The following is a 72,089-nucleotide window of genomic DNA, read 5'->3' on the forward strand; positions in this document are numbered from 1 at the left end:
AGATTCTGATTTTAATTCTTTTGAATATATACCCAGAAGTGAGATTTCTAGATCATATGGTAGTTCTATTTTTAATTTTGGGGAGAACTGCCATACTGTTTTCCATAGTAGTTGCACAACTTTACAATCCTACCAAGAGTTCAAAAGGATTCCAATTTCTCCACATCCTTGCCAATACGCATTACTTTTTGTTTTTTTTTTTTTGTTTGCTTGTCTTGTTTGTTTTGATAGTAGCTGTTATGGACTGAATTGTGTCTCCCAAAATTTATTAGTGGAAGATCTAACCCCTGGTACCTCAGAGTATGACTTTATTTGGAGACAGAGCCTTTAAAGAGGTGATTTAGTAAAAATGAAGCTGTTGGGGGTGGGCCCTAATTCATTCTGACTGGAATCCTTATAAAATGAAGAAATTTAAAAGCAAAGAGAGACACCTGGGGGGGGTGCATGTGCACAGGAGGAAAGGCCGTGGGAGGACACAGCAAGAAGGCAGTTATCTGCAAGCCAAAGAAAGAAGCCTCACGAGAAATCAAACCTGTCAATTCCATGTTCTTAGACGTCTAGCCTCCAGAATTGTGAGAAAATAAATTACTTTTGTTTAAGCCACCAACTCTGTGATATTTGCTATGGATTCCCTAACAAATTCCTACAGCAGCCAGCCTAACAGGCATGAGGTGATATCTTATTATAGTTTTGATTTGCATTCCTCTAATGATTAGCAGTGTTGAGCATCTTTTCATATACTTGTTGGCCATTTGTATATCATCTCTGAAGAAATGTCTATTCAGGTCCATTGCCCATTTTTTTATCAGGTTACATGTTTTGTTATTGCTGTTGAGTTGTAAGAGTTTTTATATAATCTGGATAACTCTTTATCAGATATACTATTTGCAAATATTTTTCCCGTCCTGCAGTCCATGATCTTTTATATTTTCTCCTTCCAATCCTCTGCCTGAATGGCCAAGTCATGTGCCACTGTCCATGAGTTTATATCTAAATTTAACCTTGGGCCAAGTTTTACCTTTCACCCAAAGTGGGTGATCAATGTTTGGGGCTGTAGAATACCAGCAATCCATTTCCATCTTGTACTCACATACCAGCGTGACTCATTCATGATCCAAGCTTGGCTTTTTTCCTTCAGTCAGCTGGGTGTAAGAAACCCCTTCATGTGGTCTTAGATGTGAGCTGAGGGAGATGCATTTGCCTACCTGCCCTTAAAGCCTATTTGTGCCCTCTGGATCTGCTCAAGCCTAATCCTAGAATTATAACTTCTATCATATGATAAATTGTTCCTTGCTCTGCTTAGACTTGTGACTTTTTAATATCTGGATTCAGTCATTTATGTTCCACGGTAAGAGCCTCAGTCTCTACCAGGGGTCATTAGCACGGTGGTGACTATTTTTCAAATAGTGTATAATTTTCTGCTTTAGTTAGCTTTGCTTTGCTCCAGAAACCTAGATGTCTACACTGAGATTCTCCCACTAGGACTTGCCATAAACTCTTCATGGTATCTTATTCCACACACATTCCTCCATAGGGTTGTTCAAGATTTTTGACCCACAAGGCAGTACTGTATCCAGTGAGGCCTGGATCTGCTGCAGAGCTCTTTCTTGCTGTTAACCCTGTGCAAACATGACAGCCATGCAAGTTACTCAATGAAAGATTGGAAAAGTATTCCAAGTATGTATAATATGCTGCCCCAGATCACAGAGACCTACCTCTTACTCAGGTAATGGCACTTGTAAGACAAAATAATTTATTCCTTACTTTGTATGGGATATACTGCCATTTCGCAGAACACTAGATCCTTAGAAACTTTACTGATATAATGGGTCTCTGAATATCCATAGTGATTATCAAAGTTGAGTTATGAGTATAAAACAACCGCTCTGAGTTCCAAGTAGAAAAAAATATTAATATTTTTTTAAAACTAGGCACATAGTATCACAATTACAAACATCAAAGATAAAGAAATAATACTAAATGCTTGCAGAGAAAAAAGATGTATTGCTTACAGATGAGTGATTTATAGGAACAAAACAATCTTTAAAGAGAAGAACAAAATTAGAGGACTGAACTATCTGATTTCAAGACTTATTATAAAGCTATAGAAATCAAGAGAGTGTGATGTGGTGTAAGAATAGTGCATTGATTAATGGAAGAGAATACAGTCCACAAATAGACCCACACATATATATGTGTTTCATAGAAAGTATAGTACCTATGTTTGTTTTAATTATTGTAATGACATCATGAAAAGAGTATTTTTGCTATCTGAGCAACATGTGCAGGAAGGACACTGAGTGAAAATTACCTTGCCAATCCTAGTCAACACAAACAGCTGTGAGATATAATCATAAATGTTAAGTCACTAAATTTTGGATTGACTTGTTCTACAGCAAAATGGTAACTGAAGCAATGTTTAACATTCATAACAGAAAATGAAGACAAACAAACAAACAAAAAACCCACATCCCTGGTCAATCTTGTTGCATGTAGTAAAATATTCCCTCATTTATTCTTAAGCTTTAGGAGACTTTCCTGCTTTCAAATTTTCCTTTCTCGAGGGTCTTTCAAGCTCATAATTTCCACATTGCCATTTTCTTGAAGATTTCTTGTTCTTCTTTCCTCTACCAAAAACTCTATTACTTATGCTTTTTTCCCAAGCAGTACAGTGACCTTTCTACAAAGATAATGTCCTATAAATGAGATAAAATTAAATAATTACAAGGAAATAAAAGTGTACACCAGGTTGTTGTGTTACCATGGAAAACTTTTGGGAGAAAAATGTATGCCACAATTAAATATGATGTACGTATTCATTTATATAATGTATATTAAGCTCTGATTAGGAACATAAGTCCTATTATATCATTATTCCTATAGGAAAATACATTTAAACATAAAGAACTTAAGACCACTTAAATCATTAAAATGAAAGCATTTTACAGCTCTAAAAAACTACACTACATGAAAATAAGATTTTTAACATTTCATTAATGTTCTGTGCCCATAACATGATCTTCTGTTAGTTTTAGGGCTCTTTAAACATTAGTTCTCATTTTTGACTGCCTTGTAAATATTTTTTAGTTAATACCATTGAATGCTTTTAAAATATTTTAAATATTGAATATCACTAAAGATTACTTTAAAATATCATTCTAAGTAATATAAGGAAGATACAACTTTGAGAAAAGATCTTAATCTACTTTCATAACTTTAGAAAGTCCTTTTTTTTTTCTCGGTATCACTAAAGTATGCTTACATTTATATAATGATAAGATTGCGATCGGCTTTTTTTTTTTTTAATATCTCTTTAATTTTGGCAGCTTTCTTTGGAGAGTGCCGCCTCCTGGTATAGCAGTTTCTTTGTGAGTTCCGTAATAGGCTCTCTGTTTGAATTCTACAGTGTTATTCCAAACACTTGCCTTCTTTTTGAAGTGTGTACATCCTACACAGATCCTGTAGGATGACTTCCTTGTATAGTGGGAAGTTTTTGACATGTGGGTTTACTGGAGTCCCTTGGCTTTAAACTTGGCTCAGAGCAGATGGTACTGCTAGAGAGAGCGACAACACAGCTCTGAGCTTGAAAATGTTAGTGCGCACATGATGCTTTCCCCCCTCAGGTCTGGTATGATTGATGGGACTTTGGAGCTAAAAACTGAGAAAAATAGATCCTTCACAATTGGCGATTTGCTGGCCAAAAAAATTTAAAAGTTCTCAAAGAAGAATGGGACACAGTTCATTGTTTCAGTGCCAAATAACAGTCCCCTGCCATCTAGAGTGACTTGCCTCTAAAAATAAAGCTTTAAAACTGCTGAGTTTAAGGGAGCCATAATAATAAATGTAAGGAAAATGAAATAGTTGTTTTAGCTCTAAAATGCCTTTTAGCATTTCTATTATAAGAGAATGGGAGCTAAACGGCACTTAAACCTCTGCTCCAAAAATAAAAATAAAAGAAAAAATGAAACGTAAAGCTTAAGTACTGTGTTTTTATATAACATCTAAGGGAGGTGTTAAAATAAGCAATTGATGTTAAATAATTAGAAGCAATATGATTATTGAGAGGATGACGTGTATAGGAGAGATGGAGGTGTGAGAAAGAGTGAGAGAGAGAGATTCAGGTAACTTCATTATAGTTTATAATATTTTCCTATAAACCATAGAAAGCAATGTATTTAAAGAGGACAAATAAAGGCTGTGTAGGCAATTATATGAAACCAGAAAATGGGGATAACAAAATCGTAGTAAATCACTTTCTATTCAATACTGTATCTACTAAGACACAAAAATATAAATGTATACATATGTGTGTGTGTGTGTGTGTATATATATATATATATATATAATTTATCCTTTAACTAAAAAAATGGCTAAATACTTATTATAGATTGGGTTAGAAAATTACCTTGAAGGCCATCATCTTAACTCTATTGGAAATCTTGTGAGAGATCCACAGTTATGTAAAATTAGGATCAGATAACACTGTAGAGCAGACTCCCCTCATTTTTTAAAATATAGATTCGTTGGGATCCGAAGGCACCAAGTACTGGGGTTAAGATGACAGACCAAGGAGACTCCATTGAAAGTCCAGAGGCAGGGAAGTAGTAGTAAAGATTCGTGACCAGGGGACCTGAGTATAGTTGTGGCAGATACTGGAAGCTCTTTTGGACCCAGTAATTCTTTGAACACCTTTTTTTTTTAGCATTTATTCAATACTAAGTGCTCTATGGTGCTTAGTCCTAGGAATTCTCAGAGCAAACATGTGAAGTTTGTGTTATCATTCACATTTTATAGATGAGAAAACTGAGACTTAGTGACGTGAAGCATCTTGTCCAAGTAAGAAAGTTATTAAGTAAAAGTACAACTCAGGAAGTCAGATTAAAAAGCCTTGATTCCTGATACATATAAAAATTTCATGCAATACTAATCAGTGAAGGTAGGAACTTTTGCCTTATTCACTACTATACTCCCAGTGTCTAGAATAGTGCTGATAAATATTTGTTGAATAGAGAGTGTAATAAATGTAAAAAAAAAGAGCTACATTTTCAGTAATAGAATAAGGATTTAGAAATTATTATATTAATTTAATATAGTATGCATTAATTAAAATGTGATGTGGTGTAAAAAAATTAAAACATATAAAATGCACACTTTTGTAGCATGAAAAGCTGCCAGTGATTTCATAATACGCAAAATATAAGGATACAAAGGAATTTTGCACATTAAAAAAAAATTAAAACTTCTTCCCATGGCAAATTTTTAGTCACCTAAGTCACCAAACATAGGCTCAGATATATCTCTCCCCAGGAAGGATTTCAGAGTGTCTTCCCTGAAAATAAAGTTCTTTTCTAGGTAACTGGAAATACCTCCAAAAGAAAAATTCCACATTTGTTAAGCAATAATTACTTACTTTTCAGTGTTGAAATCATTTCACATTTTGGCAATTTTTTTTCATAATAGCAATTTACCAAGAACTAGTTACAACCAAATATTTGCTGAATCCAGATTAGTTCAGACCACTGTGAGAAGATAGGGAGTGTGTGACTTATATCTTAGGGTAATTAAAGGTTAGGTTTATTGAAAATACTTGCACTCATGAAGAAGAGAAAGAGCAATTATTATAAATATGTAAAGAGGAGGGGTTTTAATTCAAAAATAATTCAGAAAAGAGAAAGCTCAGCGAAGTTCCAATGAAGACTTGGCCTTGACATAAAGGTAGGATATAGAAAGACAAGACTGGCAACACCAGATACAGGCGGGAAAGTTGTCTAGGGGTACAGAATTATTTTAAAAGAATTGGAAATAAAAATATTTTATGAGGGAGATACTAAAAAAGTGGACTGGGATAGATATAAAGACATCAAAATTTTAGAATTGATAATAAACCAACGCAGTTACCTAAATTTAAACAGTCCATCGATATCCAGGCAATAAAGGCCATCTTGTTCTGCAGTATTTATTTTTTCTTTATTTCTGATTAATTCTTTATTTCTTCTAAAGTAAATTAACTCTTGGTCTGTTCTGTCCTTCTCTTAGCCAATTAGTTCATTATGGCTTCACTTTTTTTTTTTTTGAAATAAGGGAATTTTAGGAATGAGATTTTCATGGCATTGTTAATTTTGAGATTCAGTTTTTAAGTTATAGAGAAATGTTAGAGCTACTGAATTTTGGAAAAGGGTATTATGACAGTGGATTTAACCTGTTAACATAAGTAGAGGATTTGGTATGTTCCTTTCTCTAAAGGTACTCTGATTGATATGAGAATGCCATGGAAGAGTGACAAAAAGAGGAACAGCATCTGCCAAATTTTCAAGCTATTTAGACATTGGATGTGTTCCATCATTTTGCCCATGATGTCTTCTAATAAAAATATTTTGTCTCAGAATAAAAGTTTAATATCTAAAGTATTCTTTGGTCTCAAAATGTTAATAATATAATCAAGTATTACTGATTATGTTTTTGCTTGGCATAGCAGAGAACTACTGATATAAGCATTTCCATATATTAAGAATTATCTTTTTTTCTGCAAACTTTTCAAATGTCTTTGTTTTTCTTGATTAAGCTTTTAAACTTTGACTTTTTTATTCTATTTTGTGAGTACTGATTTTCTAGATGGCTATTTCTTTTTTTAAAAAATTGGAGTAGAATTGATCTACAATGTTGTGTTACTTTCTGCTGTACAGCAAAGTGAATCAGATATACATATACATATATCCACTCTTTTTTAGATTCTTTTCCCATATAAGTCATTACAGAGTATTGAGTAGGTCCTTATTACTTGTCTGTTTTATACATAGTAGTAGATGGCTATTTCACACTTTGGTCAACTCCCTGCATCTCTGTGGTGTATGAGGAAAGCTCTTTTCCTTGTCTTTTTTTTGCGGATCCTATAAACATGTTCGAACTGCAACACAATGCATTCATGAGTTTTCATAAATTGGTACATTCGTATAACCACTACTATAATCAAAATGTTACCAAGTCCAAGCTCCTACTGCTCCCTGCAGGACAGGCCAGTGAATCGGGAGATTAGGTGTTGGGGCAACGAATAGTGGATTTATGTGGAAAGTCAGCATACCGAGAAGATGGCAGACTAGTGTCCCAAAAACCATATTACCCTAGTTAGAATTCAGACTTCTTTTATACTAAAAAAGGAGGGGGTGTGGCTGGATGTGAGGCAGGAAAGACAGGGCTGGGCCCAAGGACAGCCTCCTCATACATAGGCATTAGGCAGAAGGCAAACCACCCTCCTTGCTTAGCACTTAATGAGGCCATGACACATGGAGGAATGGCAACTAAAACAGAAACTTTGTATCATCTGAGCAAGAAACTCCCACCTTGAAAACCATGAAACATGTGCAAATAAAAATGCACAGGTTGCTTGCTGATGATTGGGTGAAGGACAAAAGCAACCCACCGCAGTCTCCACATTCTTGTGATCAAGGAGATTTCCCAGCCTGACATTTGCACAGAGGGGGTCTCAAATCGTCCTCTAGTAACCTTGGACACATTGTAATATCATTATAATATCATTAGCATTGTGGTTTTGGCCTCCCCACCCCCGTGGGTTTCACTTGGTTGCTCATGGGAAAGATTCAAAATAGAGGCTGGTGGAAGTCCAGATAAGGAATTGAAGATGACAGGATCCTAGGGGAGGGAAAGGGGAATCACCCTCATCTAAACCCCAGAAGATTAACCCCATATTAACAACCTAAGCCCCTATTGCGTGCTTCTCACTCATGAGGATGCCCACACTCTTCTCTGAGTGTGTAACTTTCACTTCTGCCCTAAAGAAACTGCTTCTTTTTGTGCTTTCCCACAGGCTCTGTGCTTCTAATAAACCCTATGCCTGCTTTACAATCTTGGTCTCTTTGTGGAATTCGTTCTTCAAAGAAGACAAAGACTGAGGTCTTCTTGGCACTGAAATCAGTTGTTGCAGACCTTTTGGTGCTGGCCAGACCCTAGAGGGGATGTGATAATCCTTTGTTCTTGCAGCTGTTCACGTAGGGATGGTCAAGTAAACCTCCAACAAGACAAATGTTATTCTCTGTTATGCAACTTTTTACCTCTATATGAATGAAAATTGCTATGCCTTTAAAGGTCAAGCCTCAGAAGCAGAGCCTTGAGAATGGGCTATCATGTGTACTTCAGGCTATAGGCAACATTCTTTTTACAAAGGTACAGAGCCAGCATGACTAAGCATAGGCAACAGAGCGCAAAGGTTAGAGCTAAAGGAATATGGAGTCAGCTTTTTCTTCTCTGTTACAAAAATACAGAAGATTGACATCATCCCAAAGAGTTTCCTTTTTAATCCTTCCCAGTCCAGTCAACTCCCACACATAGCAACTACTGAACTTCCATTTGTCACAGTAACTTTAACTGTCCTTGCTAGATTTTCAAATAAATGGAATCATAGAGTATGCAGTTATTTTTGTCTGGCTTCTTTTGCTCAGGATAATTTTGCTAAGATTCATCCATACTGTTGTGTCATCAATAGTTCATTCTTTTTATTGCTTGAACACTATTTCATTTATGAATACACCATTATTTGTTTATCCATGTAACAGTTATATTTATGTTTTCTCTAGCTTGGACTTCTTATGAGTAAGCTGCTGTAAGCATTCATGCTCAGATGTTTCTATGGACAAGTGTTTTCATTTCAAAGAGGAGTGGAGTGGCGGGGTCTCATGGTAAGTATATGTTTAACCTTATAACACATTGCCAAACATTTTTCTAGAATGTTTGTATAATTTTACAATATCACAAGCCACGTAAAAGAATTCCACTTGCTCCAAAATCTTGCCAGGTTATGGGTTTTGCCAGTTATTTTATTTTAGACATTCTAAAGTACTTGTAAATGCTTTTCATTTTCATGTTAAATTGCATCTTACTTGATGACTGACATTGAATATCTTTTTTGTGTGCTTTTTGACCTTTCTTATCTCATTTTGTGTAGTGTTTGTTAAAATATTCTGTTCATTTTTACTGGGTCATTTCCTAATAATTGAGTTTTAAATGATACTAACATGTTCTGTATATAGTCATTAATCAGGTATATTTATTGCAAATATTTTCTCGCAGCCAGTGGCTTGCCTTCTGATTTTCTAAACAGTGTCTCTTGAAGAGCAGAATTATCATTTAATTTTCATGAAGGCTAATTTGTCATTTTATTCTTTTCATAATCTAAGAAATTTTTGCCTATCCAAAAAAAATAAAGATATCCTCCGGGGCTTCCCTGGTGGCGCAGTGGTTGAGAGTCTGCCCGCCAATGCAGGGGACACGGGTTCGAGCCCTGGTCTGGGAGGATTCCCACATGCCGCGGAGCAACTGGGCCCGTGAGCCACAACTGCTGAGCCTGCGCGTCTGGAGCCTGTGCTCCACAACAAGAGAGGCCGCGATAGTGAGAGGCCCGCGCACCACGATGAAGAGTGGCCCCCACTTGCCGCAACAAGAGAAGGCCCTCGCACAGAAACGAAGACCCAATGTAGCCATAAATAAATAAATAATTAATTAAAAAAAAAGAAAAGAAAAATATCCCCCAGGAATCTGAAAAAAAAAAAAAAAAGATATCCTCCTATGTTCCCCTATTTTTTCTATAATGTTTTATATTGTATCTTTTGTGTTTAAGACTATGATCCATTTGGAGTTAATATTTGCATTTAGTGTAATATGAGTCAACGTATCTATCTATTTATTTATTTATTTATTTTTGCTGATGGATATCCACTTCTGTAAACATTGTTTTAAACTATCCTTTCTCTGTTAAATTCCCTTGGAAACATTAGTGAAAATCAGTCATCTGTATATGGACAGGTCTCTTACTGAGTCTAAGCTCATACTGCTCCCCACACGACAGACCAATAAATTGAGAGACTAGGTGCTGGAGCAAGGAATAGCAACTTTATTCAGAAAGCCAGCAGACCGAGAACATGGCAGACTAGTCTCCCAAAGAACCATATTACCTGAGTTAGAATTCAGGCTTCTTTTATACTAAAAGGGGAAGAGGTATGGCTGGTTGTTGCACACTTTTTGGTACATGAATTCTTTGTTCTTGTAAATGTCCGGGTAGGGCTGGTCACGATGTTACTGTAAACCTCCAACAACACAATTATTTTCTTTTAGGCAACTTTTTATCTCTGTATGAATGGAAAAGTGTTATCCCTTTAAAGGTCACAGCCTTAAGAATGGGCTCGCCAGTATATTTTCGGCCATAGGCAACATTCTTTTGTAAAAGGTGCAGAGCCAGCATGACTAAGAACAGGCAACAGAGCACAAGGGGTAGAGCTAAAGGAATAGATCTAATATGTTGTCAGGTTTGTTCTCTGTTACATATATACTTCTGGACTCTCCCTCTTCTGTTGAACTGATCTAGTTGTTTGTCTTTAAGCCAGAACTACACTGTCTTGCTAACTGTACCTTTATAGTAAGCCTTAAAACCAGATAGTATAAGTTACCTAACTTTGTTCTTATATTTTCATTAAATTTTATCTAGCATTGTTCTGGGATACAGTTAGGTGAATTGGAATCATTTTGATCTTCCATGACTTGTTTTAAGCTTGGTAGAATGTGCCCAGGGCAGCCTTTAGTCTAAGCTGTAGTCTCTAATTAGTTATCCCCATAACTAAGGTAATCCCATCTTGAGGAGTCTACATGATGCCAGTATTAAAAGGACATTTACCTTTGACTAGGAAGAACAAAAGCTATTTCCAACACTATATGAGCTTCAGAGATTGTTCTGTGTACTCTTCTTAAGTGATCGTTCTATCACCACCCTCATTGGGTACTTTTCTTACATATTCAGATAAGGATTCTATCAAAGACTTGAGGTAACCCCTTCACAGATCACTGGAATGCTCTTTCTGCAACTTCTTCCACTCTAGTATGTTACTCTGCAAATTATAGCTTCCTTGGCCTCCCTGAGTGCCAAACTGCATATTCTCTGTGAGACTGCTGGGCTTTGTTTGGTTACCCCTTCCTGTACTACAGCTTGGAAAATCTCTCTAGACAATAAGGAAAGGCTCTCATAGGGCTCATATTATTTCTTCCCCATTTCTTAGGGATCACTGCCTCTTAACTAGTTATACAAAGCCATTGTTTCATGTAGTTTTCTAAGTTTTCAATTATTTAAAACATAGGGTAAATCTCATCCTCGTTGCTCCTTCACAGCCAGAAACAGAGATTAACAATTAAGTATTGCATTAGCTGTAGGTTTTTCATTGATGTGTTTTATTAGATTAAGAAGTTTTCTCCATGTCCTAGTTTATTTATTTATTTATTTAATTTATTTACTTATTTATTTTGGCTGTGTTGGGTCTTCGTTTCTGTGCGAGTGCTTTTTCTAGTTGCGGCGAGCGTGGGCCTCTCACTGTCGCGGCCTCTTGTCGCGGAGCATAGGCTCCAGACGCGCAGGCTCAGTTGTTGTGGCTCACGGGCCTAGTTGCTCCACGGCATGTGGGATCTTCCCAGACCAGGGCTCGAACCCGTGTCCCCTGCATTGGCAGGCAGACTGTCAACCACTGCGCCACCAGGGAAGCCCCATGTCCTAGTTTATTGAAAGTTTTTTCAGGAACGGATGTTGAATTTTGTTAAATATTTTTCTTCATATATTGAGAATATCATGCTTTCCCCGCCTACCAGCTGAAAATAATGAATTACATTGATTACTTTCGTATGGTAAAACAACCTTGCATTCCAAGAATAAGACCTACTTGGTTATGGTACATTACCATTTTTTAATATATATTACTGCATTTAATTTTTTAAAATGTTTAAAAGATTATAGCCTCTCTGTGCATGAGGTATATTGTTTCATTTTGTTTTTGTATTTTTGTAGTGTGGTACTCTTTACTTTGTTTGATCTTGGTATCAGGGTAATACTGGACTCAAATTAATGAGTTGAGAGATATTCACTATATTTCTCTTTCTGAAAGTGTCTGCATGAGATTACAATTTTTCCTACATTAAGTGTTTGACAGAACTAACCAATGAAGCTATCTGAGCTTGGAGGTTTCTTTTTAGAGAGGTATTCAACTAAAAATTCTATTCCCCAGATAAGTACTCAGGACTCCACACTTACTGGATGCAGTTCAAATATCTCACCACTCTGTATGAGCTTGAGAATTATTCACTTTGCAAATCCATGCTTGGTCTTTGCCCCTCTTTGTAGCCTTTCATTGGATAAGTGTATGGCCTTGAAATCAGCAAAGATTAAAGGGGATGCCTATGCAGCTTTTTGGAGGTCTTTTCTGTGTATAACCTCCTTTACGGAATTTTTTCCTGCAATTTCCAGCTGCTTCAGATTCCCCAAAATCTGATCTTACTTTTCATCCTTTGAGGCTACTGGACTCTCTTTGGGTTACCATTCCTTTTGTCAACTATTAAGAAATTGTCTCAAGGCAGGAGCTAATGTGGTCATAAGGCCCCCCTCATTTGTTTCCCTTCTCTCAGGAATCATGGATCTGTGCTACCCATTGTCTGATGTCTTAAACAGTAATTTCATGTATTTTGTCCTGTTTTCTGGTTATTTACAGTGAAAGTTCTTGCTATTCCATTACGGCCAAAAGGAAAAATCTCAAATTGTTATTTAAATACAAAATAACTATAGAAGCAATCACTTCTAGCTAGCCAAGAATTAGTCTCATTATTTTCCTATGCAAAGAATGTCTCAATACAGACTATTTTTAAATACATTTTCATTTTCTCTCAGGATATCTAGAAAATTGAAAATTCAATACTAATAAAATATTTATTATTTCATTGATAATAATGGGTATAATAGCAAAATTAAATGAGTTATTACTATACTAAGTTGTTATATCTAGCAATAATTTTTAGCCTCTCTGGAGTTTAAGTTGAAATTTTAGGGTCAAAAAGATATGAAATATGGTTCTTACTTTCAGTGAGTTTATAATGTAGAAACCATTTTGTTCAATTTTCAGCATCGATGGATTTCATTTATTATCAAAAAATATATATAAAATGTCTCCATCTAAACAGTAAAAATGGTTACCTGTAACATAAACACAATTTAAGAATGTGCATCAGGTTATTGGTTAGGTTTCTCTTTTCTCACTGGCTTCTAGAAAACGGATAGCCAAACTTGGTTTGGCATATATATAGATAACTGTGTTTGGTTTGGCATATATATAGATAACTGTGGCCTTGGTTTGGCATATATATAGATAACTGTGTTTCACTTTTAGCTCACTAATGGAACAATTTTTATGTATAAAATATTTTTCTTTATTCTCTCACAAATACATCTCATTTATAGTTATGTCTTAATATTTTACGATCTTTGAAGCTGCCTAAATTTCTTTCTCTATGAGACAGGGTACAAATATATTCATAAATATGTACATAAACATGCATAAAAATGTAAACAGATCATTTAGAAAGTATTTTCAAAGAGATGTTAAATACATAGAGATAAATGAAAAAAGTTGACCAAATATTTACATTAAAATTTTATCATGACTAAGATACTTTTGATCAGAATCAAAATAAGAAGTTTCATTAATTGCAATTAACGGTATTAAAAAGTAGCAATTAAAATGTGAAGTTTTAAAATAGACGAGTGGTTTAATAGAAAATTACAGTTGAAAAAGGACACACAACACATACATTTATCAAGTCAACTAGTGTGCCATTTGGGGAGATAAGATATTATAATTATCTTTTGGGACTTCCCTGGTGGTCCAGTGCTTGAGACCCTGTGCTTCCCCTGCAGGGGACACGGGTTTGATCCCTGATGGATCAGGAGACTAAGAGCCCACATGCCTTGAGGTGTGGCCAAAGAAAAAAGATATTATAATTATCTCAATCCACATTACACAAAAGAAATTTAGATTGATTGACTAAAAGTAAAGAATAATAATTTAATATTTATATTATACACACATGCAGAATCTTTTTACATGCATAATTTTAGGATGGGAAGGTTTTTCTAAGGTTTCAAAAACTCAGAAACCAAAGAGAAAATCTGACAGATTTGATTAAGAAGATTGAAAAATGTCTGCATGGTATTATAAATCATCCATCAATGAATTTCCAAACAAACAATGGACTGAAAAAACCTATTTAAGATAAATGTAACAGAAATAGCTTAATTACTCACAGTACAAAGGGGCACTATATATCTACAGAAAATTTCTGATAGAGAAGTACATAAAGTATGTAACTAGACAATTTGAAGAAGAAATGAACAGATTGTTAACCTCACATGGAGATTAAGGTGCATATCTGAAAAATGCAACTTAAAACAATGTGACATACTTTTTCATCCAAACTACTTTGCAAAATTAAGCCAAATCAAATGAAACCACTTAATTTACTTAGTCTTTGAAATGTATGAGGAAACCATTTTAGCCTCACTTGAAATTTATTTGGCTGTATTAGTAAAAACGTAACTTATGAAAATTCTTTGATACAGTAATTCTGCTTCTAATAATATACACTATAAGAACTAATATAAACACATAAGTATAAATTATATTAAAATACTTATTGTATAATAACAAAAACTATAAATAATTTAAAGATCCATTAAAAGGAGGTATATAATTTTAAAAGAGCACAATACTACTAAGAATTAACATTTGGACATCAAAAATTTAGAAACAGTTTTATTAAAAGATGGCTACAATAAATTGTCAAGGGAAAAAAAAAAAGAAGTTGCATATGTGTGTGTATATATTTGTGTTTATACATGTACACATACATATATATGTGTACAAGTATACGTATATATATGTGTGGATAGATATAGATAGATAGGTCTAACTGATAATGTTTAAGTTTGATTGTTGGTTTTTCCAGCTGTATAAGCTAGAGAAATTCATTGACATTATTAAACCTCAATTGTGTTCTGTGTCTTTTTAAATTTTTAATATATTTGAGTTGAATTAAATTTTTAGTATAAATGAACTGAATTTTTACCAAGTACATAATCATTAAATTTTTTGCATAAAATATATGATTTGAAAAATAAAATATTCTTCCTATTTCAAAATATATTTTGCAATACCATGTTTTTCTCCAAAACTTTTTATCAGTATAACTTTTTTCTAACTATTCAACTCAAAGAAAGTTGCAGAAAAGAAATTTAAATCACAATTATTAAGCCTCAAGGAATTTTCTAGAATATATGTATAATTTTTTTTTTCCAAATCAAGCTATGTAGATGTTATGTTTGTACCTTTATTTGTAAGATTAACAGTTGCAATGTTTCTTCAAAATATTTGTAACACTTTATGACAGAAGAAAAACAAAAATTTTCAACTACTCAGAACATGCCAAAGCGATATTAAAAGTGAATAAGAGGAAGAGTCCCAATACTGGTAATGGTGAAGTAACTTGTACGAAACTGAGCCTCCTGCTAATAACAACTATAAACTCAGAACACAACAACACAACATTAAAAACAAAAAACACAGACACACAAGTATTTGAAGATAACTGGAAAGCAGCAAAATGCAGGTGGAAACTGGAGGCGCATGACCCTTGAAAGAATGAAATTAAACTTAGCAACATCTACGTGAATATAACTTTTCTCATGAGAACACATTTCACATTACACTGCATATTGGCTGGAATTTAAGGAAAAAGCTTGTTTTACAGAATTGAGGTGAGAAAGATTAGGATATGAGCATATTAGTGCAGTTGGAAATTGAAGGGGGAAATCATGAGAGAAGCCAAAAGAGAGAGAACCCAAAATCTATGTATAAACTGCCATTAAATCCTTGACTTACTGCAGAATTGAATATGCATGGAAGAGACTTAAAGTGACCCAGTGAAAAGCTGTAAGTTTGGAAAGCCTGAGCAAAGATTTTCAGTTTGTGCCTACCACAAAGGAGACAGAGTTTAGAATTTGAGGCCCATCAACTTAGAGAATTTTGATAAATATCTTGCACTTTCCAATTAAATCTCCATAAAGTTCTTGTCTTAGGAGTAAAACTATATTTAGAGTCAAAAACTTAGAACTAGGAGTGAAATTGAAACTTAAAGACTGCCATATAAAGAGCATTAACACAAGCTTACACAAATTCAGAGTGATCAGCCAGAACTATCCAACTGTTACAACAAAAATCAACACTCCTCAGAGGAAGAAAACGAAGTCCAGAATTTTTACAACACAATATTCAAAATGTCTAGTACAGAGTAAGTTTCCAGGCAATTCTTATTTTCCTTTTATTCATTTATTTCCTTCCTCTTCTTTATTTCTCTTCCTTTGCCTTCCTAAGGGGGGGGGGTGGTGGTGGAAATTAGTCTGAAGTCATTAGGTGCAGCCAAGCAAAACATACATAAACATATTTAGGAGAATGGAGAAGGGGGGATTCACAGTTATATAAAGAGTTAGAACATGAGCAGGATGAAGGGCTTCTCAGTATGAGATATCAGAGTTTAGCGTGAAAGGCATCTACGTGGCAGGGGTGTTTCATACAAGTTGTCCAAGCCTGAACATAGTGAGAATGATATCCATGTGGGAGGGTGACCTGATGTCCCTACTGGTGTATGGTGTGGGAGTCCAAATGAGCTGAGAAGAGCATCCACCCATAGATGTGAAAATGAGGTATCAGCGTATAAGGATTAGAAAAGTCTACTATGATGTCTTTCTATGGGGAAAGACATCTACAATGGAGAGGTTGGAACACAAATAGTGTGAATAGGGCTTCCACATGGGAGTGCAACCTGGAAGAGTGTGAAGGGAGCCAGGAGGGTGAGTTGGCCTGGTGGCAGTTGTTGAAGCCTGACATGAGGGATTGAGAAGTTCTCCATGGTAGGGTGGGCTGCTGGAATTTGAGCAGTGTAAGGAAGCAACTGTATCAGTCTACTAAGGCTACCTTAACAAACTACCATAGACCAGGTGGCTTAAACTAGAAATTTATTTCATTATAGCTCTGGAGACCTAAATTTCAAGATCACCGTTTTAGAGGTTTGGTTTCTACTGAGACCTCTTTCCTTGGTTTGTGGATGCCACCTTCTCACTATGTCCCTACATGGGCTTTTTACTATGTATGCACATCCTTGAGTCTCTTCTTATAAGCATGCCAGTCATATTGGATTATGGCCTCACCCTTATGACCTCATCTAACCTTAATTACCTCCTTAGGAGCCCTTATCTCCAAATACAGTCACATTGGGGGTTATGGCTTCAAGTTATGAAATTTGGGGGGACATAGTTCAATTCATAACAGCAACCTACATGAGATGGGAGAAACAAGAAGTTGGAACCTTGGTAAGAAAAGGAGGGTGTCTAATTAAGGGTACAGATGTGATGGCACAGTACAGGGTATTAGACCTTGAGTAGGATTCAGAGGACATCTGACTGGATGGGGGTGAAGAAGAGGGTTGGCAGTAACAAGAGGTTACTTACTTATTAAGTGGTTGATTAAACAAGTTAAGTACATTAGAAATAAAAAGTTTCAGGTTTATTGCTGCCAGATAATTAAGTTACAAATATGAAAAAGTAGAAAATTAGAATAAACCCTGTAATGTTAAATTAGGGTTAGAAATATTAGTATAAACATGATTCTATACATATGTGTAGATTCTGTACATATGTATGCATATATACACACATACATACATAAATGCTTATGTAATATACATATACACACATGCATATATAAGATATTTGTCTCTGTGTATGTAAAATCACTGAGAGCCTAGAAAGCAGTGACACCACAATAGGTGTTATCTACTAAATATCACTCATTACTAAAAAAAAAAAAAAAAAGTCCCTGGGTAAACTGATAATTCTAGGACTGGGACAGGAAATGTGTAAGATGAGCCAGGAAACAAACAAGTGCTCAAAGATTGATGGAGATATGTCACAAGGAACAGAAGTCAGCTTTAAGAGGCTCCCAAATCTGGGACAATTTGAGCATTAAAACAAATAATGATGGTAATGGATTATAATCAATTGGATAAAATAATGTATAAATGAGTCCATCATCTATACTACTAAACTGATCATTATTTATTAGGGAGAGGTAATTGTTCTGTGTTTGTGTTATAGAAACCATTATCCAAACCTTAAATACTAGCACACCTCAACATCACGTTTCTGCCCTTTTCTTTTTCACTAAGCTTCCTTATCTACTGCCATGACCTCAAATGCTAAATATATCCCCAGAGTCACACACTGATGTCTCCCATCCAGATTGTTCCTCTAAACTCCAAATGTCTATTTAATATTCCTACATAGATGAATACACATAATGTTAGATGTGAATATTTATACATCTCAAACTCAATTCCAAAATTTTCCCTTTCCCCAAAACTGTTTATCTTCAGCATTCCACATTTGGTAAATGGCACCTTTATTCAGCTAAGTAGTTTATGCCTAGAATCTGCAATAACAATTTCCTCTCCTTTATACTTCCAGTCCAATCTGTCTCCTACTCCTGAAAATCTTGCCTCAAAAATATCCCTTTCAGCTTTATAAATTATCCAGCTTCTTCATGTTAATTTAGTCTTAACTTGTAGGTAGTATATTATGATATGTAAGAACATAGACTCCATAGCCAAACTGCCTGTGTTTGAAATTCTTTCTCTTCCATCTAATAGCTGTGTGACCCTGGAAAAATAGTTTACCCTGTTGGTGACTCTGTTTCCTTATCTGCAAAATAGTATACTAATAATAGTATCTATTTTATAAGATATTGTGAAAGTATACCTAAATCAGCACTGAAACAGTATTCAAAACATTTCAGTTACTTTTTGCTATTATTATTTTCTAAGCCAGAATCATCTCTGGCCTGTTTTATAGCAGGTCTTTTCTAATCGGATACTCAGTATTTATCTTGCCATATTCACTTAATTCTCCACACAGTAGCCTGAGTGATCTTTCTAGTAACATCTAATCATGTTACTTCTTTATTACCTTTCAATTGTTGCTTATATACCTTTGTTGTAATGTGCAAAATCATTTTTGTGACCTTATTCTTCCATTTCTTTTATACTCCAATTATAATAATCTTCCATATGTTTCTCTTAGGCACTAAGCCGTTTCTTGCCTCATGGCTTTTGCATATGCTACATGAAATGCAGACTTTATAGAATTAGACCAGGAAAGTCATTAACCAAACAAAAATAACAATAACAACAACAAAAACTTGGGAGGGAGGAATCTGATTTCCATAGTTGCCATATTATATTACCTAAAATGTCCAGTTTTCAGCAAAAAATAAAATTAAATGACCTCAAAGAAACCGAAAAGTATAAACCATACACAGGAATAAAAGCAATCAATAGAAAATGTCACTGTGGAGACCAGATTTTGTACCTGCAAGACAAAGATATTAAATCAGTTATTGTAGTTATATTCAGGAAACTAAAGTAATCCATATATTTTTAAAAATCAAGAGAAAATATGACATTAATGTCTCACCAAACTGAGAATATCAGTAGAGCCAGAAATTATAATAAAGAACCAAACAGAAATTTTGAAGTTGAAAAATAAAATAAATGAAACATTCACTAGAGGGGCTCAACATTAAATTTGAACTTGCAGAAAAAAGAATTAGTAAATTTGAAGATAGGTCAATAGAGATAATTCAGCCTAAGAAATAGAAACAAAAATAAGTGAAGACAAATGAACAGACCCTCACAAACCTGTGGTTTACCATAAAGTGTATCAACATGTGTATAGTTGGAGTCCCAGAAGGAGAGGAAAAAGAGAAAGGGACGCAAAGTATATTTGAAGAAATAATGCTAGAAACTTCCCATATTTGATGAAACACATTAATCTACACATCCTAGAAGCTCAGTGAACTCCTAGTAAAATAATTTCAAAGAAATCCATAGCAAGACATATCAAAACTTCAGAAACCAAAGAGAAAGACAGTATTGAAAGCAGCAAGAGTAAAATGATGCATCACATAAAAGGCATCCTCAACAATATTAATAGCAGTTCTCATCAGAGGGTTTACTGACCTACTTACCCTCACATGCTGGCTAAATTTAGTCTACTTACCATATACTCCCTGCATTTTTCCTTCACTGATTCTATGTTAAACTGTGATTTTTTTTGTTTAATTCCTGCCTCTCCACTTCCTTGCCAAATTGGCAGGAATGACTCCTGACACATAGTAAATCCTAAGTAAATGAATGAATTGGTGAATTAATTAATATACACATATCATTCATCTATATATCTGACTTCCTCAGTTTTATTTCCAGAGTTTTTTTTTTTTTTTTGACTACACTAAGGAACTGTCTCAAATTCTCCAAAAGTTTAAGGGAAAAGACATATAAGGTATTTAAAAAATATTAATAGTGATTAATTCATAAATCTTAGAGTATTTATCTTTGAGAGAAGGGATGAAAAATGATGGTGTTTTCTTTTTGCTATCCTACACATTCCAAATTTTCAATAATGACCTGCTATGGACTGAATTGTGTCCCCCCAAAATTCATGTGTTAAAGCCCTAGCCCCCAATGTGACTGTATTTGGTGATAGGGCTCCTAATTAAGGTTAAATGAGATCATAGGATTATGGTCCTAATTCAGTAAGATTGGTGGCCTTATAAGGAGAGGAAGAGAGAGAGATCTCTCTCCATGCACAGGCACAGAAGAAAGGCCATAAAAGCACACAGTCAAAAGGTGGCCGTTTGCAAGCCAGTAGCAGAGCTCTCACCAGAACCTGACTAAGCTGGCACCTTAATCTTAGACTTCCAGTCTCCATAACTGTGAGAAAATAAATTTCTGTTGTTTAAGCCACCCAGTCTATGGTATTTTATTATGACAGCCTAAGCTGACTAACACAACCCTATATTTATTTTACAACAGTACAGAATCAGTTTTGTATCAGGCATAATGGTGCTGTACCACTAAAAGTTTACATACTTCTGCACTATTTTTTTCAATGCTTTGATTCAATAGAAAAAAACAGTCTTAAATTAAGCGTTAAGGATAATGCAGTGATTGTTAGAACAAGCAGTCAAAACAGAAGTAAAACTCAACATCTCTTCTTCCTCCTCAACTTTTCCATCCCTCACCCCAAACTTACACTAATGTAATTTTTCTGAGATACAGACTTGGTTACTATATTCACCTCTTTTTCCCTCAGATAAGTTATTGTGTTATATATCTATGTCCTGACTCTCTCAATAGAATGTGAGCAGGAGAGTGGAGACCAGGAATAAACTGAGCCCTCCTATTACCCATTGTAGTATCCCAATCCTCCAACATATCATGACATCTGTGGATTGTATTATGGGAGTTTCTTATGTTATAGGGATATCTTTGTGTCTCTAACTTAAGAATATTTTTGTCTGCTTGTGTAGTTAAATATTAAGACCAGGAAATATTTCTTGTTCATTTAGAATCCCTATTCATTTTCTCAGTGGCAATAATATTGTTCAGGCTAATTTGTTATTTCTCAAACAGTAGAACAGTAGGCTGAACAGGGCTAACACCTACCAGCTTTCTCTCTGGACCTTAATTTCCTCATATGTGGAGTAAGAGTATGTACATCTGAGGTCTTATTCAATGTTACAACTTTGTTTGGGTCCAGTCATGACTCTCCATTGCTAAGAACCCTTCAGTAGTTTCTCCATTCCTCTCAAAATAATAAGCAAACAACTTAGCACTGCCCAATGCTAAGTTTGGCTCTAACTGCATAAACTAACTTTAAAGCTGCATTTCCCACTTCAGCATTCTACAAACCGTGATCCCTGACCACAGAGAGCTGTTGCCATTACCTGGACACATAATATGTTTCCAGACACCTGCACCTAATTCCTCAGCCTGCAGTGTCCTCCCCAGATCAGCCACCTCTCAAGGATATCTCAGCTACACCTTCTTCTTTAAAGCCCTCTCACCTTCAGATTAAATCAGTTGTGCCTTTCTAGCCTCAAAGCATATTGCTTGTTTTTCTGCTTTCCCCTCATTAAAAGGGGATGTTTATATGTGTGTCTACCACCATGAAAGGAAATGTCTTGCATCTTTTCATTACAAGTATCCCTAGTAACGTGTACACACTCACACAAGTTATTTAACTCGTTGTTAAACAGTAAGTTAAAACTACAAGCAATGTACCTTAGTTATTAAGTAACCTTCTGTTGGTTGAAAAAACATTACTCGTTCTGATTACAAGAAGACTCACAAAAATTCAAGCATAACATTCCAGCCAAGCTTTAATCTTTAACTAAGCACATTCCCTGGAATCTCATGAGAGACTGAGTCTGAGATATATTTTATGTTAGTTTATCACCCCTAAGCCCCTTATTAGCATGAGGTCTCACAGAGTTGCTAGAGGAGAAAGTCATTTTAAAAATTCCTCAGAGTTATTGCCTGGTTATGGTAAAAAAATAAATTGAAAAGAGGGGCTGGAAAGGTAATCTAGGGGACGTTCACTCTGAATCCCAGCAGTCTTGATTTCAGTTATGTGTACAGTCTCAGAATACTGCTGATTGCAGCAGGAGGCAGTCAGGAAGACACTGATTCTTACCCTGGCTCTGCCCGTAAGATACACTGTACTCATGGCAAGGTACTTGGACAATTTCTCAGGTAATAATATTCCTTTGTTTCCCAGATACATGGTGGGGATTTAGAGAGAGAATTGTATAATGATCATATGGCTCTAAACCTCTCTTCTTTAAACAGCAAGATCAGAGCATACCTGTTTGGGGATTCTAATCATGACTTAGAATGTGCTGTGCAGCCTGGATTTGCAGTTGGTTTCAGGGTGAAGAGAGCTTGAAGTTCACTAAAGATATCACAAATGATATCTAATGACTGGAAGTTGGCTATGAATGATTTAGGCTCGAGTTAAATATTGCAGGAAGAGACTGAAATCCATGGCATAGCATATTTCATTCAATCTGAGACACTATTCACTGTAATATGCACCAATACTTTATATACAAGCAAGAAAGCAAGCCCACTGGCGATTATAACTGTAAGACACTTTTGCTCGTGCTGTTCATTTGGATTTTGGAAATATTTTTTTTAACATCTTTATTGGAGTATAATTGTTTTACAATGTTGTGTTATTTTCTGCTCTGTAACAAAATGAATCAGCTACATGTATACATATATCCCCATATCCCCTCCCTCTCGCATCTCCCTCCTACCCTCCCTATCCCACCCCTTTATGTGGTCACAAAGCACTGAGCTGATCTCCCTGTGCTATGCAGCTGCTTCCCACTAGCTATCTGTTTTACATTTGGTAGTGTATATATGCCAATGCCACTCTCTCACTTCATCCCAGCTTATCCTTCTCCCTCCCTGGGTCCTCAAGTCCATTCTCTACATCTGCATCTTTATTAAAATGTGAAAAATATGCTTAGAATTCATAAACTAAAATAAATGTGTATATATATATATATATTTTTTCTACTAATCCTCCCATAGTCACCAAAAACTCAGTGCATCCAAAACCAAAGTAAATAAACCTACTCAAATTTGTTCTTTTCTCTCCCTTCTTTTTTTACACCAAATGGCACTACTATTCTCCCAGTTGCTTGAATCTCTTCTCTCTGTCACTCCCACATCTCATTAGTCATCAAGTTCTTTGACTTGCTCTATTCGCTCTGCCCCATATATTATTTTTCCTTTCCTCATTATTTGACTAACTTTGCTCCACTTGTCAGAATTCACTTTTGATACTGAAAAAAAAATTCTGAATGTGCCAAGTCCAGGTTAGTTGATTCTTCTCATTCCCAGCAACTATAGATTCCATATATTTCTATTGACCATCTTTATCCCATGTCGTACTGAACCACTTCCTGGTCTGTATCCACCAGTAAAACACAAGTTCCTTGGGGACAAGAAATGTCAGTCTGTTTCACAGTTGTATTCCTAGAACCTAGCACAGTGTCCCACATTGACTAATTGTTATATAAAACTCAATGATTGAGTAAAGGAAAATATTAATTTAGATATTAAAAAATAAGTGACCTTTGGCTTTTATGAGTAATAATACATACAAACCAAAATATTCTCAAATTGAAAGAGATCCAAAAAAGACAGCATAGTGTTGTACAAAAGAAAAATCATTTGAGTCAAATATAATCTAAAATGTACTAGATTTCTAACACATGTAAAGTGTCATTTTTTTTCCATTTTGCTTCCATGCCAGACACATACTGTGTACCACAGTGAAGGAAGTTTTATTTTAGCAGTTAATTGTGTTCCCTAACTCTGAACTACCCTTTTAATCTTCTGGGAGAATGACCAGTAACCTACATTGACTGCATTTCTGCTGCTATAAGACAAGAGGCTTTTATTGGAGCCTGCAGTCACTGTGGGTCAGAGAATTAAGAACACAAGCTCATTTCTTTCCAAGATATTGTTTTAGGAAATGTAAAAAGTTAACTATCTTTCTTGAAAAGCTTGTCTAAAAATGAAGTTGAAGTCATTACCAACTGACTACATATTTTTACTCTGCAGACATTCTCATATATGTGACAAATAGAAAGTTCACATAGTGGCAATAGCATGGTCTCTAAGGTTCAGATTTTTTTCATTCTAACAAACTAACTCAGTAATATTGAATAAATCAGTTAATCTATGAAGATCAATTTCCTAATCTATAAAATAGAGGTGATAATTTATGGGTTTTGGGAAATACTGGAAGTAAAATTAATTGAGATTTATTTAACTTAAAAAATTTTAATTTGTCAGGTGAAGTTCCTAACACTTAAAAATGTAAAACAAAATAAACAAAACAAAGTAAAACAAAGCCTAATGTTATAGCAGAAAAACAATAAAACTCTTCATTTTACTTAGAAAAAAATTCAAATCATTAGTTACAATTTGTAATATACAGCTGGCTCATTTTCTACCATCAAGTGGAATTTCTACCAGTAGTTGATACTGATTTTTTCCCCCAAACCAATTAAGAGCCATTGAATAACAAATATCTCTCATGAACATCCCTTATTTAATTCAAGATGCTGAAAAATCTTAGAACAAAATAGTGATTGGCTACAGAAGGTATGTCAGAATAGGACAATCCTTACATTTAGGATCAAAATAGGATAAATCCTTACATTTCTTTTTTTTAAAAAGGGAAATATTTTTACGAAGATAATCAGTTGGTATTACTTCATAGCTGCTTTTTTGTGTGGTTGCTTTAATTTCTTTATATTACAGGGGTTACCCTCAATGTTCTATTAGGATTATAGGGTTAGAGTGGCATGAAATAGTTAAAGTCCTCCTTTTTAGAAAAGTTCTTTCCTTCCTGATACATCATGTCGCTTTTTTCTTTCTCATTTGTAACATGATAGATGTTTCTGTCCTTTGGGTAAAGTATTTGATTGAACATTTAAGCTACTTTTTTAGATCTTCAGTTTTCACTGATTCCTCTCAATAATGCCTTGGCTTTTTCACCTCTCACCACACCTAGTTTTAATAGATACCTACATTATAGGAAATAAATTCACAAAAATCATCCGCAAAAAAATCACTTTTTTGTGATTTTTGTGTACTCTATTATTGAGAACTATAAATAACTTTAGAGATTTATTTTGCTGACAATCACATTTTTTCAATATTAAATCATGAATATTTGCCATGGTTTAATTGATACTTCAGTGCCTTGCACATGCCAAATGTTTAACAAATGTCTCTGGTTTACATATTTATGTGACATCAATTTTTAAACTGTTTTAAGATTAAGGTCACAAATAAATTTGACTAGCTTCTTCTTTTATGAGAACTCCAAGTTCCTCATCTGTAACATAAAATGATTGGATCATGTGAACTCTTAATTTCCTTAAACCCTGAAAGTTGTATTAGTCGATGATTCTAATAGCCGGATACCAGGGCACTGGATTCATGAGTCACTGAGTGGAGATCAGGATTTGCAGCGAATCTCATTTGCACTTGTAAGTCTTGTATACTGACTTGAGGAGGGAGTTGTGTTGAAAGTTGTAGGTTCTGAATCTGCTGCACTGGGTATAGCCCTCAGTATACTGAAAAATCATATTGGCTTTGCCTAAGGAAATAAAAACTTGGGTTTGTCCATACCATGCTAAAAGAAGCAGATTAAGAGTAGAAAATTCAACTATCTAAATACTCTCAAAAGCAAACAACCACTTGTATGCTTCTGATAAGTAAATTATTTCATAGTTTTGGATCTTTATACTTTCTTGAAGTTTGAATTCTCTGATAATAAGTTTTGAATGCTTTTTGTTGTTGTTAGCATATAGACTTAGAAACAAGAGGGGTGAAATTAGGGTGAATATAAATATTAAGCCATGATGTTGAAAATTATACAGAAATAGAAAAATAAGGAGACATTATGATTTATAGACATTAACCTTGGTATAGTATGTTTTGATCAACAAATCCCATTCTACATTTAGAAGATATATTAGAACCTGTGTTCCTTTTATGGTGAATTTTGAAAATATCAAATTGATAATAGGGAATAGATGATAATTTTTGAAAAGAAAAAATGTTTTATTTATGTCATCTGAACACAGGATAATTATACCTTTATTCCATGTGTGTCCCTAAAAGTAGGCTTTGTTTTCATACTGCCAACATTAAAATCTGATTATATATTTGCATATTATTAAGTAAAAATTTCAACAAAAGACTGATGACATTTTTTAAAAAAAACAGAGTAAAATCATTCAGAGAAAAAGAAATATCCAAAATACAGTAAATGAGTGAATCAATGCTAATGCAAGTAAGAATACCGTGAGCAGTAATAAAACAACAATAAAAAAGAAGGAGACCTAAAATATATGATTTAGGAAATGAAATCACAAAATTGTTGCTTGGCCACATTTAAAATAAAATCCCTGCACAATGAGCTAATTATAGCTAGAGGACAATTAAATCCAGTCCCTTGTGAAAGAGAATACAGAAGAGAGCTGGTGAAAAAGTAATTTATTTTCTGCAACCAGTACACTGAATGCCTTTTATGGAAAGGATATAATGATAGAGAGCTCAAAGGAGCCCAACTGAGAAGTAAAAGGAAGTAAACGGCTCATCTGGAAATCAAAAGGACATGACAAGAAGGTTTTGGAAGGGAGCAAAGTGATACGTGCATTTAATATTAAACAAAAAGAAATCATGTTAAGGTAATGGATAACATCTCTGTCACTTAATAAGGGTGTGATCCTGGACAAGTTACTTTACCTATTAAATCCTCAGTTTTCTCATCTGTATAATGGATATTATTATCACACATAGGGCTTTCATGGCAAATAAATGAGAGAATGATTTTTAGTGATCAGTGCAATGCTCGACACACAGTCAGTATTAAATAAATATTTACAATGCTATGTTTACTTTTTTGTCACAGGACAATATTTTTTCTGTTGGTAAGCCTAACATTTTTTTTTATCTAAATACATTTACAGTGGTATTTACTGAGTGTTTCTCTGTAAGCAAGACCCTACATCACCTGTATCCCTCTCTAATGTCTGTGAGTTATCTTCTGCTCTCTTCCATACCACATTGCTTCCTCTTCTTCTAATACAAGGCACTTCCTCTGTGGAGTCTTTGCACTGGCTGTACTCTTTCCTCTGGGAGATCCACATAGCCATCTTTCTTACTTTCTTCAATTCTGTCACCCTCCCAGTGATACCTACCTAACATTGCACATTAAAAATTGTAGTATGTCCCACACCCAGCACTCCTAAATCTTTTATCCTGCTCTACTTTTTTCTCCAAATAACTTTCTAACATAAGAATAACTTATTTATTAGTTATGTCAGTTATTCACTTTCTTTTTCTCCTCTTTAAGATATAAATTCTGCAAGTAGTGAGTTAATTGTCTATTTTGTTGGTAGAAAAGTACCTGACCTATAGTAAGCACTCAATACATTTTTTTAAGTTTAATTAAATATGTAAATTATCTTCAATGCATAAAAAATAAACGTAGGTATCATTAGCTCCAATGCACATTTGGACTGAGAACACAAGAATTACTTGTTCAAATGTTTATACCCAGTAGGTTGTTGAGCTATAATTTAAATCCCGATCTGTGTGAACCCATAGTCTACTTTTACTACTGTATAATACTTCTATCTAGTAAGGAAGAGTAAGACGAATCCTTTAATTGCTCAAAACGAAGTCATCCAAACAATCAAACAAAGTCTTTTACTTCGGAATCAAATTTTCATATACTCTAATCTTTGTTCCTCTGCTTCAATTGTTTACACTATGATAACATTAGTAGTAAATAAATTAAAGAAAGGAGATAGTTACAAAACAAGAAAAGGGGTAGATCAATTTATTTTTTAAAAGGGAGGATGCAACACAATGAAAAAATGTTTATAATAGAAGAAAAAATGAAGAAAGGGCCATATGTCTATGAAAGGAAGTATTTCCCAAAACTGCATATGTTCTAATCCTTCTAAGACTTAGGAATAGTTCCTACTCATGAAGGGTTGATGCATTATTTTTCTTATTACTTGTAAGCGATTATTCAGTCTTCCATTTTGTCATGTACCAGAAAATATAAGGATATAATTAAATAGAAGTCAATTGGTATTCTCCCCCTAAAAATTAGAGGAAAAACTGTTGGCTTATGGATGAGAACTAACATAAACTGTACCTGGTATGTATGTTTTACTGATATTAAAAAGTATTGTGCATAGGTGACTTTCATAATTAATAAATAAAATCCATTTAATCACAAAATGTTGTCATTCCATACCACTTCATTATCTAGGCTTGTTTCTACCAGCCTCTACGAAAAGACAATTTTCATAGTGATTTAGGGCATAAGTTTTTCAGAAAACAGACCAGGGTTTGAGAACCAGCTCTATCATGTCCTAGATGTGTGACCTCAGAATGGTTTTCTATGCTCTAGGTTCTGTTTTCTCCATTATAAAATGGGGTTAATTTGTGCATCTGTCTCAAAGAGATACTGTGAAAATCAAAAGGAGATAATATTTCAGAAGTTGTTAGTAAACAATAAATGTTAGTTTTCATTTTTCTTTTATTTTTATAGTTGATGCATCTTCATATACTCTTTTTTCTCTCTTATAATTAACATAGCATAAGCTTAGGTTGTTATAAATATAAGTTTAATATTATTGTTGATGATGGTGGTCCTGTCATTAGGTATTTTTCCCAGATGGTCATAAAGCATTTGATAAAGTTAAAGGACTTTACAAAAAAAAGCATAAAAATAACTAGTGGACAAATACTTGCTAAGGAATTTTTTAAAAGAAAGAGATCATTTTTATTACTCTCATGAGTCATCCTAAATGGATTACATCCAGGCCAACATTAATTTGTATGATTCCTCTGCTGAAAAGGGAATATAGCAGATGGACTATTATTTTTCACATCCTTTATAAACAATACCTGATAAATGCCGTTAGCATTACAAGTTCTTTGGGGTACATAAGTTTATATAGTGTAAACTCACATAAACCACTAGGGTTTCTAAGTATCCAAAATATTACTGAGAATTGGTCCATATTTCTCCTTAATATGGTAAAAGAAAAAAAAGATGAATGACATTGAGATACAAATTATCCCCACTCTAACTTTGAATAAAATGCTCATCACTGAAAATTTTCATTGTTTTCTTACTAATTAATTTTTTTTAAATTTTATAACAAGACCACCACTGACATTCATATAGATCTCTATTTCTCCATTTAATTCTCCACAATTAATACTTTACTTCATATAAGTTTAGGCTCTCTATAAATACAAAGGAAAGGTTTTCAAGTTATTCTGACATATATAATTAACTGCTATATTAATATAAACTGATTTTTGTTTAATTGAGATGGTCTCCATTGGTGAGTTCTCATTATCCCCTTGTAACTCACGTATTTCAATAAACCTTTGAGATGAGAACTTAAATCTTCTTTACAGACACAGCTACAAGGGAATTCCACTCCGAGTTCAGGGAGGCAAAAGGAGAGCATCAACCAGTCTACACTATGTCCAACAGTTAGCACTATTCAGAGGTACCGAACAGTGGAAGGATGTAAGCAAATCCAGTGAAGGACAATGAACGTATCCTTCAGTTACGAAGGGTTAGTTATAATAAATTAATTATAAAGGGTTATCTGTGAAGAGTTAGTTATGAAAAAGTAAGATTTAAGAAGCTTAAGTGGAGGCATAAAGTGTAGCTATCAAGAGGTGGTTTTTCAGATAAGAACTGCATTGAAAAAATAAAATAAAATAATTATTATTTTAATTCTCTCTTCAGAACTTAAGATTTTACCATCAGTTTAGCCTATGTAAAATTAAGCGTCTTTTATTTCCCCTGATTACTTAAATAAGCTGATATTATGTGCAATAGAATCAAGGATGCGGCCCCATTCTTCTAAACTCTTTTGCCTCCAGTGAAATCAGTAGGGGGTGCCATGTACTAATTCTTGCTTATGATGTCTTCGGTGATTAATTTCAAGTTTCATAGTAAAAAAATTTGTTTAATTGTGAACAACGTTATATGTAGAATCTGTCACTTATTTGACTGTCTCAAAATTTCATTATTAATTAAATTATGAAGTAGAATTACTAATCACAACATAAATTGCACATTATTAGTTATTGGAAGTTGTATGCCTTGTGTTTTAATTCAGGCATTATCATTTATGTATATTCTTGAGTGATACTAAAAATGTATTATAATAAAATAAATAACAAGATCCAAAAGAACTATATCCATCTTGTTTTCCTAAACTTGCCATAGAGTTGCTTGGTAACAAATGTATTTTTTTAAGTAAACGAATGACAGTTAAATCAATGTGGAGTCCATTTTAGTATGGAGAAATGTTTAAAAATAATTTTGGAAAGATTCTACAAATTACCTGTGATTAAGCCAAAAAAAGATTCTAGGGCTTTGGATTTCTACCTCTGTAATCAGAGGCTCCCAATTAATTTTTCTCACATGTCACAGTATGTTTAAATCCCTTGTGCTATTCAGAGAGAGAGACAACTTGAGTTTTAATTTAGCTTTATTACTGAATCAGCTATTTTCTCAGCACATCGTTGAGTACATCATTGTGTACATCGTTTAAGTGGTTTTTATCCCTCATGTGTAATTTCTGATCATTGAGTCTATGGATGAGGCAATAAGTCAAAAAATGATATAACTTTTCATTTTTGGGGTAAAAATATCAGCAAATATTTAGTGGAAACTTTAAATACTTTAAGTTTTAAAAATTTATAAAATTAGGCCTTGCTTTGGTAAGAAATAATTTTGGGTCATTTACCTTTGGAAGAATAGTGAGGACATTCCAACCCATAGATGTAAGCCTTGTAGTCACTACTCTTTGAAGAGGAGCTCTTTAATGGAGCTATTTAATCATGGTTGGTTCTCCAGGAGTAGTTAGTCTCATGCCATTGCTGTTTGACATGGTAGCTTGTGCTCCAACAGCATCACAGTGAAGGTTATTCTCAGAAGGCAGCCTTAAAATAGGTTTGTGGGTTGAGGAGTGGGAGGAAGGTTCGCACTGTTGTTACAACGTAGTCGGAGTCTGTGCTCCAAGGACATGAGGTTGTTCTAAACCTGTGGTGGAAAAACATGTGTGTTTTCCACAACAGATGGGGAGTGGGAGGGGAAAACGGTTTCTTTCCTTGTGTGCTCCCTGTAACTATTATTGCTTGGATATGCGTAACAAACAAAAGTGAGAGTGAGGTGCCCACAAGAACAACTGAGGGTGAGGGTCGGTGCCAACTTGCTTTCTGTGCTACTGTTTGAGTTAAGTGAGAAAGTGTAGTCTTCAGCAACTACAGGGCAATAAGCTTCAGGTGAGTTCTCTGCTTAAACTGAGATGAAGCCTGATTTGAAAAGAGATTACAAACAAGGGTAAGGAGTTCTTTACCCCAGAGCTTATAGCAACCCCTCAAAAATAAGACAATAGTCTGTATCCATGCAACCAGAAAGTAAGAAATGTATTTTAAAGAAGTTACTAGGACTCTTCATATGTCTTGATATTAGTAGTAATATTTGGGATGCAAGCTCTTGCTGCCTAGTTCACTGTGCTCTGTAATTAGAGCTGCTCATTGTTAGAGCAATAACAGCATTTCAAATAAACAACTCAGGATTTTGACATTTGTGGAAAATAGTACTGAAAAATCATTACAAGGAAAAGAATATTAAATACCTATAAGTGAAATATGATCAACTTAGTGACCTACTGAAGAAAATGAATAATTTGCATTTGTAAAAGTAAATTACAAAGGGGGAAAAACAGCTAGTTAAAATACAGATAAATCACTTTTTATCCCATTGTTCTGGCACTCAGCTTCAGGACTTCATCATTTCAGAAATTAGAGTCTCCCAAGAAGAATTTCTTGCCAAGAGAGGGTTAGCGTGTTAAAGCAGTGTTTTGGATTACTCTACATACCTCTACTATAAATAGGATATTTTCAAAATGCAGTTTTGAGCTATTCAAGTGAGCTAGTGATCAGATGTGGCAGACTTCATGATAATGACGGTCTGACATATGAAGAGGGGAAAGGCTCATCCTTTTAGATGGACAAACCTTGATGAATTCAAACTGTAACCTGTAATCTTTAAACTAGCCACTTAGCTGGTAAAGGTAATGATTTCTCGTGTGGCTTATCCATTTACTGCTAATCAAAAGGATTCACATATTTGAAATCCCTAGCATTCAGAAACCTGTAAGAGGATTCATGCACGTGTTCTACTTTATGCTACTGATTTGCAAAACAATGAGGCTGGTAATGATGTGAAAGATTTAACTGGCTCTCCTTGTGTCTCCTCTATCTGAACTGATTGTTATTTGTAAAAAGGAATCTTCGGAAGCCTGTGGTTCCCACAGGATGCGGAACAGCCAGGCCCTAGGTTGAGGATGACATCCTGTGTCAGGGATGAGAAATCAGCCAGTTAATAGCTTTGCACTTAGAATTGACTAATATTTTTTCTCGTTAAAGGCCAATTTTCTAACATATAAAGTCATTTTCACATCCTTGATATACTGTAGACTGGAAGAGTCTTTTAAAGTAGCACTAGTTTAAATGATTTCTTTCTAAAGCACAATAACTTGCTAAATATTTTATGCATCAAATCATTTTATAATTTAGATTTATGTAATCCAGACCCAAGAAACACAAAACAATTCATGCAGGCTTTATGTTAGACATTCAAATTTTGCTCTGTTATTTTACAAATGGTCTGTTGTAACAAGATTTTGCTTTAGTAAAATAAGGGTGCACCATTTTTTCTCCCATTGTCAAAGGCTAAATTTGTGCTGTTGCCACTGAACAAAGTTATTTTAATTATTCTAAGAAAGAGTTGATGTAGTCATCATTTTCTCTTTTTTTTCTACTTACATATAAAAATATTTAAAAATCTCAATTAGTAAGACATGAAAAACTATTATAAGTAGACATGTTCCTATAAGTTTTGAAAATTTAAATTATTTTGCTTAGGTAAAGAATTACATAGATTTATGGCAAAATTAAAAACCTTCAGGAGAAGGATGGATTTAAAATTGGCAAAGACAGTTCAGAAAATTTTACTTTAATTGTGCCCCTACACACAGACACACACACACACACACCACAATGAAACATTCTCTTCCTTTCAAAAAGATTTAGCCAAAAGTTGCTTAAGTGATTATATACTTTGAAGAAGGAGGATGGAAGGAAAGAAATTGGGGAGGGGGGAATGGCGAGGGAGAAAGAGAGGAAAAAAAGAGAAAAAGAAAAGAAAGATGAAAATAATTACATTTTCCTTATTCCAGAATTCAACATAACATCTCTTCACCTTCCAGCCAGAGATGGGCCTTTAAAGCTGGGATGAAGTGAGAGAGTGGCATGGACATATATACATTACCAAATGTAAAATAGATAGCTAGTGGGAAGCAGCCACATAGCATAGGGAGATCAGCTCCATGCTTTGTGACCACCTAGAGGGGTGGAATAGGGAGGGTGGGAGGGAGGGAGATGCAAGAGGGAAGTGATATGGGAACATATGTATATGTATAACTGATTCACTTTGTTATAAAGCAGAAACTAACACACCATTGTAAAGCAATTATACTTCAATAAAGATGTTTAAAAAAAAAAAAGAGGGAGGAGATATGGGGATATATGTATATGTATAGCTGATTGACTTTGTTATACAGCAGAAACTAACACAACATTGTAAAGCAATTACACTTCAATAAAGATGTTAAAAAAATTTGCCTTTTAAAAAGGATGGCTAAATCATTCCAATCATTAGTGCTTTATCAATACCCAGTACCAATCATTAAAAAAAAATTACATCTGCCACTTTCTTCCTTCTTTTACTCCTCATTTCCTCTCCCTCATCCTCCTACACAGCTTCTGTGCTCCTGTTTCAGTTTCATAATCTGTCCATTGTGAATTAAGAACATTTTGTTGGCAGTTCTCCTTACCTACAGGGTGCATGATACATTGGCCTCTGCGACACTGAGTCAGACCCTGCTCGGATTCCTACAACTGCCAGCAAATACCATAGCTCCCAAGGCAAGAGGGAGTGTGCAGCCAGAAGCAACAGCAAGTGCTGCATCTGTTGGAAGGGAACAGAGTTAAGAAATGTCGATGACTCAGTGACAGTTCTATTGATCTGTTTGGGGTTTGATTTTTTTCTTTTTGGTGAGGATATGATGCAAAATAAATGCCTTGGCACTGGGGGCTTCATGGCAATGAGATTTACACATTGCTATTATTTTTAGCCTGTTTTGTGACATGTGATGCTACAATTACTAATAATGTTACGGAATTCATTGGGCTGAAAGCCCAATAGCTGCCACTGATTAAATGTGGAAGCCAGGCCTTGCAATTATTTTCCAATTTAGTTTGTAGTTAGTTTCTCAAGTGAATGAACAAAGTGTTTTTTCAAATATACTCATATTCATTCCAACAAAGCATGTTTTGTTCTCTAAAGCTGTTAGCCCATTTTATCCAGGTAATGCCTTTAATTATGCCCAGTAAATGCCTAAAAAGAGTAACAATACTTTTTACCTTGGGGTGATCAGAATATTAAATTGTACTGACTCTCAATTAAAGAAACATAAATTTACAAGATTACAGTTGTCTGCTTTGATCTGAAATGTTTCTATCTGTTGTGTAATTAACAGAAAAGCCAGGAAACAAATCTCTTTTCCCTTCATTCAGGGATGTTTTGTTTGTTTCCTTACTTGCCTGCTTGCTTGCCTTAAAGAAATACCTGGACATAACCAAAAAAAAAGGGCCTCCACAGTAATTTCCCCAACAACACCTCAGCTTGCCCAAGAAAGCAATTTTTAGCCAATTAGCAAAGCTGACACACTCATTTCATCAATAAGGAAAACTCTCTTTTAAGGAAACTCATTTCTTAAAAAGTAAGCTATTTTCATAATTTGGATAAAGTGTATATGCTCATTAAAATATCACTGACTTCTGTGGTATTTTAATGAGCCTGTTCCTTTCTCACCTGTGGTTCTTACCATTGGCCTGACCAGTTGAGTAGGTGACCAACTAGAAAATCAATAATGTCCACTTTGCTGAGATTACTGCTTTGTGTTTCCCACAGCATTAGCAAACATTTTTTTCTGTTATCTTAGAGAGATAAAGACATTGGCAAAGAGAAAAGAATATATATTTTTGGAAATACCCTATTTTATGTATGTCTCCCAAGAGGATATTTAAAAGTTGTTTTTAAATTCCACTGTGGTGAATTTCTATTCACACTGTCAACAAATATTTTTTGAACAACTGCTAAGTACATGGTGCTGCATCACACTACTAGGGGAAAAAAGATTCAGATTCATTCACCCTTTAACACTCTTCGGTGCAGTTAGGGAGCTATCATACACACAGCCTGGAGGAAGAACTCATGTGCCTAGAGCCCTTTAACCATGTTAGTATTCTAGGTGCTCTAAACACATTACCTATACAACAACCCTGTGAATTAGTACTTAGTGGCCCCATTTTGAACATGAAGAGTCTGAGGTTCAGGGAGCAGAATTTGGTTACTTCAAACTGGAGCAGATAAGGGTTGGGGTAGAGTAACACAGTAACATCTGTGTTACTGATGCAGACATCAGGATTCTCCTATGGTCAAAGTGACTTGAGAAGAATGAAATCATGTCTAGCCTGAAAGATCATGGATGGCTTTAACAGCACCTTGATAGATAAATCATAGTGGGTAAGTAATCATAGAGGAGGCAAATGAGCAGCATTCTTGAAACAAGAAAGAGCAATATTTGTTTAGGGACAAGTGCTTCTTAACTGGAGCCAACAGATAGATGATACATAGATAGACAGATAGATAGGTAAAGTGAGAGAGAATGTTAGAAATGCAGATTCAATTCAAAGCGAGGAAATAATTGAATACCATGAAAAAGTCATACTGCACCATTATGAAAAAACTCAGAAAAAAGCAAACCTAGAAATGTATATAGTTTTAATATCTGGATTATATAATAATTCATTTCTATAACTTGTTTTTTCTGCAGTAAATATAGGAAGAGCACTTTTTCCAAAGTTAATGTTATTTACACATTTTATGGATGAGTTTATTTAACCTGTTGGCTGTTGTTTGTTCATTCAGTTTGTTCAATTTTCAGTCTTTCATCATTAAAAACAATACTAAAATGAGTCTCTCCAATCACACACTCTTTAATATATCCAATTATCTCCTTAAAATAAATTTATAAATTTGGATTGTCAGGCAGATACTAACACTCAGATGAAAGGGTTTTGATATGTTTTATCAAATCATTTAACAGAAAATTTCTACTAATTTATACTCTTATTCTACCAAATTAATCTTTCCTGAATATCACTTTCAATATATCATTTACATATTTTTTTTTAAAAATGCGCCCCTATTTTCCTAACTTCAGTTGCTGAAGATGACTTCCTTACTTTCAACTCCACATGGCAATATAGCACCTTCCTCTTTCATCTATTTTTGATTTCTTTCATTCAAGTCCCAGATACAATTTCTCATAAAATCCAGATAACAACAACCATTCCTGAACTATTTCACCATCTATTTATTATTTATTTATTTATTCACTCTTTAATTTATTCAACAACATTTTTGAGACCCTAGTATGTGTTGGAATTACATGTACTCATTGGGAATAACATTTAAACTACTCTTTGATTCTCCTTGTTAGTAAGATTATGTAAAAGCCATCCAGAGGAATTTGTAAAGACCCAAAGTTCCAATGTCTTTCATAACCTTTATTCTTTTACCTCTCACACTTTATGTGCATATTTGACTGCAATATTGAATTCACATTACAAAAACTTTCATGTGTTCGGGATTTTTTAATTTAATATTTTAATTTGACACTAAGTTACCACTCCATATTGTAATTTATCTTTTACTTCATGTTAAATCTTTACTTTCCAGTTTGAAACTCTTGATGCTGAATAGAATGAAATAGATATGAATGAAATGTGAAAAGACAGAATGAAATGAATAGATGTGTTAAGTCTCTGTTCTTTTTCTGTCTCTTTCAAACTGAAACATATATCTGGACATGTGATAGAAATTACGCTATTCATAACCTAGTAATCTTGGGGATAACATGAGTCCAAATTTGAAGAATAGAAAATTGTATATTTTCAGAGACAGAATGATGCAGGATTAAGTAAGAAATAATATATGTATTTCTCTTGGGTGTTCTACCTGGCTTGTACACTAAGAATGATTCACTTATGGTATATTTTAGAAAAGCAATATTTGCATTCTAAATAGCTGACTCTGGGATTCGCATTTCTAAGAGCAATGTGGAAGGGTTGCCCCCGATTGACAATCCTACCTACTAGAGATGGCATGAGAAATTAAAAGACTATGAACCTAGGTCAGAATGTAAGAGAAGATAAGAGTCTCAAAGGTAGCAGCAATGTAAAGACATTCAGTTGGTGAAAATTATTCCAGAAGGCTTCTGTTTAATGATTTCATGGGACCACACAGCTTCACACAATATCAGTCGAAGAGGTGTTTTTACATCTTTGAGGGAGAACCCAACTCAGTCTCTCGCTGAATTCCCACAACACTACTTGTCCAGTTTAGAACCATGGTTTTTCTGGCCCCCCTCCACTACTAGGCTCACCTCTAGTCTGAAGAGGTCTTTTGCAGATGGCATTGCTCTTGACCAAAGGCTCTTGAAAAACTGCATTGCTCCTTTGGAACTGAGTGTGGGTTTAGACTCAGTCTAGAAGTGAAACAGTCCCTATAGTACATCATAAACAAAGTATATGTATATGGCAGCCCTGTTTTGACATGAGAACCTGTAGAGGTCCATCCTGACGTCACTAAGAGCAGCATCCGATGAGGAGGTGCCATTCGCAGTTAACTCTGCACAGCCAGCTCCTCACCTGTGAGGATGTGGGTAATTCCTGATAAGTGTCCAATTGTCATCTTGAAATAGGGGACATTTGGAGCAGTACAGGCTCCTATAGTAAATGATTAACGCGTATTTCCCTGCTCTTGACAGATTCCAAAAGAAGAGCAGATTGCTACCCATAAAACTAAGCAGCATCAACGTGAAATTACTGGAAGAATCCGAAAGTCTTTGCAAAAATGGTATGCTTACTCCAATGTTTCTCAAAAACCAGCTATTTTAAAGGGACCAGGGTCAATATAAATGAAATAAATGGAGGCTAAGATAAAATATGTCAGAAAATTTGCAGAAAGGTTATTTTAAGGTGGCATGTTAAAAACAATAATGGGCCATTAGGCTGTCTTGTTAAAGGCATTAAAGTCACAGGCACAATGTATGAGTCACATGGGCAAGATTTTCCACTTTATATATAAAAACTTCAACATTGAATTTCTGGTAAAAGTAAAATGCTAGAATTTCTGTGTATATTATTATAAATATTAAGTTAAATTGTTGGCAGAGGAGTAAGCAAAGTATTAATACTCTAGAAATGTGCTATCAAAATGCTACACGTTATAATTCATATTACAATAACAGACTTTAATACAGTTTTTCTTTATAATTGTGTATCTTAAAAAAATCTTTTGGCTGATCATTTTACATGCAGGCATACTGCTTTTTACATGCAAGCATCTCCTTGTCAAAGGCATTAGTAATTAATTTATTTTTAAACCAAAATTGGGAGCACCTCCAATGAGAAAGTAAGGTACGAGACAATTTAATGATGTATAAGAAATGGTTACCTCACCTTCTAATTTAGAATTAGAGACAGATGCCTGATGTGTCAGGAGTATGCCCCAAGAGCACGGCTTCCTCTATTTTGTGCACTGCTGAATCTCCAGGACCCATATCAAAGTCTAACACATAGAAGATACTCAAAAAATATATGTTAAAAGAAAAAAATTATTAGTAAATTCTTATTGTGTTGAAAATTACTTGAATAATAAATTCTTACAGCCTTTTTCTAACTGTTATCCATGATTTTGGAGACTGTACCTTAACTTTAACTCGTTTGTCTTATTTAATTTTGCAGTAATTAACATTGAAGAAACATTGCTCCTATTAGCTCTTTTAGGGATGTTGATGATTAAAAAAAATAATAATTTTATGGGACATGGAACACTTTGTGGTGAATTTATTTGGCTAGAAAACCTGCCTTTGTTCTTCTGAATGTATTTATTTATTTGCTTTTTTGTTTGTCTGTTTACTTATTTTTTTTAGTTTAAGACTATTAGTGGCATAACATCAACAATAAAAAAGACTAGATATAGATACAGGTACAGATACAGATATCTGACTCCCATTTATGTACAATGTTTCATGATGCCTAAAGTACCCACTTCTTCCTGATGGAATCTCAGGATCTTTAAATGGTTTTGGCTTTCTTAATTAAATATCTTATATCAGATACACCATATGGGAATTTTTTTTTTATTGAAGTATAGTTTATTTACAAAGTTGCGTAAGGGCAATTTTTTTTTGTTCGTTTTTTTGCTTACAATATATATAGTGTCAGACATTGCCTATTTAATTACTTTCTGAATGCCTTGCATTGTCATATTTTTTAATCTTTAAAATTAATTGGGAAAAAAAAAACCCTTTATTTTCCATCCAGCAGTGCTCAGGAGTTTAGAAAGGAGCTGATTCGTGAGCTCTGCGCTGGGACACTGCTGAGTCCCAGCAGGCAAGCTGTACCGTGTGTACTTTGGAGCCCCATAACATAAACTCTTGTCTTGAATGGGGTGGGGGTGGGGGGTGGTTTATAGAGTAAAAGGGAAGGAACAAGAGTATGGCAGAAGACTCCAGATGCTAGCCCTTACAGATACTTTGATTAAAGGAAACTCATATAAATAAATGATGATGGTACACGGAACTAAATGTGGAAGGGAGAAAAAGATACCAGATCACAAGATATACATCTGTATTCAGAAAATCATGAGTAAGATTACTAAAAACAACTGTTGGGAATTTTGTGACTTAATCCCACTGACTGGATCACTGAACAGGACATTTTTCACTTCCAGGTTTCATGTTTTGGCTGACCTAGGAAATCTCATGGTTTTGCTTTGTGACACATGCTTTTAGGAAAATCTGTTATTTCTGCTGCTCTGCACTGCCCTGTCTCCACTGAACAGGCTTCGGTGGAATTTGGAGTTTCAGCGCAGCAAGCAAAAGCAGGGAAATAATATGTTATATAGATGGAGCACCCGTGATGACCATTCCTGTGTTGGTGGCTGGAAGGGAGAGGAGCTGCCACCCAGTGTTTTCACAGTGCCTATTTCAGGCAGCTTCTAAATGGACAACGGGGCAGGGGAGGGGGGAGAAACAAGAAAAAAAAAAAGATTCCCTTTCCTTGAGGGGGAAAAATAGTTCAAAAGTATCTGAGAAAATTTAGCTATAGTAATTCCCTATTCCAAACATACGTAAGTCACAGGCAACCTTATTCTTTGGTTTCTAGGCACATTTTTGAGTTTAGCACAATAGGGAGAAGAAAATTGGAGGTTAGTGAATCCAGTGGGGCAAGAGGTGAAGAGGACTAAATTTCAGTCAAGACAACAAGGAAAGTACAAAGAATACAGTTTCTCTTTCATGTGCTTTGATCGTCTTTCCTGTTTTACCCTTAATGAATACTTTCTCAAAACTAAAAATAAAACACTGCATTCTATTAAGTTAGGCTTTTCCTCCTAGGGAATTCTAAATGGGTAAGTGTGTGTTTCTCATCTATGAATATGACTCTATATTTTCATATGTATAGTTTATACACATAGGCCTGCATATGTGTATTTTTCTTTTGCTGGGAATCAGGCAATGGACAGGAAAAAGAGGAAAAAGTAGTCCATACTAGAGACCCCAAAGCAAATGTTAGTTTCTTTAAATTGCTTTTGTAATTCTAGTGACTGGCACTGGCCAAACTCAGTTTGCCATACCAGAAGATTTGCAGTGGTGGCATTAAATCACACACATGCCATGAAAAGCAGAGGAGAATAAGGCAGGTAAGTGTTCATAATCCCCCACCTGGTACTATAGAGAAAGCCTCCTCCCCAACACTGCATTGTAGCCTCTCAGAGTGCAAGAACACACATTACTCAGAGCTGTGTTTATCACTCCTTGATGCTAGTTACAGCCTGCTTACTTGCAGATAGGACCTTTGCCATGGTGGAAAGATGCTAATATACACGTGGTCAGCAACTGTACTCATTACAAATAAGCTCTTGCCAACTAAATGATTTAAATAATCATATTAATAAATACATGATAGTCGTACGTACAAGTCACCTTTTCTCCCCCACTGATGGCTTTGATTACTTTGACAGACTAAGATACGCTAATGATACAAATTAGGAGCAAGAAGAATTAAAAGGGTGTTTAACTCTGATGCCAGGCTGTCAATTTCCTATAATGCTACCAACTTACAGGTAGATGATTAAAATTGTTTCGTTTAGGAATTTTGAATATTTTAAAAATTGAATGGGTTTCTGGGGGAGGAAAAAAGAAAGAAAAATCTGTGCTTAGCTAATTAGACGTCCCTATTCGATTTAACAATAGAACAGGATTATTCTTTGAGCATTGAGATCATCCTGCATTACGATAAGAGCCTACATTTTGCTATTACAAAATGAATTTGCAAATTTGGCCCAGTGTGTTTGTCTAATTCTTTACATTTGATATTATTCATCCATTTTCTTAAATTACAATTAAAGAGAAGCGGTCATTTGCTCCTTAATTTGTTTCTAAAGCAGTTATTCCCAAAACATGATGCTAGATAGTGCAGGTAAGTCCCAAATACATGAAATATGGTTCCTTTCTCTGAGCAGCTAAGAATCTAGTAGAAAAATGGCACATGTACACAAATAACAACATATATTGTAGAATCTTGTGAGAGATACAATAGTAAACACAAATACTTTGATTGCACGGAGGTAATATGGAACTTGGATTTTTTCAGTCAGACAGCTTAGGAGTTTTAAGCTCTGATTTAGTAACTATATAACTATTGAGAAATTTACTGAATCTATTTGGGTTTCCATTGTATAATCTGTATGATGGGGAAAATGATAATACCAATCTCTCAGACACATGTGAATATTAATTGAGCTAATACATGTGAACTACTTAGAATAAAGACTGGTGCCTTGCAAGTGCTTTCATGGTACCCAATGCTTACCCCAAAGATCAAATGTATTTCTGTGGTTTTATCAGTTTGCTTCATTGTACTAGCCACTAGACTATAAACCATTTGAGGTCAGAGATTATGTCTCATTCATTGTTGTATCCCCACTGATTCATTAGGAGTTGAATAAATGAATAAACAAGGGGATGAATGAATGCTTGATAATCAGTTGGTTAAATAATATTTAGTTGTTTAGAGGCTCTAGCAAAATCTGCATCCTCATATCTATGGGATGGTCATCATCTTCTTTGTCTGATTTAATATTAGAAAGCATGCAATGGAGCACAGAAGAAAGCAGAACCTCATCTAGACTGTCATATAAGCTGAACCAGTTCTGGGTGCCAACGTAGTGACATACCACTCTCCTATTCTAATATTTATATTAGAATAAAAGTCAAGAAAATAAAAACACTGAAAAAAAGAAATCAGTAATAAAAATCTCCAATTTCTAAAAATAATTAGAGGGAATTCCCTAGCGGTCCACTGGTTAGGACACTGCACTTTCACTGCCAAGGGCGTGGGTTTGATTCCTTGTCAGGGAACTAAGATCCTGCAAGCCAGCGGTGGGACCAAAAAATTAAAAAAAAAAAAGCAATATATATGAAAACTTAAAAAGAAATAAAAACAATCAGAGGATGCCTAAGTAACTGAGGACTCTTCAGTGGGTGTAGCTGAATGAAGATGGACCAATGGAAAGAATCCCATGCAGGAAGTCAGAGCCTTCACCCTCAGTCCCCTCTGGTAGTTCCATGACCTTGGACAAGTCACTTCACCTTTCTGAGCTTCACTTCCATCACTGTAGATAGAAAGTGGAGGACTTAATGATCTTTGGTTTCTTCTAAGTATAAAATTCATTTCATTTTGTTTTCTTATTTATCTGACTTTAGAAGAATGTGTTTGCTTGTAGGATTGTTAAAGTAGGTGGGGAGGACTTGAAGTCAGAAAGAGCTGAATGTATTTGCAACCCAAATGCAATTTTTGTTTTTTCATGTGATTTTTAGAATTATTTGTAAGTCTAGTTAGGTCAGCAGTTTTTTTAAAAAACTTAGATATTTTGAACCACCATATTTCCTAGAACATATAATAGAACTAGAACTAAAATTTTGTTCTTTAACTGGACAAGTTGCAGATCTGTATTTTTTATACAAAGCATTGCACTCTGATTCAATCAATTATCAATTTTTTTAAGCTTTCAAATAATATGAAATAATGAATACTTTTATGCACTTCAGTTTATAGTTTACCAGGCACATTTATATATATAATCTCATTGTTTCACACAACTATACAGAAAGATTTATGTGTTCAGTATCTTCATTGAGCCTCCAGATCTACTCTCCACCCTTCTCCATCCATTTTTCTGCCCCAGTAGACTGATCTCTATGGACCATATTAATAACCTGGTTTTCCCTGGCAAAAGATTGGCAGAAGAAAGAAAGGAGAGTAAAGTCAGATGTCTTATTTCCCTCTTATGAGGTTCCTCTAGGTGGCTAGGGTCTGCTCTGCAGACTTTTTTTTCCTTCCAAGTTCTACATGCTTACGGATGGAGAAAATTCCCAGATTCCTACACCATTCCTTACAGTTCCCCTGTACTACACTCACTTTAATGATTACTGTGTCTTTAAATAAACCCTGATCCAGTCACACCAACTTTGAGTGTGTCATTTTCCATGTTTGGTAAACTAAGAAGCTAAATTTCAGCCTTTTCTAAAGCTACTTTTTAAGTGTCCACAGAAGGTAGGACTAGATCATTCCAACATACAACCTCTGTACCTGCTTCTGGGCTTCCTTTTTCATCAGTTAAGCTTATTTTTTTAATACTCAATATGTATATTCTGAGAAATACAGTGAACATTCTGAGAAGTACAAAGAAATCAAGAAAAAGTACCCGCTTTCATATATCTCCCAATCTAGTGCAACAGGGTACACATGCAATAGTGATATCTATGTTAGAAAAGAAGCCAAAATACCAGACTTGAGTGTAAAGACCTACCTGAATTGAAATCTGGGATCTGCCACTTACTATATGAGTGACCGTGAATAATTTACTTAATGGTCTGAAATTTAGATTGTTCTCCATTGTAAAATATAATTACTTGCTCTATGTCATATAAGGTTGATATTTAAAAAGCATTTTTAAGTACTCTGGGTGTGTATGTGTGTGTGTGTGTGTGTGTGTGTGTGTGTGTATACACCCATTAATTAATTATATTTTACCCTTTTAAGATTGGAAGGTGCTATCACTATGAGAATAGGTAGTAACAAAAACTTAGAAAAACAAGTCCAAGATCCATTAAATGACAACTAATACTGTCAGATTATATGTGACAAACAGCTATGAATGTCAGGTATGTGCAATAATATTTCAGTGTATGAGGAGTGATTAAAAACAGGTTTCTAAAGTACAGGTGTATTTAAGATCAGTCATACGGAGTAGGAATAAAATTTTATTAAATCATCAGAATCAAATGTATTTTAGAGAATTCTTAAAGTCTACCTTTCCAGAAACTGAAAAATTAGGTAATTTATTTCAGCTACCTTGGTCTACTAAGTTAGAATTCAAAATATTCTGTTTGGATATCAAAGGCATCCTTTAAGTTCTTTGTGTTGCTTCTGGCAAAGGCTTCATTAGATAGTATTTTAAATGACTTGTGATGAGGACAGTCCCTAGGGAGTAACTGATTTAGGACAAATAAGCCCAAATATTCTTCTTGGGCATGCTTATCTAATTCATACAGATTACTGATGCTATTAAGGACCATCTTACACTTAAAAACATATGTTAAAAATGGCATCCTTCAAGATATATATAAATGAGCCACTTTGACCTGATGGTGGTGATGATGATGATAAGGGTAATGACGAAGTAGAAGGAGGGTAGTAACAATAAGATACAACATTTAATATTCAGTGGGTGGGTGTTTACGCTCAGCAGATGATAGCATGATAACTGACTTATATGTGTTACCTTATTTAATTATCTCAGTAACTCACGATAATACAATGAGATATGTACTATAAGTTACCATAATTTTTTAAAGGAGGAAATAGAGGACCAGAAAATCATATTTTAAGTACATAGCTGACAAAAGTGCATGCCAAATTTCAAATCTAGAATTTTCTCTCAAGGATTGTAGTAGACATTGTAGTTATTTTATTTTTCCTATGGTAAATTCTATCCCTCCTCTCCTATATAGCAACCAATACCAGGGTTGCCCTAAACCAATTAGTAAATGTCATTTTTCTGGCCAAAGGGATGTAATCCTTTATTCAACAATGTTTAAATATTAAGTAGGCATCTACTGTAAGCCAGGCTCTATTCTAGGCACTGAAGATATGGTAGTGAATGAAGCAGAAAAGTCTCTGCCCTTAGGGTATTCACAATAATAAGTGACTGACCTGCAAACCAAAAAAATGTGAGTACAATAATAATGTAGTAGTCATAACCATGAACTTTGAAATTAGAAAATATGAATTCAAATTATCCTCCATCACTTTCTACCAATGATCTTGGAATAGTTACTTAATCTCTCTGAAATCCAGTTTCCTCATCTGCTAAATAAAGATAATAATATCTAATTCTAAATAGCATTGTTGTACAATATGAAATAATATTTATAAAGAGTTTAGCATAGGGGTTAGAATAAGTGCTTGATAAGGTAGCTATTTTTAAGTGCATCACAGATGCATGTACAAAGGTATTGAAATAGGAAGTGATTACCTGTACACACACCTCCAATTTCCCCCTCCTTGTTTATCACATTTCTTCTTTCTTCTGTTTCAAGTATCTATTAAGAATATAACTTCCTCCAGGAAGAATTTTAATACTAATTAATTCAATTTCCACAAAAATTTCTTCACCAAGCTTATTAAAACACCAGTTGACTTATGAGTCTTAAAAATACCATAAATTCAACTTGTCCTGTGTTTGGTATTTGGTGATTGTCAACCATGCTCTTTATATTGGCTCAAGAAAGAACATCTGACTCGATTAGAACAGTTCAAGTTCCTGGCAGATTCTGAGAAAAAAGCTAGGTTTGTGTCTAATTCTTGACAGTGGGTGAGTATATATAAAGTGTAAAGCCAAGCAGTCATTTTGCCCCTCTGAGAGAAGGCGGTCTGGAGATGTGGCTGACCCTGCACAAGGCACGCAGAGTGACAGCGAAAGCAAGTCAATCCTGATTTCCACCCAACTCTGGATAGTCCGGTTGTAAAAGCAAAAAGCAAAACACATTCCTTTTTTGTGTATCATTTAAGCCAGTTTTAGTTGCTTTTTTTTTTCACCTAAAACATAAAGAGCTCTAACACACACAAAGACTGCTCCATTATAATAAGGGAGAGAAATCAAAGGGCAAATGTATTTTTCATGCATTTTATTCAGTCAGGAAGCACAGTGAAAGGTTGAAGCCAATATGGACGCTCCAACCTGCACCCTTAGCCACCCTTGGGCTTAAGGCATTAACCTGTGCGAACCTGCAATAGCTCATGAAATGAGGATGCTGAATCATTGATCATGAGGCCACTGTAGGTTCTAAACACAGCTAACTAATATTTAGAGAATCAAATGCTACATAGTCTCAATCTTGAGGTCCTTTGCCTTTTGCAAATGAAAATTGCAATGGGGAAAGAACAAAATGACTTACTACCAAAAAAATAGAAACAATTTCAGAAAGTTTTTAGCCAAGTCTGATTTATTTATATTTTTAGTATTAGATTCTTTGTTCCCCCTTTCTTCAACAAAACTATATGAATGATGTTATGGAACTGACATTATCTTCCTTGTGTCTCCATAGAAGCTGTTGTGTTTGTGCACCTGTTTGTTTTTGCTGCCGTTTCTTAAACACATTGAAATGGAATTCTGGAGTGGGTTGTCTCACATAATTGTAGAAGTTCTTGTGTGAATTTTTTTCAGTTAAACATGTCAGGGAAGAAATATACAACAAATAATAAAATGGATTCAACGCTCATCAATCAAGAGCTGCCTGCCACTTCAGTGCTACTAGAAGGGTCCGCAGAGTGACAGCACAAATGCATGTTGGCAGGCCAATCAAAGCTTTAGAAATAAAACAAAATGTTTCATACGGGCCCCTCAACTCTCTAAGGCTGTGACAGCCGGGCTGCAATTTCATTTTTTACATTAGTTTTCAATTTCTTTATTAAATAATTTTCATTCTGACCCTTTGGCTGTCACATACATGCCAATACTGTTGATGGCTATAAAAAGTAGTGTATCTGTAATCTTTGGAGAATGGTGTTCTGTAGACATATTCATGATTTATTTTAAAGCTCAATGACCATATCGGCATTTTTTAATTCTTTCAGACACTAAGTTATGTAATCACAACATTAAAAAGTACTTTAAAACCAAAGAAAGAGACAAGGGGAAAAAAGGAATTTTTTCTAATCATTTCACCACTATTCTTATGTCTATAAGCTGTAGTTCTTTTTTAAAGTTCTATAAATATAAAGAGATATAACTCAGAAATGCTAAGATTAACACTGCTCTTAATTTGCTTTAGTTTTGACTTGAGAAGCCCAAATGTTCATGCCAAATTTATTTACAGTGGGGTTACTTTCTTTCATTGGCTCAGTCATAGATTGTCATTTTAATAACAAAGGCCCCAGCATGATTTGTAAAGTTTTAGATCTGCTGTTGCTCTCATTTAGGACATATGAAGCATGGCAGCGAAAGGAAGGGATCTTGTTAATGCATAAGGATGAATAGAAATTTCCATTTCGATTTTCATTTCAAGCTGGGAAAGCAGATGTATTCTAAGAGACAGCACAACTGAACTAAATTCTTCTTGCATCCAGCATTTCTCTCTTGAGGCAAATATCCTTTTCCTTTTTTCCTAAATAATTCACAAATTGCTTCTGCACAGAGGCCAAAGAGGGTCAGAACAAAATTCAATTACTTCATATCACCATATTCTCCTCTTACAAGGGAATGCTGTGGTATGAGGTTTGCTATCTTAATCATATATGAAGGTTAAATGCCAAACAGATGATTATACAATTTGAGGGTCAGCGGAGTCCACCTAATATTCTATATGTTTTATTTTTTTAAAGATATGCCCTCATTCTTATCTCTTATTTATCTATCACAGTAATTCTTCATTAAATCCTTCCCCAACTGCCCTTTTCCAGGATTTTCCTAATTATCTATGCCTACACGCAGGCCACAAACCATGCCCTGTGTCACGTTGGGTCTCATCAACATGTCACATCGTGTCCTGTCACTTTATAGAGCACAGTGTAACAGATGAGATTCCAGAGCAAGGACTGCATTATCTCTTGGCATAATAAAACATGAAAAGAAATAGATTTCTCATCTTTTTTTTCTATTTGCACTTGCACACACCATATGGATTTTTCCGTAAGATTCTCAAAGTTCATTAGAGTTAAATAATTCTAAATATACATTCTTCTAAACATTGACTGTTCTTCCTTTTTTTTTTCAGCCAGAGCAGTGATTCTAATCACAGTCTAATCTCAATGATGAGAAATAAGGGATAGGCACTAAATTCTTGAAATACTGTGTTTACCACTGTTATTTCTAGTGATGCTTAAATCAGTTCAGCAAGTTAGGTATGGTAAAATGTATTATTCCCATTTTACGATAAAAATTCAGAAGCACTGAAAGATTAAATGGTGTATTTCAAGTCATACACTGTCCAAGCAAATACTAGAAGAAGGCTTTCTGTTTCTCTAAGTGGCCAGATAACATGTTCAAAGCATATTTATTGTGCATGAATGTTGAAAATTTAGACTATAACTATGCTATATGTTAATCGGTGTCATTTTTTTTAACTGTTCATGTTGTATAAACACATGTGTTAGGCAGAATTTTCGCCCCTGTGGCCTTTGTGCCAGTGTGTTACACTTGTGAATTTGTTATGTTACATGGCTAAAGGGACTTTACAAATATAATTAAGGTAACAGGTCTGTTAACCTCAAGATAGTGAGATTATTCTGGATTATCTGATGGCCTTAGTGTAATCACATGAGCTCTTCAAAACACAAGCGGACATCAGAGAAGTTTGACAGAAGAAATGAGATTCAAAGGACAAGAACAATTTGAAACACCATTACTGGCTTAAAGACGGAGGAGGCGACATGTCGAAGAAACGGGAACCTCAGTTCTACAACCTCAAAGAACCAAATTATGCCAAAAACCTGAATGAGATTGTAAATGGATCCTTCCTCAGAGCTTTTAGCTAAGAACTAGCCTACATTTTGATTTAAGCCCTGTATACCTCAGCAGAATACCTAACTAAGCCCACCTGGATTTCTGACCCATAGAAACTCTAAGATAATAAATAGTTATTATTTTAAGACACTAAACTTACGGTAATTTGTAACTGCAGTAATAGAAAATTATACAACATGACACTTGCCTATCATAGCCATAATGTCAATGAGTTCTGTATGCAAAAATCTGAGCTTAGTTTTCTTCCATATAAAATGGGACAAATATTATCTTCTGTTGATTCTTCTGCTGACACTGATTAACTCAATGTAGTTAATAAGCCTGTAGTCCTAATTCCTCGTGGGCTAACCTGTTCTACCCTCTAGTCATTTTTACTGTAGAAGGAAACCACAGATTTGGAAAATGAATATGAGTTGACCAAGGACTTCACCCTTTTGCTTCACTTTAATCTCGTGCTGGCAATGACCCAGGAAAGAGTCTGCCCCACAAGAGAGAGCAGAACAAGGCCATCAACAAAATGACAAAATGACCTTTTGATATATTCGGCTATGTATTCTTTATTTACTATAATTCCATTATTAGTCTGTGGACAGCTCCTTCTTCAGTTAGATGTGAGGCCAATTCATCTGTTGCTGCAGGAAAGGGTTGTCACAGTAGAAATGAAAACAACGGAGAAATTACTATATAGAGCATATGCCTCCACTCTTGCATCCCATACTCATGGAAGACATCATAACTTCATCGCTGGACTTCCTGCTGAGCCAGAGCACAACTTTACTGGTCCATCTCAGCACAGCACTCTCGGAAGCTACTGCCAATTAATATAAATTTCCATATATCAGAAGAACGTGAAATTTAAAGTCAGACATATACCTTAGTGTGAATACTGGTTTTACCACTTACTGTGTGTCCACTCACTGAGGTCTCTCTGGACCTCAGTTAACTCATATATTTGATAAAGATGATAACTATTCCATTAAATTCTTACAGAGATAAAATGAGTTCATTTATGCTTCTAGAACAAGGGTCAACAACTACAACTTTGTGTCTGTTTTTATACAGCCTGAGAGCTTAGGAATGGTTTTCACTTTTTTAAATGGATGAAAGAAGTCAAAATAAGAATAATACTTTGTGGCTACTGAAAATGTGCCCATAAGAATATCTAGGAACAAGATACCCACTCACAGACAAATATGATTACTTTCTTTATCAGCGTGCTCCATTTCTTACCTCTTAAACCAGGGATCCCTAACTCAGGAACCGGGCTGCACAACAAGAGGTGAGCGGCAGGCAAAGGAGCGAAGCTTCATCTGCCGCTCCCCATCGCTCACATTACCGCCTGAACCATCCCCCGACCCCCCATCTGCGGAAAAATTGTCTTCCACAAAACCGGTCCCTGGTGCCAAAACGTTGGGGACCTCTGTCTTAATCTAGCTCCATCCACTATGACCACTTGGCAGCGCCCTGCACCCCCCATCCCCAGCTGAGTATCACAGTGCCTCATGTTGGACTCAACTTTAACCCATGTCACTTATGCTGGGTACAGCCATCGCTTCTTGGCCTTCCTCTAACACTTGGCATTGCTGTCTATACGGATGTGTAGGTATTCATGCCAGAGATCACGGCTTCCCTCAGGCACCTCTCTGTCCCTTAGTCACTGCAGCCACCTGCTACGCTAGAATCACTGTGATCCTCATAAATATTGTTACTGAGTGGAGAAGAATACCTGTCTCCTATTTTTGTGTTATATTTAACTAAAGGGAACTACTAGGGTTCCAGTAAATTAATTGAGCAGGTATGACTGTGAACTACTCACAAACCATTTCTCATTTATAAATCATGCCTTCCCTCTATACTCTTAAGATTCTAATAGTTGGAAGGGATTAGTTTGGACTGAGAAACAAATCATGCTTCAGAACAGTGCTAGGCTCTGAGTCACCACTCCTTCCCAATACAAAGGCTTTGTTTTAAGGCTAAGCTTCTCACACCTGAATCTTTCTCCCTAAGGATGGTATTCACTTTTCAGGAGGCTTCAGAATGCCTGATGTAAAATGATTTCTGGTGGGTCAGCTTCATAGTTTTTCCAGGTTTGTTTAACCATGTATGAAGCACAGTCATTGTCAGCTGAGTAAATTCTAGATGCCTACTATGTAGGATTACCTTTGATGAAGTAATACCAGTGTTTCAATAGGGAAATATATCACTAGGTCCACCAATTATGGAAACAATTTTATAAACCTCTTTTTCTTTCTGTAATACACGAAGTTCAAGATGATAGAGCATATGTTTATTAATATCTAAAATTATGATTGTACTTATTTATGTTTCTTAATTCCTAAAATCATTCATACCATGTTAAAAGTCCTCTTTCATATTTACCATGAGTAGGGATTATGATGTTATTCTGGATTTCCATGATACTGAATTTAGTGAGGAAATACTCTGTGATTGCCTTCCTAGTATCTATTTCTCTTTAATCCTTAACCAACAGAATCATGATTTTGTTCAGGATGGCAATGTACCTACCTGCCACTCCAGCTTTGCAGACAAATGTGACCACAACACTGTTTTGGCCAGTGAGTTATAAGCAGAAGGTTACCGTGGGTTTCTGGAAAATATTTTCTTTTCTGATAAAAAAGCATAGACAGAGCTGGAACCATGGTCCCTTTACCCTGCCTCCTGTCTTTTTTCTCATCATACAAACATAATGTCTAGAGTTTTAGCCACAACTTTGTGATTATGAGGTAGCAAGCATAAAAATGAAAGCCAACACACAAAATGTAGCGGAGTTGCAAGAAAGGAAAAAAGTCTGTACCCTGCAGCTCTACAGGCACTGTTCTGCAGAACCAGCATGTGCAACCACTTCCAGAATTCTTGCTATGCGAGAAAAAAACACTAGCTTCGATTTGCTTTAAGTTACTATTGCTCAGTATTCCTTATTTGCAGATTAAAAAAAAGTTTCTAACTGATATATTAGGCTTAACCACATAGAATTTCTGATATCCATGAATTTTTAACTTGTAAAAATGGTGATTTCATATAGTCAATCTACTATATTTTGTTTCATCTGTTTTAAATACAGTTCATTAAATAAGACTTTCATCTGGCAACTTGCATACTTTTTAAAGCTTATTCTATCACGCAGCTGCATATAAATATAGATTTCAGCATGTGGTAAATATTTGTTTTCAATTCATATAAAACCAGTGTTCATTTTACTGATGTCCAATGTACAAACAGTATGATACATTGGGTAAAACACTCTCCTGAAAAAAAAATACAGTCAACATGAACACTCAAATAAAAGTTTAAAATATAATGCCCAATGCTAAGATGTAAATAAAATTTTACACATTACTTACTATGTATTCCCTAGTGATCTTTTTAGAAAATATATTCTAAGTGAATTCTGTAAAAATGACAAATATTATGCAAAAAACATTCATTACCACATTAATTTTAATAGTGGAAAATTAGAACAATGTTCTGTCTAGAAACAGGATAAAGGGTGAGCAAATTCTGGGACATCCACTACAATGCTCATTATATAGTCGTTAAAGAACATATTCACAAGAAGCTTAAATTAGCAATTAAAATTCTTTATGCTCTATAATACATATACTGCTGTGCCTTTCAGGCACTTTTCCTTTCTTCTAGAAAGGATGTCTATTTTCTTCTGGGGAGTGATCCATCAGAATTCTTACTTGTGTTATTTTTTTAAATGTGGCACCAGAGAGATCATAAATCAGCTCTTTTTGCTGGAAGAAGCCACAATATGGGATATTTGGTATATTTGGTGTGCATACTTCCTGCCATCTGGGGGAATGCAATGGGCAGAGAGAAAAGTTGATATGCAGAAAGAAGTCAGTAAAAATGGCAGAAAGATTCTTGGGATGGTTTGAGTGCCTAGCACTCTTTGTGGCTAAGCAAGAACACGCCTGCTTTCAGAATTTGAAGGTTAAAATTTCCTTCAGTTGTTTGATATCTTTCCAACAATTGCTTCTTTTCCCTTAAATCAGATTAATTTGCTTCTCTGTCACTTTTATACAAATTTGTCTTGATTTAATTACATTAGAATGTTAGGTAAAAAAATATACAAAGTATAGAGTGGAAAAATATAACTTTTGTTACAATATAAGCAAATAGATACAAAGATTTTAACTGTAACAAGTATACTAAGATATTATAGTGTTAAAATTATCAAAAATAGAGATAGCAAAACATTCATCTTAGTTATCAGAGTTTTCTAAGCTGTATGCCAAGGAACACAGTATGCTTACAAATAGGCTAAAGGGATGCTGATCTTCTCAGCCTTCCTTGGAGGTGGGTGGAGCCTGGGGTGGCCAGGTGCCTAGGTTGGTTGCCACAAACTAAAGGAAGTCTTATACAGTCTACTTCAGTGAGCTGTACATTTATTATTTCTGAGTGGGTCATAATAGAGGTTTGGAGACATTGTTTTAGGTGATCACCTAGGTTCCTCTTCTAGTTGTGATGTCTACAAATTTTGAGCATAACGTTCAATTCTATCAAGATGACAGATGGACAAAATATAAAACCCTTCTGCCACAGCAGCTAGAAATCTTTGAAATAAAATAATTAATCATATAATTTGAATGCATGTCTGAGTTCTTAAATATATAAATAAAAAGTGTACAGCTTAGGAAGGAAGAAATAAAATAGTTTTTGTTTGCTGAGGATGTAATCATCTATGGCAAATACAGAAAGAACAGACAAAAACTCCTGAAACTAATAAGTAATTATAGCAAGATCACATGATACAAGGCATAAAAGATTAATACATAAAAGCCAATCATTTTCCTATATACTAGCAATAAATAAGTGGAATTTGAAATTAAAACACAAGGCCATTTATATTTTCGCTCCAAAAAAATTAAAATACTTAGATATAAATCTAACAAAATATGTACAAGATCTATATGAGGGAAACTACAAACCCCTGATGAGTGAAATCAGAGAACTAAATATACTGAGAGATATTCCACGTTCATAAACAGGAAGGCTCAGTATTGTCAAGATGTCAGTTATTCTCAATTTGACCTATAAATTCAACACAGTCCCAATCAAAATCCCAGAATACTGGCAAACTGATTCTAAAGTGTATTTGGAGACACCAAACATCCAGAATAGCCAATTCAATATTGAAAAAGAACAAAGTTAGAGGACTGACACTACCCAATTCAAGACTTACTAAAAGCTGTGGTAATCAAGACATTGTGGTATTGGTGAAAGAATAGACAATAGATCAGTGGAACAGAATACGGAGCCCAGAAATAGACCCTCATAAATATAGTGAACTAATCTTTGACAGAGTAGCAAAGGCAATACAATGGAGAAGATATAGCCTTTTCAACAAACAAATGGTACAAAAACAACTGGACATGCAAAAAATTAGACATAGACTTTACATTATTCACAAAAATTAACTCAACTATGAATCATAGTTTTGCTTTTTACCTAAATGTAAAAAGCAAAACTATAAAACTCCTAGAAGATAACACAGGAGAAAATATAGATGATCTTGCGCATGGTGATGCCTTTTTATATTCAACACCAAAGTCATGATCCATGGAAGAAATAATTGATAAGCTGGATTTATTAAAATTAAAAACTTCTGCTCTTCAAGACACTTTCAAAAGAATGAGAAGGTAAGCCACACACTGGGAGAAAATATTCACAAGAGACCCATTTGATAAAGAACTGTTTAAAATATACAGAGAGTTCTTAAAACACAACAATAGGAAAATAAACAACCTGATTTGAAAAATGGGCCAAAGATCTTAACAGACATCTCACCAAGTAATATAAACAGATGGCAAATAACCATGTGAAGAGATGCTCAACATCATATATCATTAGGGAATTACAAATTAAGACAAAAATGAGCTACCACTACACACCTATTAAAATGGCCAAAATCCGAAACACTGAAACATCAAATGCTGGTGAGAATGTGGAACAGCGATAAGAGCTCTCATTTATTGATGACAGGAATGCAAAAATGGTACATCTACTTTGGAAGGCAGTTTGTGAGCTTTTACAAAACTAAAAGTACTCTTACCACTTAATCCGGCAATCATGCTCTGTGGTATTCACCCAAATGAATTGAAAACTTATATCCACACAGAAATCTGCAGATTTATTCATAATTGAAAACCAAGATGTCCTTCAACGGGTGAATGGATAAGTAAATTGGGTACATCCAGACAACAGACTCTTCACTGCTGAAAGTGATTGAGATATCAAGCCGTAAAAAGACATGGGGAGAACTTAAATGTGTATTTCTAAGAGAAAATTCAATCTGAAAAAGCTACATGCTATATAATTCCAACTATATGGCATTCTGGAAAAGGCAAAACTATGGAGATCGTAAAAATACCAGTGGTTGCCAGTGGTTATGGGGGATAGAAGGATGATAGGAGCACAGAGCATTTCTAGGATAGTGAAACTATTCTGTATGATACTATAATGGTGAACACCTGTTATTATACATTTATCCAAACCCATAGAATGTGCAAAACCAATAATGAACCCTAAAGCTATAGACTGAATGTTTATGTCCCCTCAAAATTCATATATTGAAGCCTAGTTCCTAGTGTAATGGTGTGGAGGTGGAACCTTTGGGAGTTGATTAAATCATAAGGATAGTGCCCTCATGAAGTGTCCTTACAAAAGAGATCCCAGAGAGATTCCTCACCCCTTCTACCCTATGAATACACAGAGAGAAGACGATCATCTATGAACCAGGAAGCTGGCTCTCACTAGACATCGAATCTGCTGGAGCCTTCATCTTGGACTTCTCAGCCTCCAGAACTGTGAAAAATAAATCTCTGCTGTTTATAAACCTTCTATAACAGTCTATAACATTCTGTTGCAGAAGCCCGAAGGGACTAAGTCAACTAATGTAAACCATGGACTTGGGGTGAATATGAGGCGTCAGTGAAGGTTCATCAGTTGTAACAGATGTACTACTGTGGTGAGGAATGTTGACAGGGAGGTTGTGCATGTGTGGGAAGAGGGGCTGCATTTTCCACTCAGTTTTGCTATGAACCTAAAACTGCTCTAAAAAATAAAGTTTACTAAATAAAAAAGTAAGAGGAAAGGAAATAAAAGTATGGCAAATATAAAGTACAAAATATGACAGCAGAAATGAATTTAAATAAACCAGCGATCACAATAAATAGAAATAAGCCAATCTCATCAGTTGACAGAAACTCTCAAAATGAATTAAAAAAATAAACCTGTTTTATAAAGTAGCACACATGAAACAAAATGACAGAGAAAGATTGCATGTGAAAGGATGATATAGGCAAATACTAAAGAGAGGAAAGTTGATATAATAATATTAATCAGACAATTTTGAATTTGAGAGAGAATGATTATTAGAGATAAAGTCACTACTCTACACAGTGATTAAGGAAAAATTTGACAAGATGTTATAATTCAGAACAGGAATGAGTTTAAAACAATCTCAAAATAGATAATTCAAAATTCGCCTGTATTGTGAGGAAAATTGGACATATCTTCAATTAGCGTGGGAGATGATGATATTTCAGAAACTAGTAGATCAAGCAGAACAAAAGTACAACTAAAAATGAATTAAGTAAAATAAATAACAAGCTTAATCTCTATATATTGACATGTAACTTGAACTCTTAACCCTTACATTTAGTGAATATATTCTCTTTAAGCAAAAATTAACCATGCATTAAACTACAATACAACAAATATCAAAGATCATATTATATAGACCATACCTAACATAACCAATATTTTAGAGAGTAAACTCACAACACAGCCATACCAGACAATAATAATAATTACAACAGCAATAATAATAGCAGTAAATGCTATATAACATTCTTTTTAACATAAACTATGAAAAATTGGAATTTATTTGAAATTTTATGTTTCTGTCTTCTAATATAGCAATTTATTTTTTAATTTTTACTGAATGTTAAATTTTACAATATATGTATTGCATGTCTTTAAGAATAATAAATATAAGATTTAAAAAATGAAACCATAATACAATAGGACTAAGTAAACAAATATTACTTATATTAAATAATAATAATATTTCCTTCTACACCATAATACAGTAGGATACTTATACCCTTTCTGTTTCCTTTTCTAAATAATTCTCCCCTGAATGGCTTTCAGCCTTTAGGAAATCATCCTTTTATTGAGAGGTAAGGCAATGAAATCAACCATAGGATTCATTTTGATTTCCATCTCTGTTTTTATCAAGTCCCATTCCTTTGATTTCTGGTATCAGCTAATTGATAACTGCACTAAATAGTCTTCCAAAAAAAGTATTTGAGCATGGTAAAAAACAACTAGTGTTTTACTTACCTACAACAGAAACATTTTAAACTTGTCAGAATTACATTCTGGCTTTACAAAAAATGCCTGTATATTTTGCATCTACAGTCTTGTTTCAGTAGACCAGCTTTTGCAATCAGGTTCTTTGCATCTATAAATTCATCGTATAGGATATCCATCTCTAAAACATCCATCATTTTTAAAGACTGAATCAATTTAATATAATCAGAATTCAAACCTTCATTTTTCAGAAAAGGCTATTTTGCAGCATAGAGATAATTAGAACTTGTGAAATTGAATTATACTCCAATTAAGTTACGTTTTTAGTAAAGAAAGTGGGAAAGTCCTGCTTACCTTCACTGCCCTTTTCTCACGACATTTTTTGGGTTCTGAAGCAGTCTTATTTCTTTAAAAAAATAAAATTGGTCACTTCTTCACAGTATGAGTTTCTATCACAACCCACACCTCAAGCTAGCAATTCAGATTACAGTTAGTTCATCCATTTCTAGACTCGTGGCTTCTTCAAAAGACCACCATCAAAGAGTTTTGGAGAAAGAGCGTACAAATTTCTGTTTTACTGTCATCTTTTTCTCCGTACTCATTGTCAATGTATTTCCAAACTGGAGAAAGACATTCTTCTTCCCTATACTTTGAAAATATGATTCTACAGCATATTTTAAAATCCCTTCTATGGGAGGCAACAATGATATATATCTTATAAGCACTTCTATAAATCAAAAACTTCATTATGTGCTTCTGCACTTTTTGAAGAAATGAAAAATGGCCATAAAAAGAAAAACTTTTGTTATAAAAGCCTCAATATGACAGGTAAGCAAATTACACCTCCTTTTAGCAATACATACAAGGTATTCAGGACATTTAGCAAATCAGAGCTGTTTTTCTTTAGTAAGAAGTTTGTTTATGAATGTAATTTGCCAAAGTTTATATTTGTACTTGCTGCTGAAAATGCAGATAGATGAGCATGGGCATGTTTGTATTTGGACCAGATATCAACAATCTATTGTTTTATAGTTTCTATGTTTTCATCAAAACTTTCATAGAAATTAAGCAGACTACTCGAACCTTCATTTTACATATCAAAGTACCTCAGATCTAAGGGGAACAGTTGTTTTTGTTTTTTGTTGCTGTGGTTGACGTATCACTGGATGTACTCTAAGAAAGCATGGTCATTAGTAAGATGGGACAGAAGCAGCTCTACACTGTAAGGAGCAAACATCAGATACTTTATTATTATTATTTTAAATGCAAGACATTTTAGTTGCCGCCACTTTGTCAGAAAGTATAACTTTACTCATTTTCATTGAGCAACAAAGGGATAGATATGATGATATGCATTCATGCATGTGGTATGCCCAAGCTAATTCAGCAGTCACAATTTCTGACTGAGCATTGGTGTCTTTGGGAGATGAAAAATATTCTGATTGATTTAGAAATACTTGCTGGTCTTGACTTGTGAGATTCAGTCTTCATGTGTGCTTTCTCCACCATGCCTAACCCCAAATTATTTTCTGCATATTTTATAGCATGCTCTGTTTGGTTATATAGCTCCTGAATCCCCATGTGTCCTTCCATCTGACATTAAAATTATACAGTTGTTTACCCTTCTTTCTCATTGAGGTCTAGGTAATGTTTATGTTGGTATTATTTTGTTCTCATTTTTATCATCTAAACCCTTAGAAGAGCTGATAACAGTATTCACAATGTTAAGAACTAAATTAATGGTATCCTGATACAAGGCACAACAGTTAATCCACAGGTAAAATCAAAGGCAAACTGTTAATGATCACAAATACAACATTCTTAAGTTACATAATTATCTTGTATCAATCAAGTGATGTAGCATTGGGTGATCCATTACCAGAAACTACATACCATGATTGCCAACCTCAGTGGTCAGGGAATACTAGCAACATAGACTATGGAAGTCAAATGATCCCGGCTGTATCCATTTAATACTAAAAGCAATGTTGCTTTCAGTACCTATCTTTTAGTTGCTGTATGACTTTTATACTTTCCTCCCGAACTACCACACCTATCACCAAAAAAATGGGACTTTTTTAGTTCCAGAGAGGGGTTTCCCAAGATGTAGGACTTTCTGTGCTAAAAATCAAGATAGTCCCAGGAAAACTGGAATGGTTGGTCAGCCTAGCTGTCCATGATGCAATAAGGCGCAAAATTAATACAAAAATAGAAAAAATACACTCCTAATCCCCATGCATTTGGAAAACTTATTTCCACACTTTTGGATTGATATCCTGAATTCAGGTAGTGAATGTTTGCTAATCTACTATTAGTCACCAAATTAACAGATTAAAGTAGAAAACCATAAAATAATGTCACTAAATACAGGAAAGGTATACCACCCATTTACAATAAAAACTTATAGCAAAATACAAGAGTAAACTTCTTTAACCTGGTAATGCGTAACTAACAATAAAACATAGAAAATAAACTTACTGTTGAATTTCTGAAGGCATTATTTTTAAAATCAGAAGCAAGACAAGAGAGTCATGATCTTTGTATCTATACACATTGTACGGGAGATCCTATTCAGTGCAACACAAGAACAAAACACTGAAAGTGAAGTGAAAAAGAAAGCTGTAATTGTACATAATCGATAGACAATACAGTTAATCAAGTTTGATGAATCCGAGAACAATTTCCAAAATCAAGAGCATTACTGTCCCTTGATAAAATAACTAGGAAATGCAACTTAATAAAGGTAACATTCACAAAATCAACTCCAATCATAAGATTTCTGGGAATTAATCCAACCAAAGAAATGCAAATTCTTTATGGAAAAAATTATAAAACTTTATTGGAGGGCATAAATGAGGGCAAGTAAATGGAGAGATTATAACATATTCATGTATCAGAAGACTGAAAATTATAAAGATGTCATTTTGCCCATGTTAAATAAGATATTAAATGTAATGCAATTTCACTTAAAATCCCCAACATGATAGTTTATGAGCTTGAAAAGTTATGCTAAAATGTATATGTGAAACTTAAGGTCCAAGAACACTCAGCCAACTTTAAAGACTTATCCCACAATATATCAAAACACAAAATAAAATTAGACTAATTTTAAGAATACTACAGAAAAATGGAGCAGTGTAACAAATGAGAGAATCTAGAAACAGAAACACATTAATATATGGGAAGTGGAATTAAAAACATTGGAGAAAGAATGGAATATCTGGCAATCTATATGGAAAATCTGTATATTGGATCCTAACTCACACAAATACATTAAATTCCAATGGACAAAAGATGTAATGTGAATATTATTACAATATAATATATAAGATATCTTTATGAAATCAGATAACATTAAATTTGATAACCCTGACATTTAACTTTTTATAATAATAAACAGTCATACAAATAAAAACAACAATCAACCAAATTAAAAATAAGGGAAAGCCTGGGAGAAAATACAATAAGTAAAATAAATGTCCAAAATTTGGAGAATATTAAACTCCCACAAATCTGTCAAGTGAAAAAGGAACAGCATAGCCTATCCAAAAAAAAAATGAGCAATGGTATGAAAAGGTAATTTATGGAAAAAGAAAATCAAATTGACGACATGTTCAATATGTTCAGTTTCATTAGTAACCAGAAAATTCAAACTAAAACTACAAGAGTCATTAAAACCATATGATCAGAAATAGGAAATTTAAAGACACTAAGTCGATGAAACTGTGGGAAAACAGAATCTCTTTTGCATTGCTATAGGTAAGACAATGAGATACAGTTCATCTTTAATCATAGAAAACAAAACACAATGTTTATGAATGCATATATATATCTACCAACTGACCAAAACATAAATCAGATTGAAAGATGCTGGTTTCCCTGTAGGGATTAAGGAAGGGGGTAAGGATGGTACAGATGAACTTTAATATACATGTCAAATTGAATTTTTTTGCTTGAAGTAATATGACAAATGTTAATGCTATTTTACTGTGTCTTGAGGTATATTGGCATCTGTAATACCGACCATTTGAAAAATTTATTTTGTAATCAAAAAGTTGTGTATGTATTCCAGATAGTGGGAAGTATGAATTAATTATGTGCTAATAAGTCCACATATGGCTTATCGTGCCTAGCTATAATTCACCAGCAATATTTTGGTGCAATATTTTAAGAAAGATGTTGACTATTGACAAAAGAGAATATTTCTACATGTGCATGGATAGGAAGGTGATGGTGAATTGAGAAATGTTAGTAATTGTATTTTAGGACCTAAAGTATGCCAGATTTCCTATGAGTGTGTCATTAATACATGCATTTGTATGAATCAAAGGAGTCACTATCTATAAAATCAAATACTAAAAAGGTTGAAGCCAGTACTGAGCCTATTTATCTTCATTAAAATATCATGGTCTTTATTATCTTTGTGGGGCTATTATTTAGCCTAACATAGGTAGAAAGAGACATTTGGGTACATACTGTTTCTTTGTTTGTTTTTTAATTGATTTTTAAAATTTTATCAGAGTATAGTTGATGTACAATGTTGTGTTAGTTTCAGGTGTACAGCAAAGTGATTCAGTTATACATATACATATAGTCATTCTTTTTCAGATTCTTTTCCCATATAGGTTATTATAGAATATTGAGTAGAGTTCCCTGTGCTATACAGTAGGTCCTAGTTGGTTATCTATTTTATATATAGCAGTGGCAGTGTGTATATGTTAATCCCAAGCTCCTCATTTATCTCTGCCCCCCACATTTCCTCTTTGGTAACCATAAATTTGTTTTCAAAATCTGTGAGTCTGTTTCTGTTTTGTAAATAGGTTCATTTATATCATTTTTTAAAAATTCGATTCCATATATGAGTGATATCATATGATATTTTTCTTTCTGTCTGACTTACTTCACTTACTATGATAATTTCTAGGTCCATCCATGTTGCTGCAAATGGCATTATTCTTTTTTATGGCTGAGTAATATTCCATTATATATATATATATATGTATATATATATATATACACACACCACATCTTCTTTATCCATTCCTCTGTCAATGGACATTTAGGTTGCTTCCATGTCCTGACTATTGTAAATAGTGCAGCAATGAACATGAGTGTGCATGTATCTTTTCGAATTATGGTTTTCTCCAGATATATGCCCAGGAGTGGGATTGCTGGATCATATGGTAGTTCTATTTTTTGGTTTTTAAGGAGCCTCCATACTAGTTGTACCAGGGTACCTACTGTCTCTATTTGCCCATCATCTCTTCATGCTTTATTCTTGTTCTGGAAACCCCCATTTCACAAAATATTTCTTCTCCACCTTTCCATATAGATTTGATGGGGGGAGTCCAATCACAGCTCTCCACTTCTCCTTGGACACAGGATTACACACATGACTTTGGCTTATATCACATTTATATCATAGGTCAAGTTTTATGAGTCCAGATTGTGGACTCATGACTCATGTCTGACTAATTGGGCTCCACTGCATGGTGTTTTATGTGTGGAGACAGAGAGGAAGACCCTCATTTCCTGGAATCTGGAGCTAACCTGATTCTGTCTTAAAGCTGACATTAGCCAGGTTCATCATCAAAGGGAGGAAGCATATTAGGAGGAGAAAAGAATGAAACAAAGACTTAGAGACTCTGAATGGAAGGACATTCCTGACTAAGTTCTGAACTGATTAAAAGCCCTTTGTTGGCTTCAGCTTCAGCATGAACTGGGTTTCTGACCAACATCTCTCATGGACAGAGTTGTCCATCCTGCTGTAGAGGGAATTCCCAATGAATATACAGTTGAATGGGAAGATCTCAGTGTTCCCTACAAACAAATCTCCAATCTCTTCCAATGCACTAAAAAAAAAAAACCTGGAAAACTAAAAAATAGATCATTAAACATTGGCAACAGCAGTTCTGACACCGTACCTTAAATGCATATAAATTTTCTGAAACAGCTTAGATACAGCACAATTATCTTTTCCAGTCACTACTGAAGAAATGGATACAATGTCAAATGCAGAGGAATCTAAGCTTATTTTTGCTATAGAAAATATTGCAGTGATCAACAGAAACTATCAAACACCCATGAGCCAGCTTCCAAATAAACAAAGATTCAAACAAAAATGACTGCTGGCAGGCATCATTGGGATTCCTAAAAATGCCTTAAAACTTCCTGCTAAAATTGCTTCACAGTATCTGTTTAAATTCTATATCCTTGATTAATGTTTTCTTTACACCTCTAATTTCTTAAAGTAAAAAGAAAGTTATTCTAGAAAACTATACCAGAATTCCTAAAATTTTATGTACATGGATACCATGTTACCTGATTCAATAAACACACTGAAAAACATCATACTATTTGTCTTACCAGTATATTTTAAAATTTAAGAGCAGATAAAATAGTGTCTTTGTAGCTATTTCTAAAATAAAACAAAACTTAAAATGCATTAGGCCCTTGGTTTGCAACATAACTTTCTGTTATAAAGTTGTTTCTACGGGAACATCAGATCTGATAGTCATCATTGCACCTTACACTGACTTTTCCAGGAATACAAACATCAGAATATTTGAGGAATTAGTATAAAATATTACTTTTAAAACACAGGTTTAGCGAATATAAGTAAGATATCACGTTCTGATTGAAATTATTAGAAACACCACTGTGAATAAATTAGATAAACAATCAATAGATCTTAATAACCTAAATGTTGTCCTTAATCATCGAATGGATCACTCGAGATAATTAGCCCGAGAGTTTAAGTAGGATGCTAAGTATCATGATATTTAACTAAATATGTACTTGTAAGATTTGTAGAGGGAAAAAATTGTTCACACTAACACACAGCAGCTCTTTCACTTTGCAAAATATGTAATAAAACTGCTTTTGACCATGAAGAAAGGACACTGGGCAAAAGACAATGTTTCAAAAGAGGATCATTGTAGTGGGCAAGTTGATCACTTATGCAGCTCCTTCCCCGTTACTAATAAAAATCCTAATCTGGTTAAGATATCCAAGTTTTAGCACATAGCCAAGCTTTGGGTATAACTGACCATACCCCTCAATTCCTAAGATGGGCAATGTTTTGCTTAATCAGTATTCTATTCCCAGGACTAGCATCAGGGTACATATGATCTAAACATTGAAATCATAGTGAATCTCAGAGTTTTCCTGGCAATGTTAGGACAAAAGTACTCATCTCTTTTCTTTGCGTGCTGAATTATGCTAATGTGAAAACTTGAGACACCTTGAAGAATGCTGCCTGAAGTTTAAGCCAACATGCACAATTAAGATATCACACATACGTACACACCCAAAAAGTGGAACCACGACATTGAAACAACTAGCTGTGAAATGTATCCTATCACTGGACAACCATTCATGAGCCCAAGAATTTCTTGATTATTAGAGCCATACTGAGTCAGATTTTTCTCATGACATGTAGTTGAAGTCATTTTATCAGATACAAACAATCCATTTTATCAGATACAAACAATCACAAATAGTATATTAAGTATATATATGTTTTTTAATTGAAGTATAGTTGATTTACAAAGTTGTGTTAGTTTCTGGTTTATAGCAAATGATTCAGTTACATATATATATACACATATATATGTGTATATATATATATATATATTATTTTTCATGTTATTTTCCATTATGGTTTATTACAGGATATTGAATATAGTTCCCTGTGCTAGACAATAGGACCTTGCTGTTTAACCATTCTCTATATGATGGTTTTATATATTCTATATATAATATAACCAATCTATATATAATAGATTAGCAGATGCTAAACTCAAACCCTCCCCTGCCCCCCTCTTGGCAACAACAAGTCTGTTCTCTATGTCTGTGAGTCTGTTTCTGTTTCAGAGATGAGTTCACTTGTGTCATATTTTAGATGCCACATATGTGACATCATATGGTGTTTGTCTCTCTTTGACTTACTTCACTTAGTGTGATAATCTCTAGGTCCATCAATGTAGCTGCAAATGGCATTATTTTATTCTTTTTTATGGCTGAGTAATATTCCATTGTATGTATATGTGTATACATATATACCACATCTTCTTTATCCATTCATCTGTTGATGGACATTTAGGTTGTTTCTATGTCTTGACTATTGTAAATAGTGCTGCTATAAACATAGGGGTGCATGTGTCTTTTCGAATTATAGTTTTGTCTGGATATATGCCCAGTAGTGGGATTGCTGTATCATATGGTAACTATTTTTAGTTTTTTAAGGAACCTCCATACTGTTCTCCACAGTGGTTGTACCAATTTACATTCCCACCAACAGTGTAGGAGGGTTCCCTTTTAGCCATGCCCTCTCCAGCATTTGTTATTTTGTAGGCTTTTTAATAATGACCATTTAGACCAGTGTGAGTTGTTACCTCATGGTAGTTTTGATTTGCATTTCTCTAATAATTAGCAGTGTTGAGCATCTTTTCATGTGCCTATTGGCCATCTATGTGTCTTCTTTGGAGAAATGTCTATTTAGATCTTCTGCCCATTTTTTGATTGGGCTGTTTTTTTTGTTATTGAGTTGTGTGAGCTGTTTATATATTTTGGAAATTAAGCCCTTGTCAGTCGCATCATTTGCAAATAAATTAACTATATAATGTTGTTGGTAGATTTATCTTCAGTATATAAAAAAATAAAACCTAAATGGATGATGAATTATTGATATCTAAACAATATTAAGATATATCAAGAACAAAAAGGGTTAAGTCTTATTAACTAGAAAGTCAAGTAGGAAAGTAGGTGGGGTACAGAGAGAATTTATTTTGTGAAATTTTAACCTTGTTAATGCATTCACAAAGGTTCCAAATAATATGGACCATTTCTTAATAAAATCTCTGTGCTAAATCTCCAGGAAAAACCCCAGAATTTAAATAAATAAAAAGAATAGCTTTAACTGATTATAAAGGTCTTCTAACTGAAGAACTATTCATAAACTCTAAGGGCATTCAAAACAGGGTTGCTTAATGGGACTCCTTAGGCTATTCTCAAAGAAAGTTTGTCAGACCTTAGAATAAAAGAAGAAGTTCATAGATTCACTTTATTTTTTTTTAAATTTTTATTGGAGTATAGTTGATTTATAAGGTTGTGTTAGTTTCAGGTGTACAGCAAAGTGAATCAGTTATACATATATCCACTCTTCCTTAGATTCTTTTCCCATATAGGCCATTACAGAGTATTGAGTAGAGTTCCCTGGGTATACAGTAGGCTCTTATTAGTTATCTATTTTATATATAGTAATGTGTATATGTCTATCCCAATCTCCCAATTTATCCCTCCCCTCTCCCTTACCCCTGAGTAGATTCACTTCAAATAGTAGTCTTTTAGGGGCTTCCCTGGTGGCGCAGTGGTTGGGAGTCTGCCTGCCAATGCAGGGGACACGGGTTCGAGCCCTGGTCTGGGAGGATACCACATGCCGCGGAGCGGCTGGGCCCGTGAGCCACAATTGCTGAGCCTGCGCGTCTGGAGCCTGTGCTCCGCAACAACAGAGGCCGCGATAGTGAGAGGCCCGCGCACCGCGATGAAGAGTGGCCCCCGCTTGCCACAACTGGAGAAGGCCTTCGCACAGAGACGAAGACCCAACACAGCCATAAAAATAAATAAATAAATAAATAAAAAACTAATTAAAAAAAAAAAAAGCTATATGGTGTCAAACAACTGGTCTTTGGATTAAGTACACACAAAAATTAACTGGCTTGACTATAAAAAAAAAAAAAAAAATAGTAGTCTTTTAGAGTTTCAGGAACAGTGATCTATTAAAACAGAGACTGAAATTTTGCTGAAAACATTAGAATTGGGATGAGACAAATGATCACAGTAGAATTATCACAGGCATGTAAGAAGAATCATGTATTTTCAAACCTCAGAGGAACACTTGTTAATATCCTTCTTGGTATAAATGTTTTCTTGATCACTAAAAATTTGCATATTATATCTTATCTCCCAACTCCGAACAGGTAGCATGATGTTGGAGGTCATGTTCTTTGTATTTTCTGTATTCTTTCCTTGGTCCATGTAAAAAAATTTTCTCCCAATAGTCTCTGCTGTCCCAGAGGACTATGGATAAAAAATGTCCACCTTTCCTCCAGCTCTTATAAGCTCTACCCACCTCCTCATGGTAGTAGTAGTGATTTATTCTCCAATCCATAAAATAAGCTAATATTTTAGACCATTTCTGAACCTATATTTATTTCTCAATTGGTTCAAAATTCTTAGAGACCAATTCCCATCTTCAAGTCACAACAGAGAACTTAGATATACTTTGGATAACAGAAAATATGGCATTTAAATGCTCACATTCTAAATGTTGAATGAATATTTGTTGACAAATAATAATTTGGCTGGAGAGAAAAGAGATATTATCTTTGAGATGTTATTTTTGGCATAGTATTAATAGTGTTGAAATTGCTCTCTGTGTACTTTGTTGTTAGATTATTATTTGGATTATTATAGCAGCTCCAATGTATTAACTGTTTTACTAATTTAAATCTATTCAAATATCTCAATTCATGTGACACTCTATAAAAAAGATATCACTACATTTGATAGATTAAAGATGTGTAGGATGGTTTAAAAACTGTGAAAGTTCTAAAGAGCTAGAGGGAGAGAAATTAAGAACTATCTTTTAATGCATGAGCTATAACTGTAAAGTAAACATTTTACTACTTAATATGAAATTTTAATCTCCCATGAAAAGGAATTTTCAGGGTTTTGAGAGATTCCTAGGAAAAATAGTCAAAAGTACCCTTAGTACTTTACATTAAAAGACTCCTACAAAATGTGGTACTTTTAATGAAAAAGTATTATTTATTAGGGTTTTTATCAGGCTTTAATTACAATACTTGAAAAACAATGAACATATAATTTAGTAAAACCATTTACTGTACTATTGCCAAGAGGCAGCAAACAATCCATGGTTTGTCTTTGTGTTTATTTCAGTATTTGGATGGTATTTGTGAAAATAGATAACACTGAATCACAAAAATGACACACATCTTGCCCAAGTCATTAAATATTCAGTTAGATTAGCAAAGAAAGGAAACATCTTTTTCAAATTCGTCAGACTTGTTCAGTATAATTTTCCAGTCCTGATTCCAGAAAGCACAACAACATGCCCCATAAAAATCATGGTGGAGAGGATAGATTTTCCTTATCCTTCTGTAAAGATTTCTTGTAAAATTATAAAACAGTTTTAGCCTATTGTCTTTAGTACCCTAATCTTTAATTAATTACAATTTGTGAAATTCCTCCATCCTGCTTGTGCCTCCTTTTTCCCCTCCATTTATCCAAGACGTATCCATTTGTCATGTCTGGAAAAGTTCATTGCTCAGAACTACTCTTTCACGTAGTTTATATCACACACATTAACACTTTATCATACATTAAGGACATTGTTCACAGATTAATTTTATTTTATAATCATAAATAAGCTTATGAGAGTATTATCTCTTTAAAAATATCTCCTCATCAAACTTAATATTCTTAAGCTGTCATAGATACATGTTTGTTAAATCGAATTAAATACCTCTATGAGATAGGGGAGTCTAACTAGAGTGCATCCACTGGAACTCTTCAAAAAGCAGAAAGTTCCTTTGATTCACATCTCTGTAGAAAAGTACACGTAAATGTAAATCTAGTTTCCCTTTCATTACATAGATTCAAGGAGCTTCCTGTGGCAGTCTGGTGGATCTGATAACAGGACAGATTGTATTACTATTTTAATTACAAGTTGGCTATTTTATGTAAACATTTTGTTTTACCTTGATGAAAATCTCAGTCATTTCTTCATACTAATAAAGTAATTTATTCAGGGCAGCCTCTTTTTCCAGAAAGCTGATCATGACACATATAAGATAATATAAAAATAAGTTCCTAATATTTATTATAAAATATTAGCTGAATTCATTCACATACAAAATAGTCTTTTTGCTTTTCCAAGTGAGCATTGTTGAAAACTGGCTCCATTTGCTAATGGCCTTGACAGTACTTGAGTTGACAATTCGTTTTGAAGATGGTGATCACTATTTCCAGCACACAATCTCTTCTAAAAGAACCTTCTGACCAACATCAGTGGTTTACCCATTTGTAATACAGAACATATGTCCTCCCTCCAACCTAAGTACATCTGATTGAATGGGGAAGACTCTTTCTCCAAATAGGAACAATCCATCAATTGAACTGATTCAATCGGATAGTCTCTTCTGATAAATCTGAGATGAAGATGCTGAGGAAATAAGAAGACAAAGTTAAGACAGAAAAGAAGCTTAAAACCAATCTCATTAAGTTATGACAGCCCAAATTTCCTCTCTTTCTGAGGCTTTGATAATACAGAAATACATGGATTAGATGATTACTCTGTCATATATTAGGCAAGATTTTAAAGAAAAGATTAACTTAAAGCACTGGAGTGCTGAGATAAACACAAAAAGAAACTCACACCCATCCTGATGTACGAATTTTTTTCTGTCTCTAGTCAGCATGATGAGACCTCTAAAAAGCAAGCTCAGAAAGAAATTTAGAAAATTCCTGAATTTTCCCCAACACTTTAATTAAGAGAATTTAAAACATAGAAATAATGAAAGAATTATACTGTGATACCCATATACCTAATATCTAAATTTAGTAATCATTAATTTTGCTGTAAAATTATACACATGTATGGAAAACAAAATTTATTTCCTAAAACATTTGATAATGGGTTTCAGGTGTCAAATGTCTTTTTCCCTAATTGATTCATCATGCATCTTCTAAGGATAAGAATATTTGCCTATGTTAATAGGCCATTATCATGCTTAAGAAAATTAGTAATAATTTGCTAATATCCAGTTCTTATTCAAAATTAATTATGCCCAATAATTTAAAATAGAACAGATGGAACTGAAAAAGAGGAGTAAGCAAATCCACAAGCATGGTGAAAATTGCAACATACATGTTTCAGGATGAATAACAGCAGAAAAAATCAGTATGAGTATAGAACATTACAACATAATGATCAACAAACTTGACTTAATGATATACATAGAAAACTGCATCCAACAATGATTGACTTCACATAATTTTCAAGTACTCATGAAAACAGAAAATACTGATTATATGTTGGTAAAAAAAAATCCCAACAAATTCCAAAGGATTGAAAATGTGTAAAGATCACAGTTAATAAGAATAGAATTATATACAAATAAATAATAAATATTTATTGATATTTTCCAAATATTTGGAAATACAAAGACACATAAATGGCCTACTTGTCAAATAAGAGATCACATCGCAAAATAGAAAATATTTTGAAATTCATATATAAAGGAAAAAAGGACATTTAAAATTTACTTGAGAATTTCTATAAAGTGTTGGAATAGATAATTAATGCCCCCAAAAAGTGGAAAGAAGAAAATAATAAATTAAATAGAAAATAAAAATAGAAAAACATTCAGCAAAACCAAATTTAGCTTTTTTAAAAAGATTAAGAACTGAAAAACCCATAAAAACTTGACCAAGAAACAAACAAAAAAAAGGCAATATCTGTAAACATCAAAAATTTTTAAAAAGTGAAAACGTTAAACTAGTAAAGGCAATGAAAAGAAAATAAGAATATGATAGATTAAATGCAAAATGGCTTCTATCCACATTTTTCCCTCTATCACTGCTTTTTGCAGAGTGTCGTTGCAGTTCCTCCTTTAGAAATGTTGAGTCTATTTCAGCATCCCTTCAATTAGGTCTTGTCTTGTAATGTTCTTAACTAAAAAAATATGGTGGGAGATGATGGGATGTAAGTTCTAAGACTAGGTCTCAAGAGGCCTTCCAAGAGTCCACTCTCTCTCCCTCTCTCTCTCTCTCTCTCTCTCTCTCTCTCTCTCTCTCTCTCTCTGTTGTACTCCTGTGGTAGAAAATTTAATTTGTCTTCTTTTAGTTTGGTTTATTTGTTTATTCTCAATTTCTTGTTTTGAAGATCATGGCTTTTCCTTTCTTTCCCCTTTTCTTCCTGTCTCCCTCTCTCCCTCCATCCTCTTTTTCTCCCTTCCTTCCT

General features: G+C 34.4%; 1 long non-coding RNA gene across 1 annotated transcript; it reads left to right on the forward strand.

The window, feature by feature from the left end:
- Nucleotides 1–13,157: 13,157 nt before the first annotated feature.
- On the forward strand, nt 13,158–43,117 carry LOC309635320. The gene is made up of 3 exons (XR_014248762.1): nt 13,158–22,515; nt 38,373–38,461; nt 41,213–43,117. It is a non-coding gene; the product is annotated as an uncharacterized lncRNA (long non-coding RNA).
- Nucleotides 43,118–72,089: the final 28,972 nt, after the last annotated feature.

The sequence above is a fragment of the Balaenoptera borealis genome (assembly GCF_965194805.1).
Source record: "Balaenoptera borealis genome assembly, chromosome: 9".
Classification (NCBI taxonomy): Eukaryota; Metazoa; Chordata; class Mammalia; order Artiodactyla; family Balaenopteridae; genus Balaenoptera; species Balaenoptera borealis.